We start from the raw sequence: 72,089 nt of genomic DNA on the forward strand, positions 1-72,089 counted from the left end.
GTGGATTGAGAGCCAGGCCTAGAGATGGGAGGTCCTAGGTTCAAATCTGGCCTCAGCCACTTCCCAGCTGTGTGACCCTGGGCAAGTCACTTGACCCCCATTGCCTAGCCCTTACCACTCTTCTGCCTTGGAGCCAATACACTATTGACTCCAAGACGGAAGGTAAGGGTTAAAAAAAAAAACATAAAAAGTTTAAAGTTTAAAAGTTTACCTTAAAACATTAAAGTTTACCTACTACCAAAAGCGTCTATTATGCAAAAAACAAAGACCCCTGAAATAAGGAACAGATTGAAGAGAAATTTTAAGGTTCTTTGTATGGTTGGAAGATGATTCGATGGAAAGTGTGTTGCAAAGATGTACTGAGTAGCACTGAAATGGAGGTGTGCTTAGTGTGAATCAATGATTGAACCTCTTAGAACTAAAGAAATTTAATTGGCATAGATCCAGAACACCAATGAAACTTATATTTTAATGTTTAGTATATCAGGCCTAGTGGAATTCATAACATTTGTAAGGGACCTGAAAAGTCACCTAATTAAGCTGCAATCCCTTTTACAAAAACAATCTTGTCTGGGCAGAGATGTCTAATGTTTGAGGGAATATGTATAGAAATAGTTTTATACAGGGAATTAGAATTCTTCCTAATCCTGGCTTTCCCACTGGAGACCATAAGTCAAATGAAATGTAGTCCTTATATGTGAAGATAATGGTCATTTTTTTTGGACTTTCAAAACTGACATTGAGTTCACAGAAATTGCTTTTTTAGCCCTTTATCAGCTAGGTGGCTGAATGGATAGATGCCAGAAGGCCTGAATTTAAACACAACTTTAGATACTTATTCTCTCTGGCCCTGGACTCTTCACTAAACCTGTTTCCATTGCCTTATAAAAAAGGCAGGGGTAATAGTACTTTTCTTCCAAAGTTATAAGAATCAAATGAGATATTTGAAGCACTTGGCACAGTACCAGACAGTATAAAATGTTAGCTATTTTTATTCCTCTGCCCACAAGAGACTTCCAGAAAGGTGACAGACCTCTTATGTTATAGGTTGGCGAATAGCCACCTCTGTCCTTGCAGAAGAGATCCGTCATCACTAAGGCTTCACCCAGTTATATCTAATCACCTGTCATTTATCCTCAGACTAATGTTCAGATACCTTTTTGGTCTTGTGCTTGCCTTAAAATTGAGATTTCAAGTTACCTATTCTGTACCTAATGGTTGTATAGGAGTGATATGATTGCTGGCTACAGAATTTTTAAAAAATCCTTTTTCTTGAAATTACTTCATATTAGAAAAAGTCAATTTTAAAAGTGGAACATAGGATAGTTGTCTAAAACTTAAAAAAGCTAATTTTATGCTAGCAAGTAACTTCTATAATTGGATACGTGAGTCAATCAATTTTTTTTCTTGTAGCATATTTTTAACAGGCCACCAGCACTGAGCTCTGTTCAAAATCAGGAAAGAAGCATAAATTGTTTTAATTTCTATTTCTGGCTTTGACACTGACTGCTATTATACTCAGTGCGTGATCAGATTTTTTTTTCCATCTGCAAATTCAGACAGTGGTTTTGACCTTTTTGATTTGAAAAGTGCTAATGTATTTTAATTGTTCTATTTTTAATAGGAAAACAAGCCAGTTTTCTCAAGCTAATATTAGACTAAAATTTTCAAAAGATAAACATTAAGGAAGATTGCTTCCCTTTAAACTTTTCAGCTTTTAAATGGAATTATGGTGAATATAATAAATCTGAATACTAAAAGTTAGAGGGAAGTTGTAAGTTTTAAGAGATGGCATAAAATCAAAGCCTCTTACTAGATTTTTTCTGTATGCCAGAAGCATGAGTACATTAATAAAATTGTATATTAAATAGTACCAGGTTGCTGGAAGAACCTAATAAAATTGACCTGGTCTGATGGCATATGATTGCACATACATTTAAACTTCAAAGTCATCCAGGAAGTTAATTACCTGCTTCACTTTTGCCTACAAATTGCTAATTTACCTGTCCTTTTGCCAAAGATGATTTGGTGTTGACTGCCTCAACAAAAGCAATAACAATACTGAGTGAATGTCAACATCTGATTAGGTTATTAACTATACTACCTCAGCTTGCTCTTGGGCAAAGCATGGTGAAGTTAGAATGTTTGGGTAGATTAGGCCTGGAGTGCTACCTGAAGTCTTACCTTGGTTAGTAGGAAGGGAAGAGCAGTGGGAAGTTTTCAGTGCAAATGGAGGCCAGGACAAAGTACAAGCCAATACTGGGAATCAGGTGAGTAGATCAATGAGTTTGAGTAAACCAAAGATAAGGGGTAGGATCAAATCCAAAGATTCACTACAATGTTTTAAGGAAGTATTGACAAGAAGCAAGTGGTTAAATTTCAGGCTTCAAAAATTCATTTCTGGGAGATGGAGAAGGGGTCTAACTGGGCAAGCAATATGGTATAATTGAACATTAGTGCTGTTAAAGGATCGGAGTCCAAATCCTGCATCTGATGGTAAACACTTATATGACAGCTAACCTTCCTGGGTCTTAATTTCCTGATTTGTAAAACAAGGGGGTTGGACTAGATACCCTGGGAAATCCCTGCAAGATCAATGAGGCTATGGATTAATCAACAAGTATTACATTACTAGTACATGCCCAACACTAGATTTATAGTAGGAATATGAAATACAGAGATTGAATTAATCATACTTAAAACTGACATCAATTTTAAACCCTAGGAATCTATGAGGTGGCGTCCTTGCTCATACTTATTAGCTAGAGAGTGCCACATTCTGCTGCTTCCTTCATTAACTTCCATGGGTTTTGTGGGGGAGTAGAAATTTATTCTTATCAGTAGAACTGATAAATTAGTACAGACCAACTAATACTAAGGGGAGAGTGGATTCTTTAGCACAATAATTGTTTCTAAGACCTGAACATGAGCAATGGACATGTTCATAGAAATCACAGAATTCTACAAGTGGAAGTTACTCTAAGGGGTCATCCCTCTCATTCTGCAGATGAGGAAACTGGTGCACCCAGAATGACAAAGCTAGTTAGAGAATTTGGACTACAATTGAGATCTCCTAAACCTCTTTTTAGACCTTTCCTTGATAAGGCTACACTACCCTTTTTTAAAAATGTAAGATAAGAGATAAGGAAAGATAAGAAGCTGTGTGGCATACTGGTCAGAGATTTAGACCTTTGATATACACCAATCCTAGGCAAATCATTTAACCTCTCAATGTATCTGAGAATTCCCCATACCAGTGAAATCATGTCTAGTACCTCTTACTATCCCCCATCTCTTCTGGTAAATGGGATTTTAATTTTACCTATTCCACAAATTTAGCACTAACTTTGTGTAATGCACTGTGATATATAGTAAGAAAGCTAAAATATGACAACCATAATCTTTGTCCTCGGAGTCACAAACTTAATCTTTTAGGGCATTCATTTCTTCATCTGTTAAATGAGAGTTGAATTAGTAGACCAAGGAAGTCTCACTCTATTATCATAAAGTGCTTATATCACCTAGACAGGTCTTAGGCAGGCACTCAGGGTTTTGAAGTAACAGAGGAGTAGGCAATAATCTGTTGAATGAATGTCCATAAGTAATTAGGGCATGTTTGCCATTATCCCTATGATATTCTATAAGACAGGCAGAATAAAGAATAATGTCCTGAAGTAATGAGCATCAGAAGCAGTTGGTAGAACCACAATGGAATCTGCATCTATAAATCTTAGATGTCTTCTGCTGAAAAAACAAACATGGATCCAGAAGGGGTGCTTAAAAAAATCAACTGTCAGTTCTGAATAAAGATTGTGTCAATAGCACAATATTATCAATAATCAGTTAATACCAGTGATGATCAGTGTAGTATATGGCTTTTTTCCCTAGGGTTCTTTAAGTATACTGTAATTTCAACTGCAAAGAGTGATAATTTAGTTTCCTCGTTGCCTACTTTAATCCCTTCAACTTCTCTAATTGCTACCACTAATGTTTCTAGTACAATATTAAATAATAGGTGACAATGGACATCCCTTGCTTCACTCCTGATCTTATTGGAAAGGCTTCTAACTTGTCTCCATTTCAGATGATACTTGCTGATGGTTTTAAATATATACTGTGTATTATTTTGAGGAATGGTTCTTCTATTCCTATACTTTCTAATGTTTTCAATAGGAATGAGTTGTAGTTTGTCAAAAGCTTTTTCTGCATCTATTGAGATAATCATGTGATTTCTGTTGGTTTGGTTATTGATATGGTCATTTTGTGGATGGTTTTCCTAATATTAAACCATCCTTGCATTCCTGGTATAAATCCCATCCTTGTGATAACTTTCTGTAGTCTTTTTCTGGTATTCTATTTAAGATTTTTTTTTTTAAACCCTTACCTTCCGTCTTGGAGTCATTACAGTGTATTGGCTCCAAGGCAGAAGAGTGGTAAGGGCTAGGCAATGGGGGTCAAGTGACTTGCCCAGGGTCACACAGCTGGGAAGTGGCTGAAGCCAGATCTGAACCTAGGACCTCCCATCTCTAGGACTGGTTCTCAATCCACTGAGCTACCCAGCTGCCCCCTATTTAAGATTTTTGCATCTATATTCATTAACAAGATTGGTCTGTAATTTTCTTTCTCTGTTTTTGGTCTGCCTGGCTTTTGAACCAACATCATATTTGTGTCATAAAAAGAACTTGTTAAGATTCCTTCTTTGCTTATGTTGTCAAACAATTTATATAGTATTGGGGTTAATTGTTCTTGAAATGTTTGATAGAATTCACTTGTGAATCCATCTGGCCCTGGGGATTTTTTCTTAGGAAGTTCCTTGATGGCTTATTCAATTTCTTTTTCTGAGTTGGGATTAAGTATTCTATTTCCTCTTTTGTTAATCTAGGCAATTTGTATTTTTAGAAATATTTACCCATTTCACTTAGATTGTCATTTATTGCCATAAAATTGGGCAAAATAGTTCTTGATAATTACCTTAATTTCCTTTTCATTAGAGGTTAAGACCACCCTTTTCATCTTTGATACAGTTAATTTGTCCTGCCTTCCCTTCTCATATTCAGGCAATATGGTAGCCCCTTATCTGAACTCTAAGCCTACATCTCTCCCAGGCTTGCTTCCTTGATTTACTTTAATATGAACCTACCTAGTCATGTAGGAGAGGACTGGCTTAGCCTTCTTTTCTCTCCTTTCCTCTTTTCCTCTCTCTCTCTCTCTCTCTCTCTCTCTCTCTCTCTCTCTCTCTCTCTCTCTCTTTCTCTCTCTCTCTCTCTCTCTTTCTCTCTCTCTCTCTCTCTCTCTCTCTCTCTCTCTCTCTCTCTCTCTCCCCTTCCTTTGTTCCTTCGTTCCTTCGTTCCTTCGTTCCTTCGTTCCTTCGTTCCTTCGTTCCTTCCTTCCTTCCTTCCTTCCTTCCTTCCTTCCTTCCTTCCTTCCTTCCCTTTAAAACCCTCAACCTTCTGGTTTAGAATCAATTATTTATTTCAAGTATCAATTCTAATACAGAAGATCAGTAAGGGCTAGGAAAGTGGAGTGAGGTGACTTGCCCAGGGTCATACAGCTAGTAAGTATCTAAGGTCAGGTTTGAATCCAGGACCTCCCATCTCCATACCTAGCTATCTACTGAGCCACCTAAGCTGCCTCCTAATCTGTCTTTATAGGAAAAATACAAACCTACTGGCTTGACATTTAAGATGATTCTGGAGAAGATATATAGTTTCCTGGTGAGTCTTCTTCTTCTTTTTAAACCACTAGCTTCAGTTTTTGAATCAATACCGTGTTTTGGTTCCAAGGCAGAAGAGTGCTAAGGGTTAGGCAATGGGAGTTGTGACTTGCTCATAGTCACACAGCTATAAAGTGTCTAAGGCCAGATTTGAACCCAGGAACTCCCATCTCCAGGCCTGATTCTTAATCCACTGTGTCACCTAGCTGCCCCCTACTCTTTTTTTGTAAAAAAAAAAAAAACACCCTTATACTTGCATAAACAAGCAGAGGAGAAAAGCCTGAATGACATTAATCTGTAAGATATTGCTGTGCACATTTTTCTATTTGGATCTCTTTGAAGTGGAGGTCATAGATGATTTTTTTCCTAAGCATATCCCTTTGATGTTTCACTATGCCTTTACTTAGATCCAGTATATAAACATAAAAACAAAACAGGAATATCTGTAATCATTTTATTACTAAATAAGAAATTTGTCAAAGAAAAGTGCTCAGTTATTTCTTGTGTATAATAAGCTTCTAAGAATCTCAGGGAGAAAGTTAATTTTGTATCCATGTGACTCTTTTGGTAGCAATTTCTATTAAAAACAAAATAAAACTCTGAGACTTTAATGGACTGGAAATGGATGTATCAACATTTCCAAAAATTTCAGTAGTTAGTCCCAATATGGTATTGAGTTAAGTAAAACAGCCTTCCTACAAATAAATTGTAAAACAATCATTTTACCAAATTATTTTAGAATAACATTTTATCATTGTTGGGCCAGACCTACTTATCAAGAGACTCCCTTTATCAAATTATATTGGGACCCTCTCTATAATACAGCTAGGTAGTACATTGGATTTAGCAGTGGGCTTGGAGTCAGCAAGATCTGAGTTTGAATAGCATCTCCAATACTTTCTATGTGACCCCTGAGTGAGTCACTTGAACTCTGACTTAATTTCCTTAACTGTAAAATGGGGATAATAATAGCATCTACCTCCCAGAGTTACTGTGAGGATCAAATGGTATAATATTTGTAAACTATCTGGCACATAGTAGGTGCCTAATAAATGCCTATTCTTTTCCCCTCTTCTCCTTATATATTGGAATTGTCTGTGGCAATGAGGATTTAGATGATTTGCTCAGATCAGACATCAGGTATATGCCAGAGGTGAGACCTGACTCCAGATTACCTCTTTTGTTGTTCATTTGCATCTGACTCTTTGAGACCCCATTGACCATACATAGCATACCCATCCTGTCCATAGGATTTTTCTTGGTAAAGACAGTGGAGTGGTTTCTTTCTCTAGTAAATTAAGGCAGACTCAGATTAAGTGGTTTTCCCAAGATCACACAGTTAGTGAGTATCTGTGGCTGAATTTGAACTCAGGTGTAATTGATTCCAAGCCCTGGTTCTGTCCACTGACTCAACTAGTTGCCTTAGTTACATGTAAATTGCTGATATTCAGAAATCCCTAAATTTTAAAGGAAACAGGTATTTAATGGTAAATAGTTCTGTGCCCTGCTCTATTCTGACCTATCCTCCATTTTACCCAGCTCTGAGGAGAACTATATTGGATCTTCCTTGCCACCAAAGGTTGAAGCTACTGTTTTGTTCCATGGCTAGTAGAATAGGAATCTAGACAGCACACCTAAGAAACATACGTATACACATGCCACATGCTTTGATTTAACAGATTAACAGATGGTTTAATAAATTGGGATTATCTGCATTAGAACATTGCAAAGAATCATGTCATTTGAGAGATCAAAGAAGAATCCATTAAAGCACTATTTTTGTTTGCATTTTTCATATTTGTTTGGTATTATATGAGTACAATCACAATATCATGCTTGATTGAATGATGGGAACAGTTTATTATTAGCTAATATTGAAACTAAAGGCTTTTTGCAGCTTTTGAAAGGATGCCACTGACTAGACAATGCTGGCAACTGACATTCTTACAAAAGTAAATTAAATTATTTCTTTGTTTTGGGGTTTTTAGATTGAATTTTTTATTTCTTCAATTTAAATGATTTCTTTTCAAAAATGTAAACTTAGGTACTAACATCAATACACATAAATTATACAAACAAGAATTTTTAAAAAGGTTCTATATGAAATTGTGACCTAGTATAGTCTCATTACGTTTTTACACTTGATCTTAGCCAAAAGGCTGAGAAGTGATCATTTCATTACACTTTTTACAAGTATGTCATTTTAACAAGGCAGGGTCAAAGTCATCCTGTTTGTTTCTGTATTGACTTCTGAATTTTTTTCTTTTTGTGTAGTTTTCCAAATTTTTGTTGCCATTAGGTGTTGTGGCAAAGTATATTGGATATTTGGTTCAGCATCACAAAATGCCATTACAGACTGGAGCTGTCTTCTTCTGGAGCACAGAACTCTAAACTCTAAGCAGCTACTGATTCCATCCAATTCTCTTCCATTTTAGAAATATTAGAGAAATAGCCTGTGGTAATTTGCATAATCCTGCTCTGGGGGAAGAGGGAAATAGGCAAATTTATCTCCAAACATCCAAAGACTCAGTGGGAACTAGTGCTTGGAATGAGAAGAATGTTACCTAGGTGCTGGTTGAGGGAAAAGGTAAACAGAAACAAGATGATCTGACCCACAGTTTAAGGAGAAAAACTAGAACAAACCAAATCCATAATCTGTTTGAGTGAGGCCATCATCTAGCCTCAGACCAAAAGAGAGTGGAGAACTATATAATATTCACATTTACTGTTAGTGTCAGAATTATTTTATGGAATCTTTATTTCCAGAAGAAGAAGAAAAGACTACAAAAAGCTCCAGCTTGCCTGGGGCCCTATTGAGATGCTATCATAACCACATGCTCCCTGCAGGGGAACAAAGGCAGGGACACTAGGAAGTCTATGACTCAGGCTTCTTAAAGTTCCTATCCACCAGTTTACAGCTACACAGCTAGCTGCTCTACCACATTGTCCATGTGGAGATTGGTTAGGTCAAGATTAAGACAAAGTAAAGACTGAGTCTGGCTATATCACAGGAGCAAACAGAAGTTTTCCAAGGTTGTTTTAATCTAGAAGGGGCCTGTGCCCATCTAGGAAAAAACCTGGATGAATCAAGAGAAAGTCACCTTTTCACTATTATTTCATCATTGGAGGTCCCCAAGGGATAGTGGACTGTATGTAGAATAAACCCTTAGGGACTGAAGAAATCACCATTTTTCCTAGGCTGTCTATGGGCCCAGAGCTAAGACTTCAAGCCAACATGACCTTTTGCCTCCTACAGATGATGGCAGTAATGAATCATCAGACAGAGGCAGAGGAGCCTAAGTGCACACTGGAGGTCCTTGGGGGAAATGACTTAATATGTTTTTTGAACTTGATATTTGATTTTTTTTGTCTCTATGAACCATTCAAATATATCTATTACTCATCAATTTTCTATCTCAGGACTCTTATCTTCCTTCAAGGCTATATTTAGTATTACCTTCTCTGTAAAATTTCCCCTGATTTTACTCTTCTTTATTTTTGCTTGTCTTTGAACTACTTTAGATTTACTATTTCAAAAATATTCTGAATTTAATATCGATCCAAAAAGCAAGTAAATCCATGACTAGCTCCATATATAAAACAGTATGAAACTCTCTATTCCTTTCTTATTTTAAATATCTCTTACATGTATTTACATATAATCAGAGCAGAGAGAAAATAAAGTTATATATGAAATTGAATCTATTTCCTACTACTTGCTTTAAATATATGTATTATATATGTAATTTATTAGATATGTATATACACATAGACACATTTAAAACAAGTAAAGGGAATAGAGCTTTGATTTGGGCTAAAATGTCCCATAAACCCTGCCAACTAGCTGTACACAATCAAAAGAACATAGAAACAATAACTAGTTGATTAGGGTGGAGCTACCCTTCATATAAGACATATGAGTTGCTTAGATTCACAATTATGAGAAAACTCCTCACATTATTCTTTAGATGCAACCTAGGTCCTTAGTTGGGATTTCTGGACAACATGTACTGGTTGTTCCCTGTCACCCAGGACTAGGTTCATTTCCATACTCACTGCCTTTAAATTAGGAAAATTTTATTTAATTAATTAATTTGGAATATTTTTCTATGATTATAAGGTTAATGTTCTTTCCCTCCTCTCCCCCCACCACCTCCCATAGCCAAAGAACAATACCACTGGGTTTTTCATGTGTCATTGATCAAGACCTACCTATTTCCATATTATTGATACTTGGACTAGGGTGATCTTTTAGAGTCTACATCCCCATTTGAACCATATGATCAAGCAGTTGTTTTTCTTCTGTGTTTCTATTCCCATAGTTCTTTCTCTGGATGTGGGTAGCTTTCTCATAGATAGATCCCTCAGAATTGTCCTGGATCATTGTATTGCTACTAGTGGAGAAGTCCATTACATTCAATTATACCACAGTGTATCTGTCTCTGTGTACAATGTTCTCCTGGTTCTGCTCCTTTCACTCTGTATCAGTTCCTGGAGGTCATTCCAGTTCATATGGAATTCCTCTAGTTCATTATTCCTTTGAGCACAAAGTATACCATCACTAACAGATATCACAATTTGTTCAGCCATTCCCCAATCAGAGGACATCCCCTCATTTTCTAATTTTTTGCCACTACAAAGAGTACGACTATAAATATTTTTGTACAAGTCTTTTTCCTTATGATCTCTTTGTGCCCCAAGATATTTAACATATCATTAGCATCCTATTTACATAGCAGTTTGCTCCCCACAGTGAACCCTGGGTAAAGCCACACAGACCAAAGTGGACCATGAGTAAAGTGATATCAATTCCCTGGAGACACAAGGCAACAACTGTACAAACAAAGGACCCCTTCCTCAGTAACTAAGCAAGATAAAAAGCATTCCTGCAAATCCCTATGCTCTCTTTTACCTTTCACACTCTTTACTCTCATATACTCTCTTAACCTTTTACCCTTTTTCTCTTACCATGCAAACTTTTTACTCTCTTACTACCTTTACTGACCATATCTCCTTACCTTACCTTAATTAATTACTTTACTAGCTACTCTGTTACTATATTCTCTTAAACTATAGCATATTTCCTTGGAATGGAGTCAATTGAAAAGTACCAGTAAAAATTAACCCCATCAGCTTTACAGTTTCACATGTTTACTTTCTCTCTCTCTTTCTCAATATGCATGTGTGTGTGTTTGAAATTCAACCTGTTATTTTCCAGACTGTCCCAATTGTCTGTGACTACTTTTTTTAAACCCTTACCTTCTGTTTTAGAATCAATAATAAGTATTGATTCCAAGGTAGAAGAGGGGTAAAGGCTAGGCAATTGGGGTTGTGACTTGCTAGGGTTATACAGCTAGGAAGTATTTGAAGTCAAATTTGAATTCAGGTCCTCCCAATATGAGACCTGCACTCTGTCCACTGTGCTACCTAGCTGCCCCTGTGATTACTTCTGAACTACCCTCTATATTCTCCTTTGAACTTTTAAAAATGTTCTAATGGCCTTCCTCTTTTTTTATCTTCTGCCTCTTCTTCATCTTCCCACTCCTTCTTCACCACCACCATCTCCTCACTCCAATTAGAAATAGAAAAATAAACTTGCAACAAAGAAGCATGATCAGGCAAAAGGAATCATATAGTGGTCGTGACCAAAAATATGTTTCCTGCCACACTTTGTCACCTCTTTATGACCTCTTTTGTCAATCATCTCTTCGTCAGAAGATAAATAATATGCTATATCTTAGGTCCTCTGGAGATGTGGAAATCATTACTTTGATAAGAGTTTTTTTAGTCCCCATGTTTATATATACATACACATATTTAAAACAAATATGCAAATTTATTATCTCTCTCTCTCTTAATATGTATGTGTGTGAAATTCAACCTGTTGTTTTCCAGACTGTCTTAATTGTCTTTTATTTGTGACCATGACTAATTTCTTAGTATTATCCTTCCTCTTAAACTTCCAATTCCATGATTTCCTTTGAATCTGATATCTTTCTATACCAAATTCTCTTTTTCTCTCTCTGAAACTCTCCTTTTCTGGTTCAGAAAATCTGGACTTAAAACTATGCTCCCTCTACTGCTAGCTCATTCTGTAACTTCCCTTAGCTCCTGGGACCTCACCCTGAAACAACTTGCCACCCCTGTGGCCCCTCAAAATGGAATATCCTTCTGTAAGGTACATTCTCCTCCTTTCATTGGTGAGCTCCTCTCAGAGGAAAAAAGTTGAACAAACTTTTGAATGAAGCAAGAGTAGTCCTCAACCACTGCTGGGTTTGTACCCCAAAAAGATAATAAGGAAAAAGACTTGAACCAAAATATTTATAGCAGCACTCTTTGTGGTAAAAAAAAATTGGAAAATGAGGGAATGCCCTTCAATTGGGGAATGGCTGAACAAATTGTGGTATCTCTTGGTGATGGAATACTATTGCACTAAAAGGAATGAACTGGAGGAAATCCATATGAACTGGAACGAACTCCATAAATTGATGCAGAGTGAAAGAAGCAGAACCAGGAGAACCTTATACACAGAGACAGATACACTGTGGCACAATCGAATGTAATGCACTTCTAGCAGCAATGCAATGATCCAGGACAATTCTGAGGGACTTATGAGAAAGAAGGCTATCCACATCCAGAGAAAGAATTGTGGGAGTAGAAACCCAGAAGTTGCTTGATCACATGGTTTGATGGGTATATATGATTGAGGAGGTAGACTCTAAATGATTAATTACTCTATTGCAAATAATTAATAATATGGAAATAGGTCTTGATCAACAAGACACGTATAACCCAGTGGAATTAAATGTTGGCTATGGGAAGGGTTTGGAAGAGGAGGGAGAAAGAACATGAATCATGTAACCATGGAAAAACACTCAAAAATAAATAAATGAAAATAAAAAGAATAGTTTTCAATTTCTTTTTGGCAACTAAAACTAGTGCCTTCCCTTTGAGATGCCTTTCCATTTACTCTTTGTACATTTTTTATATACAGTTATTTGCATGTTATTTCCTTCCTCTGTTAGTGGACTCATGGAGGGTAGGGACAACTAGATTTTTTGCTTTTCATTGTATTTTTATTGATTAGTATTGTGCCTGTCACATAATAAATGCTTAATAAATCCTAGTTGACAATGTCTAACAAAAGACTGCCATATCTGAGTATTTTGTGTTAAACTTTTTAAGTAAAAAAAAATTATTACATAGTCTCATTTCATTGTTACTGAACACTGAAAATTCATTAGTTCAGTCCTTCAAATCAAAAGCCTTATGAAATGGGGTTTATATTCTGAAGAACGACTCCATTTGGGTTCTGTTTATGTAGATAATGTAGTGAAAGTCTAGATGAACCAGGGACTATTCCCAGTACCACTTGTAGTTCTACTTTCATGGTGCAAGGGTTTAAAGAAAGTGAAATGGTGCTAAACATTTCAAACATGAATAGCACAACTAAGGAGGAACCAAAATGATAGATTAACAGTAGAAGTACAACAGACTTCACCCCACACCTCACCTCCCTCAAATAAATCTAGACAATACATCAGACTCAGTCCTTATCAAGAATTTAAAAAAAAATCATAATGAATCATTTTTGGGGCCCAGATCAGCATTGGGAGATAAACAGAAAGGTGTATGGATACTAAGGAAGGATCTTGGCCAGGAGTCTTCTGAGAGCATTTGAGCATAGGGAGAGGCTGTTCACTAGGGCACGAAGAGGTCCAGAATGCAGTAAAGAAAGACCTGAATTTGTGCAGAGTGCCAAAACAGATGCCAGCTGGCAGTGCTATCACTACCTAGTTTGGGGTCATTGATCAACAATGGACAGAAGAAGGGTCAATACTGAGGTGGCAGTCCAGGGTGAAGAGCAATTGCAGGACCTAGCCTTGAATAGCTAGGGCAATGCATAAATTCAGAAGTGTCAGTTGTGTGGCTGAACCTTATGAGCAGAATAGCATCTTAGTTTTAGCTTTTAGCTCAGTTTGACTCTTTCAGATGAAAAACCATGGCAAGGTTCCCAGACCAAAGGAAGATGTACAGTTCTGTCATGCTAAACTATCAGAATTATCCAGCTGGCTGACAATGGTAGAATTCAACAACAGTGCTATACAGAACCAAATCCATGTTAGAAACTTGTAGAGCTCATACTGGGGTGTGGCGCTGGGGGTATTTCAAGAAATCTTTCAAGAAATTGGGGAAGGGGAGAGGAAAGGGAAGAGGGAGGAGAATAACCAGATTTTGCCCTTGATCAGATCACTTTGGGAGCACTGAAAGGTCTCAGTTTCCCATTCTGAGATATCCCCAATATCCTGGAATAACATAACACTCCAGATGAACTCTCTAGAAGTGTGCAGAGCCATCCCACCATAAACGGCATTTATGGTAACAGGGATGCTATAGACATAAACCCAGAAGAGAATAATTGTAAAATATCTATAAGCAAAGCCACAACTAGAAACAATAGCAATACAGCTTGGATGGGAGTTTGACCAGAAATCTAAACAAATAAGGAGGAAGAGATGGGAAGAGCATGTAATATTTGGACTTCATACCCCACTGTTGGGTATAGAATTACATTTTGTTTAAAAGGGAAGAGAGAAGGGAGAATTAGGAGTATAGATGAAAAGAGATTAGTCTGAAGCAAAACACATTTTAAATAAGGATATACAAAAATATTTATAGCTCTTTCTGTGGTGGCAAAGAATTGGAAACTGGGATTTTCCATCAATTGGGGAATGGCTAAATAAGTTGTGGTATATAAAAGTGATATGATACTATTGTGTTAAAAGGAATGATGAAGGAAATGGCATCATAAAAATATGGAAACACTAGTATAAATTAATATAGGGTGGATTGAGTTGAATCAGGAGAATGATATATACAAGGACAATATAGTACAGGCAAAGAACTTTGAATTCCTTGTCTAGGGAATACTGATCATTGCTGACAAACCATAATTACAAAGAACTAATGATGAAACATACTTCTCACTTCCTGATTTGGCGTGGAATGAGACTTACTTTAGAAAAAAATATGGCCAATGCAGAAACTTATTTTTATTTGATTTGATAAATGTCCATAAGAGAGTCCCCCCCTTCTTAATTAGGGATTGGAGGGAGAGAAATGAGATTTTTGCTATTAAGAAACAGTTTAATCTTTAACTATATGTATTAGAAGTTCCTATGAGAGCCAAAGAAACAAGCAATATTTGCTGCTTTTGTGTTTTCTAAATTTACATTCACAAAGGGAACTGTATGAACAGGGTTCCTGTGGTTCCTGAGCTTAGGGAGCAAGTATCAGGCTAGCTGATGATTTGACTCATTTTCCATAATGATTCTGATCATTTTCCATAAAATAAAATTAGATCATATGTGATAAAGTAGTCAACCTATATTGAATTATTTCCACAGCAGAGAAATAAAGCTACATTAGAGAACTAGAGAAAAATCACTCTCTTATACACAATAACCCAGAGAAAGAACTAGCTGATCATCAGTGGGATTAGTTACATAAAGAAGGGTAAATGAGATAGGCTTGCCTCATGTTATGATGTTTTGCAAATAAAGAAAAATTAATTTACTATCAAATTTGACTATTAAGACACATAGATTTTGAGGAGAGCTGAAACATGGTTGGGTTTAATTTTGAGAAAGAAGTTGGCAGCAGAATTTTAGCCATTCAAACCTTATTAAATAACTCAATGAAATTCTAATAATATAATCTGAAATTAGTAAAAGCAGAGATAAACAAATTCCAAAGCCCAATAGAGCCTATAGTAAGCACAAATTGTCTACCATCTAGAAAGATTTTTAAGAAGTTTAAGTTTTGGGACTTTTTTAAAAGCAGAATTTAAAATGACCTTAGAGAAATCACAGAAGTAAGAATAATTTAATTGCTTTGAATGGAAATGAAAAAAAGAGAATCAGAAGTTGGTCAGAAAATGTAACCTCAAACATCTATGAATTTTATTTACTTTCAATGTGCAGACATCAGTAATTATGGGTTTTTTTGCTTTCTCAGTGGCTAAAAATATTACTGGTTTTCTTTACAGTGTATCAATATAAGTAGAATCAAGAACAGGTTAGCCCATTTACAACAGACTTTATTTAGAACCCTGGACCTTTTTCATATTGGTCATTCCATACTCACCAGCTTTGTCTACATGAAGCCAAAATAGCCAAATGAAAAGTCAACATTCCATCAATGCCTGTATGATGTTCTAAGTTCTAATGTTTTAAAATGTCCAATGGTCACAAATTTCAAATGTCTGTATATTTGAGATTATAGAGACAAACCACCCAGATAAGTAGCAGAATTTTTAATTCTTCACCCTGGGGAATGTAAACCTATAGTTTAGTGAAGTAGTATGCACAATGGATACAGTGCTGGGCTTGGAGGAAAGAAAATAGTTTTAAATCCTGCCAATACCTTGTGACCCTGGGCAAGTTACTCAACCTCCTATTTGCCTCAGGTAACTCTCCAGGACTTTGCACATAAGTCAATGACAGTTTGCAATTGGCATTGCTGGAAGGAATTCTTCTAGGCTAGGAATTTTGTGTACTAACAAAATTATAGATACTGCAAATCATATAGACACAGTCACTCAGTACAGCCCAAGTAGTTGTGTCCTAAGCAAGGGGCTATTGAGTGAGAAGAGTTTTGTGAGAGAATACTTGTTGGAGTTTAATTTGCAGAAAAACACCTCAGAGCGTAGCACAATAAAAAGAGCTCTGGGCTTAGGTCAGGAGACTTGGGTTTTAGACCTGGCCATGCCACTTACCTCAGAGTCTTAATTTCATTTTTTTCTTTTCTTTTTTTAAAAATGTAAGTATTTTCCCCTCCCCTTTTCTTTTCCCCCTGCCCATCTTAATTTCTTTATCTGTAAAATAAGTAGATTAGACTAGACCAGAGGTGTCAAACTCATGATCTGACAGCCTCCTGAGGCCTTCTGTGTACGGAGTGAATACACTTCTGAATACAGTCTGAGCCAGACCAAATCATAACTGGGAAATGTCGAACAAAATAAAAATACAGTGCAATATAGATAATGTTCATTGATGGTTTTCTTTATCAAGGTGCAACCCCTATTTGAGTGTAATAGCATTACAGATGATTCTTTTTTCTTTTAACCCTTACCTTCTGTCTTGGAGTCAATACAGCTCCAAGGAGAAGAGTGGTAAGGGCTAGGCAATGGGGGTTAAGTGACTTGCCCAGGATCACACAGATGGGAAGTGTCTGAGGCCAGATTTGAACCTAGGACCTCCCATCTCTAGGCCTGGCTCTCAATCCTCTGAGCTACCCAGCTGCCCCCACTACAGATGATTCTTAAGGCAGTTTCCAGTTCTAAAATACTGTGATCACCTGTGATAATTTAGGTTGTAAAGGACACCACTTTATTTAAAAGATTCAAGTGTAAGGGAAATAATTTTGATTATATTAAATTAAAAAGTTTTACAAACAAAACCAATACAAACCAAAATTAGAAGGGAAGCAACAAATTGGAGGAAAATCTTTAAACAAAAACCTCTAACAAAGGTCTAATTACTAAAATATATAAGGAGCTAAATCAATTGTACAAAAAATAAAGTCATTCCCCAATTGATAAATGGCAAGGGACATGAACAGGCAATTTTCAGATAAAGAAATCAAAACTATTAATAAGCACGTGAAAAAGTGTTCTAAATCTCTTTATAATTAGAGAGATGCAAATCAAAACAACTCTGAAGTACCACCTCACACCTAGCAAATTGGCTAACATGACAGCAAAGGAAAGTAATAACTATTAGCGGGGATGTAGCAAAATAGGGACATTGATGCATTGCTGGTAGAGTTCTGAATTTATACAACCATTCTGGAAGGCAATTTGGAACTATGCCCAAAGGGCTTTAAAAGAATTCATGGCCTTTGATCCAGCCATATCGCTGCTGGGTTTATACCCCAAGGAGATAATAAGGAAAAAGACTTATAAAAAATATTCATAGCTGTGCTCTTTGTGGTAGCAAAAAATTGGAAAATGAGGGGATGCCCTTCAATTGGGGAATGGCTGAACAAATTGTGGTATCTCTTGGTGATGGAATACTATTGTGCTAAAAAATGATGAACTGGAACAACCTCCATGAATTGATGCAGAGTGAAAGGAGCAGAACCAGGAGAACCTTATACACAAAGACAAATACACCGTGGCACAATCAAATGTAGTGGATTTCTCTACTAGCAGCAATACAATGATCCAGGACAATTCTGAGGGACTTATGAGAAAGAATGCAATCCACATTCAAAGAAAGAACTGTGGGAGTAGAAACACAGAAGAAAAACAACTGCTTGATCATATGAGTAGATGGAGATATGATTGGGGATGTAGATTCTAAACAATCACCCTAGTGCAAATATCAATAATATGGAAATGGGTCTTGATCAGTGACACATATAAAATCCAATGGAATTGAATGTTGGCTATGGGAGGGGGAAGGGAGGGAGAAGGGAAGGGAAAAATATGAATCATGTAACCATGGAAAAATTTTCTTAATTAAATAAAATTTAAAATAAAGTACTATAGATAAGTTGGTATTAATTAAATACCACTATTAATAATTCATACTGTTTGTGAATTAAAATAAATCTTTCCCACTTTTATCTTCCACAAAAAAGATCCAAGTAATAATTTATGATATATGTCTAGTTCTAGACATATAATAATGCCTCATTAAATGTTTTTTGATTGCTGGACTATAAGAGGGCTGTGAGTGGTGGTAGCAATATCTACTAGAGAGAATACAATTGCAGTAGGGGCAAGAGTAGTATAGTAATAGAGGAAACATTTGTATCAGAGAGAATAGCCAAAGCTGGCTTGTTTCATTGGTAGGTTTATACTGTGAGTTAATGATATAATGCCCAGTAGAGGCTAATTAGATAACTAATAGTTTCAGAAAAATTGTTTTATCTTCTTAAGGCTTAACTATTGACCTCCCAACAGATTATACTGGTAGTTAATAAGTGAAGAAATTGAATTCTGTTCTAATTGATCCACGAATGTGCATGATGATTCTCTTTTGCTTGTCATTGCATTCTGTTTGGAAATGTTACCTCTCCTCTACCTGATTTACAGTGTGCATTGAGTATATCTTTTAATTTCCTTTTTGAGGATATCTATGACTTTTACTATAATTAGCATTTTTACTTAATTGGCATCATCTCTGGAATGCTGGGGTAAGGGTTGAATGAGCCAGTTAGTGTGAAAATGGAGATCCTACTTCCCAGGCTTCCCCATAAATGAATGTAGGGCAAATACAAAGACTAGATACAAGATAAGGTGTAGTGTGGTCATTGGCTTTTGTGAATTCTAGGGTTAATGAATGGGAGTCCATGTCAAGAATTGCCTATTTTCCCTATTCATTCATCAGCAAATTTATGGACTCCAAGTGACTCTCAGCCTCTCCCAGACTCCAATGAAGCTGCTGGCCCGGTTCACCATCATATAATATAACTAACCCTGGCAGCGACCGTCATTAAACTTCCATAGGTCATATGTTGAGAAAAATCTTTCTCCTGGTTATTTTTCTAAGAAAAGAACAACCTTCCTCAGCCAGTAACAGGAAAACAACTTTGCCACCCCCAAGCCCACAATGAGCCTCTTCAGTAAGGAAGGAAAGTAGGCAGAGTTTCACTTGGTTTACACTGGTGCTCTAAGGAGCCATCTAACTCTACATACAAAAGAAACTTACTTGTCCAAAAATTAGAGTGACTTAATAAATTGTTGTATTCACTAATGGAATATCGTGGCATTGTAAAAGTAATAAATATAAAGATTACAAAGACATTTGGAGAAATCTGTAATAGAACCAGAAAAGTGATACATTGACTATGACTATCTAGATTAAAAACAAAACAAAACAAAACAAAGTACAAGACAAAGGGAAATGGGCTAGAAAGTTGTTGATTTGCTAGACTGATAATATACTAAAATTGATGAGTCTTCATTATATTCTTATTGAGCTTTAACACTTTTAACTTCATGGATTTTAATTTAAAAACATTTAATTAATTTTTTTTATGTTATTACTATTTCTCAATACTCAACTAGGACTTTTCCTGAGACTTCAGTGCTTCAATAGATCTGTATCTGGTACAAAGTAAGTACTTAGTAATTCTTAATTGAATGATAGTCTGATCTAAGATCTCATCAACACGGGCATTTGATGCAGATTGTAGCCCATTCATGACTTCTCACTGAGTATAATTCTCATCTACATTTTTGCATTTCTCCAAAGCAGAGTCACTGGAGGTACCCAGGACTTTCATCTACATTTTTGGCATTTTAAAAAGGCACCATTTCTGAAGTACCAGTGGAGCACTTGACTTGCACATCTTTTATCCCTCTGTCATGCCACATGCCTGGGCCATCTCCTTTTTATAGGATATATTTCTTTTTTTTTTTTTTAATATATTTTATTTGATCATTTCCAAGCATTATTCGTTAAAGACATAGATCATTTTCTTTTCCTCCCCCCCACCCCCCATAGCCGACGCGTAAGTCCACTGGGCATTAGATGTTTTCTTGATTTGAACCCATTGCTTTGTTGATAGTATTTGCATTAGAGTGTTCATTTAGAGTCTATCCTCTGAGGCAGTTGCTTTTTCTCGGTGTTTCCACTCCCATAGTTTATCCTTTGCTTATGAATGGTGTTTTTTTCTCCTGGATCCCTGCAAGTTGTTCAGGGACATTACACCACCACTAATGGAGAAGTCCATTACGTTCGATTATACCACAGTGTATTAGTCTCTGTGTACAATGTTCTCCTGGTTCTGCTCCTCTCGCTCTGCATCACTTCCTGGAGGTTGTTCCAGTCTCCATGGAACTTCTCCACTTTATTATTCCTTTTAGCACAATAGTACTCCATCACCAACATATACCACAGTTTGTTCAGCCATTCCCCAATTGATGGGCATCCCCTCATTTTCCAGTTTTGGGCCACCACAAAGAGCGCAGCTATGAATAGGATATATTTCTTTAGTGATTCTTCATGTTGCTCCTTGAGCATAGGTCACCATTGGAAGTATACTACAGTTTATTGTGCTCACCCATTAATTTCTCTATTGCTTTCCAAGTCACTCAAGCTTTTATTGAATACCTGGGAGAAAGCCTGGTATTTCAAGATTTGTAACCATAGAGTATGACCAGGAGAAGATATGACCAAAAGGATGTCTTTTATTTTTTTTATTAACATTATTTTTTTATTTGGTCAATTTCAAACATTATTCCTTGGATACAAAAATCATTTTCTATTCCTCCCTCCCCTCCCGCCACCCCTCCCGTAGCGCAATTCCACTGGGTATTTCATGTGTCCTTGATCCAAACCCATTTCCATGTTGTTGGTGTTTGCACTAGGATGTTCATTGGAGTCTACCTCCCCAATCATATCCCCTCCACCTCTGTAGTCAAGCAGTTGTTTTTCTAGGGTGTTTTTACTCCCAGTTTTTCCTCTCCATGTGGATAGTGTTTTTTCTCCTAGATCCCTCCAGATTGTTCAGGATCACTGCATTGCCACTAATGGAGAAGTCCATTACATTCGATTGTACCACAGTGTATCAGTCTCTGTGTACAGTGTTCTCCTGGTTCTGCTCCTTTCGCTCTGCATCAGTTCCTGGAGGTTGTTCCAGTCTCCATGGAATTCCTCCACTTTATTATTCCTTTGAGCACAATAGTATTCCATCACCAACATATACCACAATTTGTTCAGCCATTCCCCAATTGAAGGGCATCCCCTCATTTTCCAATTTTTGGCCACCACAAAGAGTGCAGCTATGAATATTTTTGTACATGTCTTTTCCTGTATTATCTCTTTGGGGTACAAGCCCAGGGCTATGGCTGGGTCAAAAGGTAGACAGCCTTTTATCACCCTTTGTGCATAGTTCCAAATTGCCCTCCAGAATGGTTGGATCAATTCACAAGTCCACCAGCAATGAATTAATGTCCTGACTTTGCCACATCCCCTCCAGCATTCATTACTTTCCTTTGCTATCATGTTAGCCAATCTGCTAGGAGTGAGGTGATACCTCTGAGTTGTTTTGATTTGCATCTCTCTGATTATAAGAGATTTAGAACACTTTCTCATGTGTTTATTAATGGTTTTGGTTTCTTTAGCTGAAAATTGCCTATTCATGTCCCTTGCCCATTTATCAATTGGAAAATGGCTTGATTTTTTGTACAATTGATTTAGCTCTTTGTAAATTTGAGTAATTAGACCTTTGTCAGAGGTTTTGTTATGAAGATTATTTCCCAGTTTGTTATTTCCCTTCTGATTTTGGTTACATTGGTTTTGTTTGTATAAAACTTTTTAATTTGATGTAGTCAAAATTATTTATTTTACATTTTGTGACTCTTTCTAAGTCTTGCTTGGTTTTAAAATCTTTCCCTTCCCAAAGGTCTGATATATATATATATATACACACACACACACACACACACACTATTCTGTGTTCACCTAATTTACTTATTGTTTCCTTCTTTACATTCAATTTGGTCACCCATTCTGAGTTTATCTTTGTGTAGGGTGTGAGGTATTGATCCAAACCTAATCTCTCCCACACTTCCAATTTTCCCAGCAATTTTTATCAAATAGTGGATTTTTGTCCCAAAAGCTGGGGTCTTTGGGTTTGTCATAGACTGTCTTGCTGAGGTCACTTACCCCAAGCCTATCCCACTGATCCTCCTTTCTGTCTCTTAGCCAGTACCAAATTGTTTTGATGACCACTGCTCCTTTGTATTTTTTTCATTATTTCCCTGGTTATCCTTGATCTTTTGTTCTTCCAAATGAACTTTGTTATGGTTTTTTCTAATTCAGTAAAAAAGTTTTTTGGAAGTTCGATGGGTATGGCACTAAATGGATAGATAAGTTTGGGTAGGATGGTCATTTTTATTATGTTAGCTCATCCTGCCCATGAGCAGTTAATGTTTTACAAATTGCTCAGATCTAGTTTTAGTTGTGTGGAAAGTGTTTTGTAGTTGTGTTCATATAGTTCCTATGTTTGTCTCAGTAGATAGATTCCTAAGTATTTTATATTGTCTAAGGTGATTTTGAATGGAATTTCTCTAATTCCTGCTACTAAGCTGTGTTGGAGATATATAGAAATGCTGATGACTTATATGGGCTTATTTTATATCCTGCAACTTTGCTAAAGTTGTTGATTATTTCGACTAGCTTTTTAGTTGATTCTCTAGGATTCTTTAAGTAGACCATCATATCATCCGCAAAGAGTGACAGCTTGGTCTCCTCATTGTCAATTTTAATACCTTCTATTTCATTTTCTTCTCTAATTGCTACTGCTAGTGTTTCTAGTACAATGTTAAATAATAGAGGTGATAATGGGTATCCTTGTTTCACTCCTGATCTTATTGGAAATGCGTCTAGTTTATCCCCATTACATATGATTTTGGCTGATGGTTTTAGATAGATACTGTTTATTATTTTTAGGAAAGGCCCTTCCATTCCTATACTTTCTAGTGTTTTCAACAGGAATGAGTGTTGTATTTTGTCAAAGGCTTTTTCTGTGTCTATTGAGATAATCATATGATTTTTGTTGGTTTGCTTGTTAATATGGTCAATTATGTGGATGGTTTTCCTAATATTGAACCATCCTTGCATTCCTGGTATAAATCCCATCTGATCATAGTGAATAACCCTCGTGATGACTTGCTGGAGTCTTTTTGCTAGGATCCTGTTTAAGATTTTTGCATTTATGTTCATTAAAGAGTTTGGTCTATAGTTTTATTTCTCTGTTTTTGACCTGTCTGGCTTTGGAATCAGTACCATATTTGTGTTGTAAAAGGAATTTTGGTAGAACTCCCTCTTTCAAAAGGATGTGTTTTCATAAGGGTGGCATTTTAGGTCATTAGAAGACTATGGAATTTCTTTTTTTTTTTTAAACCCTTACCTTCCGTCTTGGAGTCAATACTGTGTATTGGCTCCTAGGCAGAAGAGTGGTAAGGGACAGGCAATGGGGGTCAAGTGACTTGCTCAGGGTCACACAGCTGGGAAGTGTCTGAGGCCAGATTTGAACCTAGGACCTCCTATCTCTAGGCCTGAGTCTCAATCCACTGAGCCACCCAGCTGTCCCTAGACTATGAAATTTCTGAAGTAAAATCCATCCTGCTCTCTTACTTTTATTTAATTCTGAACTGGATTAATCTCTTCGTCTTACTATCATCTTCAGAAACTGTTCCAAATATGTGTAGTACATACTAGTCAGCTATCCTGACAGTTCTCTTTCATAGTAGTGTGAGATTTAAAATGGTTGAGGTCTTAAACTGTAGTGATTAAAATAGTGGAAGATATAAATTGTGATAGATATAAGAGAGGGTGAGTAAATTTGACCGCAGAAATATGTTTCACTACAGTGTCTTGGGTTTAAAATCAAATATAAGGTGGTCGCCAGGGAAATATTCCCAATTATTCAAATACCCAAGTCAATTGGGTTTTATAGAGATTTTAATTAACAATACAATGAGTAATCAAAGAAAGAGAGAGAGAGAGTAAGAAAAGGAATAAGTATGAAGGGCCTCAAGCCAATATGGCCTAGACCTGAGTCTTAAAAGAGAAATCATTCAGTTTTTTAACACCACAAGGTCTGACTAAACAAGGATTCTAGTAACACCAGGCCAGTATCCTTCCTCAAAGAATCTTCAAGCCAGAGATTGTTTCAAAGGGCCTCTCTCAAGAGCCTCCAGAGCTCCTACCGCAGAGGGACAGAGCCCCTCAGAGGAGCTCCTCAAGGAGCTCTCCTTCAGAATAAGAGTCAGAAATTGAGATCCTTGAATGAGATCCAAGCTCTTATTTTTAAGGGCAAAATTTCCTCTGTCACCTCCCCTAAGTCCTTACATCTACCAATCACTGTAGATGTTTCTAAAGGACTGCCCATTTTGAATTCACAGCTGAGTAGTTTTAATCTCTTTAGTAAGTCAGAAAAAATGCTGCTGTGCTGACAAATTTCATTAAGAAAAAACCTCTGAATAAGTTATCACCCTTTTAGGTTTAAGTAGTTTACAAGTTGCCCCACCTTTATAGGTACTTAGTATCCCATTGTATCAATTCTAAAACAGTCATGACTCAAAGAACTTCCTGTCCCTTCCATAAGCATGGATCAAAGTACTTTCATTGTTTAGCAAGCCGTTTTCTGTCCTAAAGCAGTCTTAAGTAGGGTGGAGCAGGGACACTCCCATAGCTAGGAGCCCCCTCACTCAAGTAGAGTTCTCACCATCTGCTAGGGAATTTTTTTAAGTAGAAGATTCCCCAATGGGGGAAATCCCTAACATTCATAAGTCTGAGAAATTTTGAGGTTTACAATAGCTAGTCAAGAATCTAAGGTTAACCCTGAATGGTTATGTTTTAATGCTATATAGCTAATGATTCTGGGATTCTCCCCCATAATTATCAGTTGATATAAATTATCCAGAAAATCTGTTAGTTTTTTAAGCAAAGGGTATTTTCTATATTGTATAGCACCTTATATATAATTCTATTGTATGTAGCAGTGGTAGCAAACTCAAATAGAAACAGATCCCTATGGGCAGCATATTGGCTTAGAAAATCACAAAGTATCAATGTTGTATTGCATATATAATTGGAAGGGATGAACAGGGGAACAATGTTGTGTGGGCATATTAGGATAATGATTTATTATTATTTTGATATGTATGCACCAAGAGTTATAGAGCCCAGATTATTTAAGGAAAACCTAAATGAGATACAGATAGAAATAGATAAAGTAATACTAGCGAGGGACTTTAATTTTCCTCTCTCAGAACTAGATAAATCTAGCCAAAAAATAAATAAGAAGTTAAGGAGATGAAAGGAACCTTAGCTAAGTTAAATATGATAAATATCTGGAGAGCCTTCTCCCCTCCCTCCCCCCACATTCCTACATGAGGCTAGTAGTAGATCTAAGACAAGCATACACATAATGCAAATATAGTTTCTGGTGGGATAGTGGTTTACAGAGTACAAATAATCTGCCAAAGCCTTACTTTAACACTCATACTGGGAGGTAATCTTGCGTTTCTGAGGGATTGCAGCATCAGAATCAAAGTTCTACTGGGTGTGACCAAGCTGGAAAGACTTGATTTTGGAAGGAGTATGTTACCTGCATCAAATTCTATCTGTTGCCTAAGGATCACTCTAGTTAAATGGGGTCCTACTAATGTATGTTAACTAAGAACTAGATGGGTCAAAGAAATAAAATGAAATGCTGATAGGAACATGAGGAAACAAATCTACTATTACATTTCTAGAACAGTTATGGATTTTTTTTAATAAAACAAGATGGAAATATATATTAAGAGCTGTAAAAATGTGTATTCTCATCGACCTAGGGATCCCAGTACTAGGATTAGGCCCTAACGGCCCTATTGAGAGGGTAAAAAGCTGTGTATATATGAAAATATTCATGGAAGCTTTAATTGTAATGGCAAAATAACTAGCAATAACATAAGTGAAATGTTTGGGATAAATGGCTGAATATATTATGATATCTGAATGTAATGGATTGTATTATGTAATTAGAAATGACAAATATTGGAAATATAAGGAAATATAGGAAGAGTTGAAAAAAGAATAACAATACATGCTGATTACATTTAAAAAATAAGAGCCACAAAATCAAGAGAAAAAGTATCCAAGAAAAACAAATCCAAAGGGAATTCAAAAGCAGAGGATATTTATATTAGCATACATATTTAATTTGCATATTTTAAAAATATAAATAGTTTAATTAAAAAGGGGGGTTATTTGTCCCCAACAGCCCTATAGTCACCTTTTGCATTATAATTGGCCCTACTTTGTAGTGGGAGTCACTGACTCCATAGGAATTCATCCAATTCAACTTACAGAATCACAATGTCTCTTGTGAATCTTAAAATTTCTCAGTCTTGTGAATGTTAAAAATTCTCAGACTCTACCTTAGAACATTTGGTTAAGACCATTCCCCATTTTAAACAATAAAGGTACTTGGTCAGGAATGTGAGAACTCTAACATTACTCCACCCGTACTTAAGCATGTTTTAGGGAAAGATAAAGTTGTGAACTAAAGAAGATGTGAATTAAAAATGGTCAGTCCTGTGAAAACGTCTACTGTGATTTGTAGATGTGAGAACTTAGGGGAGGTGACATGGGGAAAAAATCTCTTTAAAAGGAGGTCAGAAAGGCCTCTGAAGGGGTCAACTTGCCAAAGCTGAATTGGAGGGCTCAGTGGCTGAACTTAGTGGATCTGAGGAGCTAAACTGGAGGGTCTCTCTGAACACTAGAATCTTGCTTGAAAAGATCTTGTGGTGAGTGATTAAAGACTGACTGGTCTCTCTTAAGGCTTAAAGCCTAGGCTGGCCTAGGCTTTTTCCTACTATTCCCTCTTACTCTCTCTCTCCCTTTCCTTGATTCCTTATTTGTATTAATTAAAATCTCCATAAAAACCCAGCTGACTTGGGTATTTCATAGTTGGGAATTTTTCCCATGGCGACCACTTCATTTTTTATATAAAATCAAGTCACAAAAAATTATCTTTATAGTTTTGGCAATTCAGAGTCTTGAAACCATATTTTCATGGTCACAGTTTAAGGCAACTGCTCTTTTAACTGTTGCACTCTGAACTGAAAAGAAATCCAAAGCACACTTAATCAGACCTCTCTCCCATCAAGAATATCCTATCCCACCCCACACACCCTAAAAAATATCCTTTAAGTTGTTGGGGGGGGGTTCCTAGATTTTTCTGAACCCATCCCTTTCCTTATTTCTTACAACCCAATAGTATTTCATCACATTCACATACTATAAATTGTTCAACCATTCCCCCACTGATGGATACCCAATCAGTTTCCAATTCTTTCCCACCACAAAAAGGTTGCTATAAATATTTTTGTATATATGGATGCTTTTCCTTTTTCTTTCATCTCTTTGGAGTATAGAACTAGGAGTGGTTATCTCTAGGTCAAATGCTATGCACATTTTAACAGCTTTTTGGTTATAGTCCCAAACTGCTTTCCAAAATGGTGTGATTAGTTCACAGTCCATCAATTGTGCATTAATGTAATTATTTCTTTACAGCCTCTCCAGCTTTTATCATTTTGTTTTTTCATCAGCCTTGCTAGTCTGATGGGTAAATTACATATTTTTAAACAAATTGTAAATAATGTGGAGTTTGTGGGTTTGTGCATAATTTCTTTATGCACTTGTTTAGTTAAATGTTTTTTTGGTGGTGGTGGTTGTTTTTAAGTATATGATAAAAATATAAAAATATTTATCTTGTAACTCTGATATTCTTTTATGGGTCTAGAGTTTAGAGCTTGAGATTTTTATCGTCATTATAGTAATGTAACAAATTTTTTATTGTCTCCTCCTTCATTCCTTTTTCAGTTCCTTTTAGCTGAAGACTTTTTTTCTTCTTTCCTCATATATGTCAATAGGCAGAAGAACAACTTCCGTTATAAGTTAGAATTGAATTTTTAAAATAGAGATGAGCTATCTAGAAATACAAGGCTACTGGTTAATTATTTTAATCCTCTAATTACCACCACCCTCCTTTTAAAAAAAAAAACATCTCCACATTCCAGGACTCTGTCATCATTAGTAAAAGTTCATTTCCTGCTCTAAATCTTGGCACAATATTGATGTTACATAGAAGCACTGTAATTTTAAAGAATGTGAAAATTGTTTCTACAGTTTCTATGAGCTTCCAAAGAAACTCAGGACAAGAGCTTCTTAAAGCGACAGGGCTATCTGAGTCCCAGTATCATATTATATATCACTATTGCAAAAAACAAATCCCAGATGACTCTTTTCCACTAATCACTTTAATCCTGGAATAGGGCCACTTAAAATTAGTACAGTAGAACAATTTATGAAGTGAAAGACTATAAACATAAAGCTTCCAGAAAAGTAAAAATACTTTCCTCTTCTTATTTCCTTAAAAACAATGAGGAAGTTGAAGATTTTGTTGGCCAAATAAGATCTGAGGATTAGGAGAACCACTCTAGAGCATTTATTTGCATATATATAAAATATATTTGGGATAGACCTTGCAGTTGACATTAGAATAAATTCAATTTGGAATTGAATAAAAGAGAGAGAAAAGAACATGGTAAATTGCAATTTTAAAGTTTCATAGAGCCTTTAAAAATACAAAGTATATCCCTGGTGCAAAGACCCTCTTTTTACCATCTTCAGTTCTATGCTTATAACTCTTAAAACACCAAGATTTCTCTAAGGAAGCAAAGTTGTAGCCCAAATAGTAAAGATGAGCACAAATAAGATGCAACATATTTCTAATGATGAGTAGATAGAGTGGAATTAAACATATTTTTATGGAATTAAATAAATAGAGTAGAATTAAAACTATATTGTTGAGGAGATTCATGGTATAAAGATGAGGTCACCAAGTCATGTGGCATGAATGAGGTTATAACTGAGAAGCCCAAAAGATGCACTGGTATCTTAGAACTTTTTTTTAAGTCATCAAAAACTTATGGAAACCTATAGCATGTTGGGTGGCTCCTCTTTGGAAGAATTATGCAAGAATATGTGTAGAAATCACACTACATGAGAAGGCATGGGTGAGTTATAATTTTTACCAGAATACCCCTGTTGATGAGGTCACAGATCAAACAATCAAGTATCAATCAATCCATCAATCAAGAAGTACCTATTAAAGGTATCAAATGATAACATTTGTATAACCCAGTGGAATTGCTTGTTGACTCTTGGGGGGGGGGATGGGAGGGAAAGAAAATGAATCATGTAAACATGTAAAAATATTTTTAAAAATAGATAAATAATTTTTAAATAAAAAGGAGCACTTATTAAGCACCTACTATATATTAGACACAGCTCCACTGAAATGGAGAAGGGATGGGAAACACTGAGTTTTTCACTTTATAAGTTATTCTACTCTGCTAGTTTTAAGTGGTCCTATTCCAGGGTTGAAGTGATTAGGAGAAGGGGAAGAGCAATCTGGATTTTTCTCAATAGTAATGTTCTAATATGGTATAAGGGAAACAGACATCCCTGTCATTTTCAGGAATTCTAATCCTGAATTTACAGCTCATGGAAACTGTTTTGTAGCAGAGATTTTCAGTGACATTCTTTAAAATTACTTTGCTTGTAAGTAACATCAACATGTTGCCAAAGTCTTATGTAGGAAGTAAACTTTTACTAATGATGACAGAGTCCTGGAATGTGGATGTGTTTTGTCTTTTTTTAAGAAAAATAATTGGTAGATGAAAGGTTAAAATAGTTAACCAGTAGGCTTGCATCTCCAGAATGGTCATTTCTATTCAAACAATCTAATCCTGGCTTGTAAGGGAAGTTGTTCATCTGGCTATTAACATAGTCAAAGGAAGAAGAGAAAACTGTCTGCAGATAGAATGCACTGAAAAAGAGATGGTAGATACAGTGTCAAACTCCACAATGTCCAAAGCTATAAGAGAGTGTAGGAATCATCTAGGTCAAAGGTTTCCAATCTGTTGGTCATGGACCTCTGGGAGCTGATAGTTACTGTAAGGTAATATAAATCTATAGACTGAAAGTATATATGTATATATTTGCACACACGTGCATATACATTGCTATTTTCAGACATGTAGACAGTATATACTCTTATGATTAATAGTTAATAAAGGGCACTGGGAAAATGTGAATGTAATAATAATCATCATTTATATAGACTTTAAAAAATAACTCTTATCTTCTCTCTTAGTATCAATTCTAAGACTAGGTAATCAGGTTAAGTGACTTGCCTAGGGTCATATACCTAGGAAGTATCTGAGGCCACATAGTGTAAGATTAAAATTAATATTCAATAACTCCAAATATTATATTTTATAAAATTTATTAATAATCACTTGAAGTAGAAAAAATACAAGAACAAAAGTAAAAATCCTGAGTAAAGAAAGTTTTCCCAGCCACATTTGCAAGAAAAAAAGAGAGAGGGTGGAGCTCCATAAAACTTATATGCTCCCTACATTAGCATATAATGTGAGAAGGAACATGGGAAGTTGGGAAAGAGAGTTTCTGGGGAGCAAATTCTAACTATACAATAGGAACCCAGGTCCTCCACACTTCAGGCCTGGCATCCTATCCACATATTACTTTGCTGCCCCTATATAAGCTTTTTAAAATTTGCATGCTAAAATTTTTTTTTAATCAACCCCAGTGATTTCATTGGTTTTTGGAACTTCTACTTATTTAAATCTCCAGTTTTATTATATGGGATATTGAGAAATCAGGTGACATCCAGGGTCACTGAGCCACTATTATTAGAAATGAGTCTTGAACTCAGATCTTCCTGATTCTAAAATCAGCTCTCTATCCAACACGTCATAATGCTGATTACAAGATGTATTCCAACATTATCTAATTCAGTTATTTAAAAAAATACATTCCCCTGAAGAACCTTGCCAAAAAAAGTCCTCAATTAAAGCAAATTTCCATCCTTTGGGGATAAATTTTATTTTTGAAGACTTGAAAAAATTATTTGGAGCCAAGTCTAATGAGTGGTGATACCTGCCTTAATAATACAAGCAATACTACTTTGGCTAAATAGAAAAAAAAGAAGGGACTTGTAAACTAACTCTTAAGCCACATGCAATTCACACACATGTATGCATGTACAGCGAATCTGGAGCAGGTGGTGGCAAAAGAAGCACCTGAAGCTCTAGCCTCCAGGAACATTTCCAAAGGAGATCCTTTAGTCTAGATTCTTGATCTATTATTGCCTCTCTCTCTATTCAGGGTCTTAAACTGAATTATCCTAAAGCCTGTTTCTTTCCACATGAGCAGTGAGTTCACACACGTGATATCTGGATTTCCTAGAAAAGAAATATTAAGCTTTGTCACATTGCATCCTTTTGCCCAGCAGGTTCCACAGAGTTAAGTGAACGAGAGAGCCATTTGGTGAAAACCCCCAGGCTGTTGTCTGTGTCTAGGGTAAGATTCACTTAACTTGAGATATTCTCCATTCCACTCTGGAGATCCCTTTACTCAGCCACCTTCATTGATGAGTCTTTTGTCCATATCCACTAGAGTGGGAGCACTTTTGGGAGGGGAGTTTCTTTAATTTCCATGGTGTCCAGAGTTCAAACAAACGGGCAGGTTTAAAATTTAAAGACACAATAATAATACCTGACCCATAATAATACTACTTTGCTTTTGAGTCCCCCCAATAGTACTTTCACAGTTATCTAATTTTTATTCACAAATAAGCAGAAAAGCTCACTGGAAAGTAGCCTTTCATAGGAGACAGGACAATCTGAATCCAAGCTCCATACTTGACACATACTATTTGTACAGCTCTGGACAAAACATTTCAATTCTCAATTACCCACAAAACCATCTGAAACTATAAGTTCCTGATTTGCATTCGTAGAGGGAACTTCTTCATCAGGGGTTCCCTACATTGATTAAATCTACACAGATGGAATCATATGTTCAGATCTCCTTACCACTACTTATCCCATATACACACATGATAGGTGCTTTAAAAATGAGGAGGAAAATAAATCCCATAAATGCTAAGTGATATGCTTAAGATCACATAGCAAGTTAATAACAAATCTAGGACAAGAATGCAGTTTGCCTGATCTAGCCTTCTCATTATTGCATTCATTGCTTTGGCTTCATCATATCCTTCAGGGAGATATTGTTATTTCTTTTGTTCAGATGGGAAAATGAAAGCATAAAGAATTTAAGCAACTCATCACAGGTTACACAGTAAGACTAAGAGCAGAGGTATGAAAAAAAAACTGGTTCCTCTTTTCCCTCTGTGAGAATTTATTTTTCATATGCTATGATTCTTATATCAGGACCCTGGAGTAGAGAGGTTCTAATTCCAGTGTATTAGAAAGAATTCCTGTGTCTGGGATCTGGGTCAGAGATTTCATCTTGTCTACTGCTTTCTTTTTAAAAACCTTTACCTTCAGTTAATGGGGGGTGTCTGAAGTAAATTTCTCCTTTTCCAGTGTCACTCATGTGATGTCATCTGGAAGCCAAATACCAACAAGTGGGTTGAGATAAACAGGCCACCAGAAAAAGGGAAATTAAGAACCAAAAAGACATAGGTACTGCCCCCCCCCCCCAAGGTGGCCTAGACAAATTAAGAACCTATGGTTGGGGGGGCAGCTAAGTAGCTCAGTGGATTGAGAGCCAAGCCTAGAGACAGAAAGTCCTAGGTTCAAATCTGGCCTCAGACACTTCCTAGCTGTGTGACCCTGGTCAAGTCATTTGACCTTCATTGCCTAGCCCTTACCATTCTTCTGCCTTCAAACAAATACATAGTATTGATTCTAAAATGGAGGTAAGGGTTTAAAAAAAAAAAAAGAAACTATGGTTGGTTCCCAAGATGCGACATATGAGAGTTAGTGGGCGGATAAAAAAGTTTATAAGTCAAATCAAGGAGGAAGGGAGCGCTTTTGGCATGCATGTAGAGGAACAGACTGGATAAGTGGAAGAGTATAATAAGGAGCCCCATGATGGCAGCCACAGTTTAGAAAAGCCAAGTACCTCTATATCTCTCTCCTATTTTCCCCTCTCTTTCCTACTACTTTGACTTTTGATTTAATAAAGATGTTGAGATACAAGCAGCCTCATAATTTTTTAATTCTTATGGGGTGAGGGGGAGGGATGTGAAGAAGGTGGCCTAGCAGTACCAGTTCTCAAACTGTACTATGATGATCATTGAAATAATCTTGTGCTGGCTAAGAAATAGAAAGTTGGATTAGTGGAATAGATTAAATACAAGAGTAAATAACCTTAGTAATCTAGTGTTTGATAAGCCCAAAGATCTCAGCTTTTGGAAGAACTCACTATTTGACAAAAACTGGTGAGAAAAATGGAAAACAGTATGGCAGAAACTAGATATAGACCAATATTTCACACCTTATACTCATGGTGGCACAGAGTTCACAACTCGAAAGCCAGAGGGATGTGGGGCCAGATTTCCACAACTCCACCAGCAATGCATTAATGTCCCAACTTTGTCTTATCACCTCCAATATTCATTAATTTTCTTTGCTGTCATGTTAGCCAATCTGTTAGGTGTGAGGTGTTACCTCAGAGTTGTTTTGATTTGTATCTCTCTAATAATAAGAGATTTAGAACACTTTTTCATGTACTTATTAATAGTTTTTATTTCTTTACCTAAAAATTGTCTATTCATGTCCTTGCCTATTTTTCAAAAGGGGAATGGTCTGATTTTTTGTACAATTGATTTAGCTACTTATAAATTTGAGTAATTAGACCTTTGTCAGAGGATTTTGTTATGAAGATTTTCCCCCAATTTGTTGCTTCCTTTCTAATTTTGGTTGCATTGGCTTTGTTTGTACAAAAACTTTTTAAATTTAATGTAATCAAAATTATTTGTTTTACATTTTGTAATTTTTTCTAACTCTTGCTTGGTCTTAAAATCTTTCCTTTCCCAAAGATCTGACAGGTATATTATTCTGTGTTCACCTAATTTACTTATTGTTTCCTTTTTTATATTCAAGTCATTCACCCATTCTGAGTTTATCTTGCTGTCTGGTGTGAGATGTTGATCCAAACCCAATCTCTCCCATACTGTCTTCCAATTTCCCCAGCAATTTTTATCAAATAGTGGATTTTTGTCCCAAAAGCTGACTGTCTTGCTGAGGTCACTTACCCTGAGACTATTCCACTAATCCTCCCTTCTGTCTCTTAGCCAGTACTATATTGTTTTGATGACCACTGCTTTATAGTATAGTTTGAGATCTGGTACTGCTAGGCCCCCTTCCTTCACATTTTTTTTTCATTATTTCCCTGGATATCCTTGATCTTTTGTTCTTCCAAATGAACTTTGTTATATATTTTTTTCTAATTCAGTACAAAAGTTTTTTGGTAGTTCGATGGGTATGGTGCTAAATAAATAAATTAGTTTGAGAAGGATTGTCATTTTTATTATGTTAGCTCATCTTACCTATTAGCAATTAATGTGTTTCCAATTATTTAGATCTAGTTTTAATTGTGAGGAAAGTGTTTTATAGTTGTGCTCTTATCGTTCCTGTGTTTTACTTGGCAGATAGGTTCCCAAGTATTTTATATTGTCTAAGGTGATTTTAAATGAAATTTCTCTTTCTAATTCTTGCTGCTGAGATGTATTGGAAATATAAAAAAATGCTGATGACTTTTGTAGGTTTATTTTGTATCCTGCAACTTTGATAAAGTTGTTGATTATTTCTACTAACTTTTAGTGGATTCTCTAGGATTCTTTAAGTAGACCATCATATCATCTGGAAAGAGTGATAGCTTGGTCTCCTCATTACCTATTTTAATACCTCCAATTTCTTTTTCTTCTCTAATTGCTACTGCTAGTGTTTCTAATACAATGTTAAATAATAGAGGTGATAATGGACATCCTTGTTTCACTCTTGATCTTATTGGGAAAGCTTCTAGTTTATCCCCATTGCAGATGATGTTTGCTGATGGTTTTAGATATATACTGTGTAACAGTTAAAAGAGTGGTCGCCTTAAACTGTGACTGCGAAACTATGGTTTCAAGATATTGTCTTGAGTTAAATCAAATATAAAGTGGTCGCCAGGGGAAAATTCCCAAATATGAAATATACCAAAGTCAGCTGGATTTTTATGGAGGTGTTAATTAATACAAATAAGGAATTAATGAAAGAGAGAGAGTAAGAGGAAACAATGAGAAAAGGGCTAGGCCAGCCTAGGTCCAAGCCATAAGAGAGAGATCAGTCAGTCTTTAATCCACTCACCACAAGATTTGTCCCAAGCAAGATTCTAGTGTTCAGAGAGACCCACCAATTCAGCTCCTGAGCTCCACTTCAGCTTCCAAGATTGAATTCCCCATTTCAGAGGCCTTCTGATTCTCCTTTTAAAGAGAATTTTCTCCTATGTCACCTCCCCTAAGTTCTCACATCTACCAATCACAGTAGACGTTTTCACAGGACTGATTATTCTTAATTCACACCTGAGTAGACTAAACTTTTGAGTATAATTTATACCTGAGTAGACTAAAACCTCACACCTCTTTTGTTAAGGCTTGTCCCTTACAAGTTTGCAAGTTGTCTGACCTTCATAGGTACTTAGCACCTTCCTAAAAATAGACTTAGCTTAAGGCTTTTGCTTCACTATAAGTATGAGTTAAGTACTTTTTTCATTGTTCAGTAAAGAGTTTACAACTTTATCTTCCCCTAAAGTATGCTTAAGTATGGGTGGAGTTGAGTTCTCACATTCCTAACTAAGTCCCTTCATTGTTTAAAATGGGGAATGGTCTTAACCAAGTGTTCTGAAGTAGGGTCTGAGAATTTTTAAGATTCACAACTGTTTATTATTTTTAGGAAAGGCCCTTCTATTCCTATGCTTTCTAGTGTTTTCAATAGGAATGAGTGTTGTATTTTGTCAAAGACTGTTTCTGCATCTATTGAGATAATCATGTGATTTTTGTTGGTTTGCTTGTTGATATGGTCAATTATTTGGATGGTTTTCCTGATATTGAACCATCCTCGCATTCCTGGTATGAATCCCATCTAATCATAATGAATAACCCTCCTGATTACTTGCTGGATTCTTTTTGCTAGTATTCTATTTAAGATTTTTGCATCTATGTTCATTAAAGAGATTGGTCTATAGTTTTCTTTTTCTGTTTTTGACCTGGCTGGCTTTGGAATCAGTACCATATTTGTGTTGTAAAAGGAATTTGGTAGAACTCCTTCTTTGCTTATTCTGTTAAATAGTTAGTATAATATTGGGATTAGTTATTCTTTAAATGTTTGATAGAATTCATTTGTGAATCCATTTGGTACTGGGGATTTTTTCTTAGGGAGTTTTTTGATGGCTTGTTCAATTTCTTTTTCTGATATGGGATTATTTACGTATTCTATTTCTTCTTCTGTTAACCTAGGCAATTTATATTTTTGTAAATAGTCATCCATATCACCTAGATTGCCATAATTATTGTTGTATAATTGAGCATAATAATTTTTAATAATTGCCTTAATTTCCTCTTCCTTGGAGGTGAGGTCTCCCTTTTCATCTTGGATACTATCAATTTGGTTTTCTTCTTTCCTTTTTTAAATTAGACTGACCAGTACTTTGTCTATTTTATTTGTTTTTTCAAAGTACCAGCTTCTAGTCTTATTTATTAAATCAATAATTCTTTGACTTTTGATTTTATTAATTTCTCCTTAAATTTTTAGGATCTCTAATTTAGTTTTCATCTGAGGATTTTTAATTTGTTCAAGTTCTGGGTTTTTAATTTGCATGCCCAATTCATTCACTTCTGCCCTCCCTAATGTGTTAATATATGCACTCAAGGATATAAATTTTCCCCTAAATACTGCTTTGGCTGCATCCCATAGATTTTGAAAGGATGTCTCATCATTGTCATTTTCTTCAATGAAATTATCAATTGTTTCTATGATTTGTTTAACCAATTTTGGAGACTCATATTATTTAATTTCCAATTAATTTTTGATTTGCCTCTCCATGTCCCCTTACTAATTATTATTTTTATTTGATTGTGATCTTAAAAGGTTGCATTTATTATTTCTGTTCTCTTGCACTTGTTTTCAATATTTTTATGCCCTCTACATGCTCAATCTTTGTGAATGTACCATGTGCTGCTGAAAAGAAGGTATATTCCTTTTTGTCCTTATTTATTTTTCTCCACATATCTACTAACTCTATTTTTTTCCAAGATTTCATTCACTTCTCTTACCTCTTTCTTATTTATTTTTTGGTTTGATTTATCTATTTCTGATAGAGTAAGGTTTAGGTCTCCCAGTAATATAGTTTTTCTATCTATTTTATCCTTGAGCTCCACTAGTTTCTCCTTTAGAAATTTGGATGCTATGCCATTTGGTGTATACATGTTGAGTACTGATATTTCCTCATTGCCTATACTGACTTTTATCAGGATGTAATTATCTTTCCTATCTCTTTTGATTAGATGTATTTTTACTTTGGCTTTGTCAGATATCATGATTGTGACTCCTGCCTTCTTTTTCCTAATTGATGCCCAATAGATTTTGCTCAACCCACTTACTTTTACCCTATGCGTGTCTACCTTCCTCATGTGTGTTTCTTGTAGCTAACATATGCTAGGATTTTGGCTTCTAATCCACTCTGCTATTTGCTTGCATTTTATGGGTGAGTTCATTCCATTCACATTCAGAGTTATGATTACCAGCTGTATATTTCCCAACATTTTGATTTCCACTCCTAGTCCTGCCCTTCCTTCTTTCACTATTTCCTTGTACACCAGTATTTTTTTAATCAGTCCCCCTAATTCCCACCCTTATTTTACTTTCCTTTCTACACTCTTCTTATTCCCCTCTCATTTTCTTTACAATCTTTTTAAATTACCCCACCCCACTTTCTCCTTCCCTTGTATTGCTCCCCTCCCCACCAGTCCATTTGTTACCCTTCTACTTCTCTATAGGGTGAGAATCAATTCTCTACCCCAATGGATTTGATTGTTCTTCCCTCTTTGAGTCAATTTCAATGCACGTAAGAATTAAGTATTTCCCATCTCTAACCTCTTTACCCTTCCAGTGTATTGGTGTTCTCACCCACTCCCACCATGTACTTCTTTATACCATTTTTTTCTTTTCCCATTTCTCTTAGTATTAACCTCTTTTTTTTAACCTGTAGTTTATATATATATATATATATATGTATATATATATATATATATATACATATACATATACAAATACATAACACATACATATATATACATATTTATGTCTTGGCATTTCATCCTACACAGTTTATCACTGTTCCCTCTATGTATACTTCTTCTAGCTACCCAGGTGATAATAACAATTTTTAAGAGATACCAATATCCTTTTTTCTTGTAGGGATACATATCATTTTAATTTATTGGGTCCCTTAAAAAAAGGTTGGGTTTTTTTGTTGTTGTTTTTTCCCCCCTTTCTTAATTACCTTTTGGTGATTTTCTTGAGTTCTGTGTTTGGGCATCAAATTTTTCTGTTCAAGTCTGGTCTTTTCTTCACAAATGCTTAGAAGTCTTCTATTTTATTAAATGACCATACTTGCCCCTGCAAGAATATAGTCAATTTTTCTGGGTAGTTGATTCCTGGTTGTAAACATAGTTCCCTTGCTTTCTGGAATATCATATTTTATGCCTTTTGGTCCTTCAGTGTAGATGCAGCCAGATCCTGCATTATCCTCACTGTAGTTCCATGGTATCTGAATGACTTATTCTTAGCAGCTTGTAATATTTTTAACTTGGTCTGGTAGTTCTTATTTGGCTATAACATTCCTGGGTGTTGTCAGTTGGGGATTAAGTACAGGAGGTGATCTGTGGATTCTTTCAATCTCCACTTTTCCCTCTTGCTCTATAATGTCAGGGCAGTTTTCTTGGATAATTTCCTGTAGAATGATGTCCAGGCTTTTTCTTTTGTCATGATCTTCCAGTAGACCAATGATTCTTAAATTGTCTCTCCTGGACCTGTTTTCTAAATCTTCCATTTTGTGGATCAGGTGTTTCATATTTACCTCAATTTTTTTTTTATTCTTTTGATTTTGTTTCATAGTTTCCTGCTGCTTTGTGAAGTCATTTGCTTCTAGTTGTTGGATTCTAGTTTTTAAAGACTGACTTTCATCTCTGGCTCCTTGGTCATCCTTCTACTTCTGATATTTCATCTCCTTTGCTTCATTTTCAAGCTGATTAATTTTGGCTTTCATGACACTATTTTCTGTTTCCAGATGATTTATTTTGCTTTTTAAGTTATTTTCCCAGTTGTCTTCAGCCTCTCTTAATTGTTTTTTGAATTGTATTTTGAGTTCTTCCAAGCCTGTGTCCAATTTGCTAGAGTTTCTATGTTTTTGTTTGGTGTTTCTTGGTCTTCCTCTATTTCATTTGCTCTTTGTTCATTGCCTGGATAGATCCTTTCAATTGTCATTTCTTTTTTCTTTTTCTGTTGTTTGCTCATCTTTTCCCCTTTGTTCCCCCCTGTAGTTGCCTGTATTCTTGCTCCTCTAATTATGTGCTGGATCTGTGGGTTTGGGCAGTTCTGTCCTGAAGGAGCTTCTTCTCTGTTCTGCTATTTGATCAGGTTAGTCAGATCTTCCCCAACTGACAGAAGAAGCTGAAAAGGAGCTGGGCTTCCTACTCTCTTGTCGAGGTTTTGTCCGTAGTTTGTCGTAGCTTTTGCCCTTGGAGCTTAGCCAGCAAGGCTCTCAGATAAGTCTGTGGGGGAGGGGTGTTGAAGCTTGAACTTCCCTGCCTTAAGAAGGCTTCTTATCTTCCCTATTGATGAGATATCAGTGGGGCAGAGGAGTTCATCTGCAAAGCAGGATGTGCCCTGAGACCAAAACCTCCAGAAGAGGGGGCAGGACAAGATGAAACGTCTTGGCTGGGATTGGGCTGCCTCCTCTGCACTTCTCCTCCAGCCTCTATGCTGCCTGTGTTCAATGCCCTGAGTCTGGCACAATTTTTCCAGCAAGGTACTCCCTCTGGTATAGCATCCTTGCCTGCTCAGAGATTCTAGCCACCACTGGAGTCTCAGAGCTGTAGGTGGGGTAGGGGTCCTGGGACCTTCCTTTTTTCTTTCCCTTAAACCGATGTGTTCTAGAGTTCAGGCTTTTTAGAGGATGTACCTTTTAAGTTGGGTCCAGAAGGAGGGTTTCCTAGCTCTGTCCCATTGTTAGATTTGGTTTTCAGTCCCCTTGAAGCATTGTGTTTTTGATAGGTGAGGAAGGGTTTATGGAGATCTGAGCTGTTTCTGTCTCTAAGCTGCCATCTTGACTCCCCAAAGAGATTTTTTAAAGGGGTGGGGGATGCAGGGAGGAAAGAACTTATTTGTACAAAAATATTTATAGCAACTCTTTTTGTGGTGGCAAAGAACTAAACAAGTTGTGATAAATGATGGTGATGGAATACTTTTGTGTAGTAAGAAATGATGATCAGGATAATTTCAGAAAAAAATGGAAAGAGCTGAATTAACTGATGCAGAGTAAAATAAGAATAATCTATCCAGCAATATTATATAATGATTAACTGTGAAAGACTTAGCTACCCTCAGTAATACAATGATCTGGGATTGTTGGAGTCAGGATGCAGATCACAGCATACTATTTTTCATTTTAGTTTATTTTTGTTTTTATTTGGGAGTTTTGGTTTTATCTGAGTACTCTCTTACAACAATGACCAATATGGAAGTAAGTTTTGCATCATGATACATATATAACCCAGATCAAATTACTTACTGTCTCTAGGGAGGGAAGGGAAGGAGGGTGACAATTTAGATCTTGTAGTTTCAGGAATCATATATGGAAAGTTGTTATTAAATTTAATTGGAAAAATAAAGTATCTTTAAAAAATATTCACACAAGGGGGAAGCTGGGTGGCTCAATGGATTGAGAGTCAGGCCCAGAGACAGGAGGTCCTGGGTTCAAATTTGACCTCAGTCACTGCCTAGCTGTGTGAGCCTGGGCAAGTCACTTAACCCCCATTGCCTAGCCCTTACCACTCTTTTGCCTTAGAACCAATACCCAATATTGGTTCTATCTAAGATGGAAGGTAAGGGTTTTTATAAAAAAAAAAATATATATATATATAAATATGCACACACACATACATATATATATATACACACATATATATTAAAAACTCTGAGGAGAACCATAAAACAATTTGAGGGAAAAAATGTCCATAGAAGTAAAGTAAATTTTCAATAGCAAAAAAAAAGGGGGGGAACCCTTACCTTCATCATAAAGTTAATACTATAGATTGGTTCTAAGGCAGAGTGGTAAGGGCTAGATAATGGGGGTTAAGTAACTTGCCCAGGATCGTACAGCTAGGAAGTGTCTGAGGGCAAATTAGAACCCCGTGTCTATTGCTTTTTGCATTTCTTTATCCTTAGGGTTCCCAAAGAATGTCTTCCTTTTTAATAGAATTTCCTTATTAATAAAGGGAACAAGAATTTGCTTAATAAATGAAGGGGGTATATGTGTAAACTGTCACCTATCTACTTGTTAATGTGGGGAAGGGCTGAGAGTTTGATTACTTCATAATTAGGTATTTACCAGTTATAAATATCCTGGGTTGTTCAGGGGAGGGGATGAATAATAAGCTCCTAAAACTTTTTATTAAGCTTCCTGACCAATATTGGGGTCCCTGGTCATTTGAGAAGGTCATTGACCTTTTTGTCACTTTATCAAATATGATACAGGCTAACCAATAAATTAATATAATCAATGAATTGATATTCTTACCCCAAAATCAATCTTGAGAGATAATTTTAATTGTAGTTCCTCACTACTATTTTACTTGGTAATTTCATGAGGTCTCAGGGATTCAATGATCATCTCTATATAAATGATTCTCAAATTTACTTGTCAAGCCCTAATCTCTCTCTCAATGCCCATTCTTAGATCTTATAACTGACTATTAGACATCTCAAACTGGAAATCCTCTAAACATATTAAATTCAACATATCTAAAACTATACCTATTATTTTCTCTCCCACCAAACTTTTCCCTTAATTTCCCTTTTACTGGAGAGATTGCCACCATCCTTCTGGTCACCTGGACTAAAAACTTATGTGTCATCCTCATCACTCAGTTTTTACTTTTTTGTTATTTTGTTTTATTTTTATTATCATGCAAAACACTTCCATATTCATCATTATTGTAAGAGCACACTCATACATAACCAGAACCCTAAAATAAAACCATAAATACACTGATGTGAAAGATAGTATACTTTGATCCACACCCATCTGACTCCAACAGTTCTTTCTCTGGAGATGGATAGCATTTTCTGTCACAAGTTTGTCAAGTCGTCTTGTTTCTATCTTCACGTCTTCTTTATATAAATATCCCTTTCTCTCCTCAGATGCTCTGGTGCAGACCCTTTGGACTATAGTAATAGCCTGATGGTTGATTTCTCTATTGCAACTCTTTCTCCATTCCAATTCATTCTTTTACTTATTTATCAAACTGATCTTACCTTTTTTTTTAATCCTCATCTTCCATCTTAGTATTGATTCTCAGACAGACAAGTGATAAGGACTAGGCAATGGGGGTTAAGTGATTTGCCCAGGGTCACACAGCTAGGAAGCATATGAGGCCAGATTTGAACCTAGGATCCCCTGTCTCTAGGCCTGATTCTCTTTCCACTGAGTTACCTAGCTGCCCCTCAGATTAATCTTCCTAACATGCATGTCTTTATTATATCAATCTGCTATTCAACAAATTTCAGTGACTCCTAAAAATCCTAAATATGAGATCTAAATATTAAAAATACATAAAATAAGTATTAAATAGAACATCATCTCTTTGGTTTTAAAATCTTAATATAATTTAATTTAAATTTAAAAATGAAGAAATCCTTCATGACTTGACCCCCTCCTATCTTTCTAATTGTTGTAAACCTTCCTTTCTTCCTTCCATGTACTCTCTGACTCAGGGACACCAATCTCTCTGCTGTCCTTCACATGATACTTTATCTTCTGATTCTTACCTTTTTTACTGACTGGCCTCCCTCCCTTCCCCATATTTAGAATCTTCTCTTTTCTCATCTCTGCCTCCTGGCTTCTCTTGCTTCTTTCAAGGCTCAGTGAAAGTCCCACCTTTTCCCAGCCCTCTTTAATCTTAGTGCTTTCCCTCTGAGACTACATCTGATTTATCTGGTATATATCTTGTTTGCATGTAAGATGTTGTGTAAGATGGTGAGCTGTCTAAGAGCCCCTGCTCTGTTTTATACTTTTCTTTTTATCCCCAGCATTTAGCTTAGTGCACATAGTAGGAGCTTAATAAATGTTAGATTAACCCAGTCCTTCATCTTTCCATTCCAGGTGTAAAAGTACATATCCCAATTTTTGACATTATCAAACTAATGCTGCAGAGGGCAGTTAGAACCATAGGTAGAATTTTACAAATGTTGTAAATGAGTAATTGGTCAAGCAATGGCATAGCAACATACTGATAGAATCTGGTTCATCTATGATGAGACGATATTGGGTGAGAATGATTTTATGTGGGATGTACCTATATCTGCTTTTTCTGGTGGACATTCCAAGAAATGGTAGCATAACCAAGAGAACAGGTGAGAGCAATAGGCAAATTTTTAGTCTGACTCTTCACTCACCACGGTAAAGACTATAAAACTAGCAGTAATACTGACTTTGAAACATATAACATCAATGTCATCATAATGTACCTGATTTGTTTAAACAAAGAATAATGTGGGCAAAAGGCAGGAAACATGGAGACAAATAAAAATACCATCAATTTATTAAGTTTTGACCTTAGCAGATAGTATACACCCCCAAAAAAAGTACTCTCACTAGCTAATAATTTTCTTTGAAGCCCTAATGGCTATTATTTAAATAAGTCATGAGGAAGCATAGAGAGACAGCTAGTAAATGGAAAATGTGAGTAGAAAAAAAGGCAGCTCTGTGCATATGTGCAAGTGTGTCCAATCTAGCATTCTGGTTTGGGGGTGGCACTAATCAGGGAAGCAGCCAGCACAAAATTCTTCCTTCAGCTTATTTTTACATGGCCGGATGCCTACCCAATTTAGGCCTTAGTGTTCTATTTGACAGCCATTTGGACACACCAAATTTACTGATTTCTAATTACTACATGTTGAAATTGCTCTTTGGAAAGTATTTTGGAAGTTACACCCACTGGCTTAATTACCCCTCTCATTAAGGGCCTAAAATATATCCCTTGAAAGTATAACCTTTTCCAATTTTCAGTGGGTAGTTTTCAGTTCATCTACCTAAGATTTATGTATTCCCTAGATGGCTTTTAAAACATTTGATAACTGAAACAGCATCATTCTTCCACCTAAATCAGGATGTGAAGAAATAATGAATTATTTGGGGATAAGAGTATGGGGACTAAATGGATAAGCTTTCAAACTGCCTTATTCAATGGCATTTATCCTCTTTTCCCACCAGTTATACTGCTTTGGGACTTCTCAGGACCTCTCTATCATATCTCCCTTCCTCAAGAAACTCATCACTGGGATGCATCATTATCCTGCAACACTGAATCCGCCTAGTACTTACTGCTGATCTTCCGCCCCTCTGATTGGAGCTTCTGACAGAGGAAAGGTCCATGGGCACTTTAAGAAAGGGGCCCAGCACAGTCTTCTTCCCACCACCAACTATGGTGCTTTTTGATTTCTTTGGATTTTTCTATCATGTCCTTGAATTAGATACCCTCCTCCATTCCCCCTTTTCAGTTTCCTTTTGTGTATTGTCTCCACCCCCCCCCCCTTAGATCCTAAACTCTTTGAAAGAAGGGATTGTCTTTTTTTAAAAAATAAAAACAAACTTATATTTGTATCCCCAGAATTTAGCACTGCGCCTGATACATAATGGCACATAATAAATGTTTATTTACTGTCTTGTAATATTCACAACAAGCAGTGGATTGGATATGAGATTCGAATTAAATGTAACTTATTAGTTAATTGTAACTAAATGTCTGGATTTCAGACCTGGCTGCCTCAGACTTGTGGACTTCGTGTTCTCATCTGTAAAATGAGGGAATTGGAATACATGATCTGGATCCAAGTTCTTTTCAAGCACTAACATTCTGAGACTATTATTTTAAATGATGGGGGGAACTTCATCAGAAATAACTCTTAAGCATCATTTAATTTGCAACTATAAATCAAGAAATTCTCTCAGATTCTTCCTTATCCTCATCCTCCTCTTCCCAAACTCTACTGAACCTCTTTCCTGATTGTCACCCTGATTATGAATCAGTCAACAAGTATTTGTTTATCTATGGGCCTGATATCAAGAACTTGTCAATATGGATGGTGAGTCTCTAGTACAAGAGGCTGTATCAGCAGCCACAGGTTATACTCAGTTGTTACTAATCAATTGTTGCCTAGGTCATACCTATTAGTCAGGAATAACAAAGGATTTACACATACTTAACTACCTTCCACCACTACCACCACTACTATTACCCCCACTTCTCTTCACCCTGAATTATTAAGAGGGTTGGAGCTGGAAGAGACCCTAGAAGTCATCTAGTTTCACTCTCTTATTTTAAAGAGGAGCAAACTGAAATCCAGAAAAGTAGGCAAACTCTCCTTTTATAAGTGACTGCTGAATTATTGTATTGTCCAACATCACACAGGCAATAAGTGAAAGACTTATAGATTGGACAGAAATGTCACACCTCAGATGTTAACTTAAGCATTGACTGTTGTGTGCTGCTGCTGGAAATTGTTGTTGATTGTAGGCTGTTGTAAAAAGAATTGGCTGGTATGGGCCTTGGTAAATGCCAAATAACATGATAAAGAATGAAATAGATTCTATTTTAACACATAAGAAAGACTTGTTATTGGTGTGGGAGTTATCTCTGAGTCAGCTGTCTATGTGCAGTCAGACAAGTGACTTGCCAGAGCAAAAATTAGAATTAATGAGGAAAAAAACCCAAGGGGAATAATAATAAGACAGAATGTACAACTGAAATAACTTAAACCTACACTATTAAAAAAAAGTAATTGGTAGTTAAACGGGGAAATGGACAGTGTAAATCACACTTATTGCTCAGATCATAATGTGAATTTATATAAACAACCTGTATGGTCTATCCAACAAGATGTCTGTTTAGGCCACACAGTATAGACAGAACATGAGTTGGGTCCAGAATTAAATAGGATTTGGGGAGTGGGCTGGGTGGCTCTTGGGAAATTGCAAAACTTCCCATGAAATCAAAGGCCCATTTTAAAAATACCAACCATATGGCAACAAGACATAGAATAATAGTCAGTGAAGAAATAGAAATGAATGTCACACAGATGGGAATGGATAAAGCATGGTGGGTGTTTGCAAGCTAAAACATGTAACCCATAAGGAACTCTGAAGAACAAAAGGCAAAAGGAATCTCATCACCAAGGAATTATGACAGGAAAAAAAAATGGGCTAGTCTCATGGTAAGAAGGAGGAGTGATGGTAAATGGCTTTAATGATCCACTGTTTCTTCATGATGGCCAGGAGATAATAAAGGTCTCTGAGTGTGCTGAATAAAACACTTGTGACAAATTTTTGGGAGACTTGCAGTATGGGCAGGCATGGGTGGATTGCAATCTGTCTCATTGGAGAAACTTCAAAGTGATGATGCCAGAGATTTTTTTGGGTAAATGAGTAGCATCTGAGGCAAAGGAAATTGGCAGGGGTGTGGAGGTGGTCGCTCATTCCTTCTTCCTACTCCTCTGGTGACAATGAGCCCAAGACCCCCTTTTTTCATTCCCCATCACTCTGCCTACCTTCCTATTTCCTGTGGGGGTGGAAGCTTACAGAAGGCTCCAGATACAAAGCTCAGAGATGTTGCTCTGCTGACCACTGAGGTGACAAACCACCTCCCTCTTCATTGGTAGCACCTCTGGCAAAGTGCCAGCTATCCTAACCTAGGTATAGTTCTAAGAGGAGAAAGAAATTTTCTACCAGATAGGAGCTCCTCTAGAGTGGCAACCAGTATTGGTTGCCCAGTTAAAAAGTATGTTCATTAATTTTTTTTAAACCTTTACCTTCTCTCTTAGAATTGATACCAAGTATTAGTTCCAAGAAGAACAGAAAGGGATAGGCAATTAGGTTCAAGTGACTTGCTGAGGGTCACACAAGTAAGAAGTGTCTGAGGCCAGATTTGAACTAAGGATCTCCCATCTCTAGGCCTGGTTCTCAGTCCACTGAGCCACCAATCTGCCCCCATGTTCATCAATTTTTAAATTCAAAATATTTCAAAGCAAATATGATAACAGTAATCAACAGATAGGTGAAACTGACTCAGTCAACAATAGGTAATGATTACATGATTGGCTAGCAAATTATTCAGCTAGATCCCAGAATTAACCAGTTTACCTAACAGGTTCTAGGTTAGTTTATATAACCACTTTGGGCTTTGGTTTCCTTATCTGTGAAGTGTGGAGGCTGGGGCTCCATGTCCTTCCATCTCCAGTGGAATGATAGCAAGTTGGGCTCAGAGCTGAACAGGAAGAAAGAAGTAAGTTGGATTGCCTTTGGGAAATTACAAAACTCCTTTAATGACCCTAACTGTCTCCAGAAAGCAAAAATAGCATGTTCTATATTCTAACTCTTCTGTGGCTGCAGCCTTTTCCAAACCTCAGGCCTTGAAATCTTACCTACAATTAAGGTAGAGAATAAAAGACCAACTGAAGCAGGGAACTAAGCCAATTCTCTAGGGAGTTCAAGTGGAAAAACAGCAATGCCAGAGTGTTCTCTGCCTCATTCATCTGGAGGATTCTGACAAGAGCAGGTTTTTGACCTACATTTCCCTCTAAATTTTCATATGTAGACAGTGAGATAGAGTTTCTGAACTAAGGCAGCTCATTAGAGTCCCAAGGGATCTAGGGTATTCCAGGGAAGAAGGTGGGTACTGTTTGATGAGAAGAAATGTCATACCTGCCCAGGCTTTTATTCCTCATTTATATGGGGATCCAGGTATGAACTAATTTTGAAAGTATTGTTAAGGTATTCAAAAACTATCATAACCAATGTACTCATGTTACAAAATTATGGTTATATTTCTTATGGTCATATTTCTCATGATTGGTTACTTAAGCCTTGTAACAAAGTATAACTCTGAGTTCATGGTATGCTGACCACTCCCGAAGCCTTCAGTCCAAAGGTCAATTGGACCTCTGGGAGGGGCACTGAGTCCTAAATTATCTTAGCCCACTCCTCTTTGATCTTGTGGTTGCAAATGGAGCCAGTGTTAAATTCTCTGACATGTCAGATGTTCATTAACTACCTCCCATCACCCATTCCTTAATTCTCCAATAAAAGATTGGGGACTTGTGTAGCTCTCTCTCTTTCCACCATCAGAGGAGCATGTGTGCTGGAGCCCATGCTGTTGAACTCTTTGTTTCTGAGTCTTTCTTCCTTTATTGTGTACCCTCTCTCTTAAACCCCTCCACCCATTTCCCCTCAGTCTCCAACTTCCCTTCTCAGGTGTTCACCCATGAAGATAATATTTGTGGCTGCTGGCAGCTACAATTTATAAAATGAGGATAGAAATACCTGCCCTACCCACCCTATAAGGCTGTGGGAAAGTGTGCTTTTAAATCTCAAAGGGCAATAGAAATTGGGAACTATTGTTTAGGTGAGTAGAAAAGGATTCCCTCAGATTTTAGCCTACAGACCTTGCCCCTCTATGACCCTGAAGAGAAACATTGCTGCTTCAGGAATATTCTTCTCCAGAGTTCAATAAAGCCTATGATGTCTCAGTTTCCAGTCAATCAAAAAGTCTTTATTAATCACTTGCAATATGCCAGGCACTGTGTTAAACCCTTATGACCCAAAGAAGGGGGGGGGGACCACTGTCCCTGCCTCAAAGAGCTTATAGTATTCAGCACTTTTTTGACGATTTATACTCTTGGACAGTTGTCCAGTTACTGAGGTGTGAAGATACTTGCCCTGGAGGATTATATGGTCAGCATGTCTCGGAAATGGGATCTGGATTCTGGTCCTTTCTAGCTGAGACCAGCTTTCTCTCCATTCCAACCACTGCTTCTCCACCTATGTGCTTCAAGCCTAGTGTGATAATGATGGAAAGTCCTGGGTGACTTTTATTCAAGTAAGGAAAATCTAATATGGCTACATAGTTTATATCTGAAACTATAGTGAATAGAAAAAGATAATGTGAGAAATGGACAAATTCATTCTAAATATTCAGGAGTTTGTTTTGGAGTTAGTAATTATTCCAAGAGGCTTCTTAACTAGACTTAATTATTTCTTTGTTCTAATAGGATAAATACTATAGACTCAGAGGCATCTAGAATAAACATTAAAACATAGGATAGGGGGCAACTAGATAGCACAGTGGATTGAGAGCCAGGCCTAGAGATATGAGGTCCTGGGTTCAAATCTTGCTTGGACACTTCCTAGTTGTATACCTTGGGCAATTCACTTAATCTCCATTGCCTTCATTATTACTCTTCTGCCTTGGAACTAATATGCAGTATTGATTCTAAGTTGGAAGGCAAGAGTTAAAAAAAACAGTGCAGGTATCCCATCAGCACAGTACAGAGGTTAGGGGTGCATTCCCTGCTTTCCCCTCATTTTGGAAAATCTATGAATATTTTTTGTCCCTCTCTTCATAACAAAAGAAGTCTAATTTTTTTTCTTTTTCTTTCATGGGTTGATTGCAGTTCCTGGTTGTAAATTTTGGGTTAAATATGCATTTCTGAGTTTCTAAACCTTTTCTGTGTCATCTGCCAGACTTCATGGGTGTCTCTGGTTTCTGCAAAACTCCCCTAAATGCTTATTTAATTCTTATGCCAAAGGCAACATATGAAACCCTGATAGGGAAAGTTGCAATGGGTAAGAGATACCTTTATATGAAGAAAAAGGACAAGTAAGAGGTGAGAAAGGCAGCATTTTGGCTGACTCACCTTTGATATATACTGGCTGTACCTAAGGAAATCACTTAGCCTCAGGGACCTCGGGCAATACTTTTAGACCATATGGTTGCTGAATTGCCTTGCTAGAGGGAATTTCCTTATCAGGATTTGCCTGAACCAATGTAATCAATCACCAGGCTGGACCTGTAGCAAAAGACAAAAAATTTAGGCAGATACATTTAATTATATTTTCCCTAACATTATACTGGGATAATTGGTTTCACAGTCATAACCCTAAAGCACTTTAAAGTGCCTTCTTAGACTCTTTGAAGAAATATGAAAATAAGCTCAACATATAATATACTATATTTAGTGATAAGTATATTTTATTGTATCTTGATCAGAAATCTTAAGCTCTTTGAGGACAGGATCCAAATATTCTTTTCTTCAAATATCCCTCAATCCTTAGAACATTATAATTACATAGTAAACCCTTGGTTGAAAAATAGGTTGATTATAGTCTATGTATTGAAAGCACTGGTGTAACCCATATCAGATGATTACTGCCTCAGGGTGTGAGGGGTGTAAAGGTTAAATTTTGGGTTGAGACTGAATATAAATTTAGTTGGTCACCAGGGATTTAATTTCTAAATCCCAATGAAGGGAGAGAAAAAAGTCAGAATCCTAAAATGTCAGAAAACAATTGTCAGAAATTGTTTCTACATGTAACTGAATTAATTAATTTTAAAAAGAAAATGGATGTATATTACAGATAGTTCATCCCAAGTCAATTAAAATATTTATTTAACCAGAGTCCTCCATTTAGGGAAGAAGGGGAATTTGGTATATTAAGGTTATAATCCACATTCTAACACAAACAGTTGTATGACCCTGGATGTCTCAGTTATTTTATCATGGAGATAAACTCCATACACATGTGAGGAAGTGCTTTGTAAATCTCAAAGCACTACATGAAGATGAATTGTTATATGTCATTCTGAACCTGCTCTAAGTTGTCTAATACCTACTGTGTTAAACTGTGGGCCCTTATGGAAGGCTCAGATCTTAAACAGGTACCTATCATCCCTGGAGTCCCCATAGATCTGTGTCGGTGAACCTATGGCAGGTGTTCCAGAGCATGCAGAAGGGACTGCTCCCTTCCTCCTCTCCATAGGGCATTTTTCACATCATCCGCCCCTCTGCCCAGCAGCCCAATAGGAGTGCTTCCGCCCTCCCTTGTCTGGGGTACAGCCGGGGCTCACATACTGCATGACGGTTGCAGTTTGAGCACTTGGTCTCTAAAAGGTTTGCCATCAATGCTATTGATAATAGGATTCTTAAAGGAGGAAACTGCCCATTCAATGTGGCATAATGGATAGCTTACAGAAGGAGTATTCAGGAGATTTGGGTTCTAGTGGCTTTGTCATTAACTAGCTATTCAACTTTAGGAAAGCACCTTCAACTCTATGGGCCTCAGTTTCCTCACTTGTGAAATGGACAGAATTTTCTGTAAGATTCTATAAGAATCTTTAGGAGGAACCGTACCTGAATGGCTCCCTCAATCCTAATTATGTATATATTATGTATATATGTATGTATATATGTATGTATATAATTTGTTGGAGCAGCTAGGAGAGCTGGATGCTCAAAGACTGGTCCGCAGTTTCTGGCTGCTGCAGCCACCCAGAGTTATTTTGTCACTTTGGCCTGATTCCTGAAGGCTTTCTTGCACGTTTCTATCTCTGACCTCAGAGGCTTTAAGGAGTGTGTGTGTGTGTGTGTGTGTGTGTGTGTGTGTGTGTGTGTGTGTGTGGTGTTACCATCACTTGCAAAAGCATCAGCATCTTCAGGTGCCTTCCTTAGAAACGTCTTCCCCCATGCCCTCCCCCTGAGCACCTTGGCAACACATGTTGCCACACTTCCCACAATGTGACCCCTTCTATTACCGCAGAGCATATATACTCCCATGTGCTCAAAACCTGCAGCCTTTTAATACTGGGTAACCTTGGAAATGTTCCAACAGACACAAAACAAAAGGGAAAAAGGATGAAAGTAACTGTCAGCTACAGAGAACTAGAGAACTAGACCAACAATCCCTTTCTGAGTACACTGTGTGCCTTTTTTTGGAGGTAAAAAATAAGGTCAAGTCCAGCCTTTGTATTTTTTACCTGAGCAATAAACCTGGAGGGAAGTTTCTGTACATTTAAAATACGACTATGAATTTCTATGATGTTTCTTCATTTTGGTCAATTAAAGAAACAATAGCAGTGACTCTAGTTCTCTGATTTCTAGAATTGTCATGATGCTCAGGAGATAAGAATTGAAATGAGACTACATGAGGAGATGTTTTAGGATGATTCTTGCAGACGAAGCTTTTGCAGCAGGGCCAGTGTTCTCTCTCAGCCAATGTTTTAAACTGGCTGAAGGCTACAAGTGTCCGGGTTCTCTTAATGAGCCTTCATGTAGTCATGAACATGGCTAGCCCCAAATGTAAAACTACCAGCAGTCTCTTCATAAGTCATTACCTCACAAATACAAGAGGCAGGGCCCAGATTACAGCTTTTACCCTTTGGCTAATGGATTCTCTGAAACTGCTAGCTCTAAATCTTTTCCCTGGGAGAATAAATGAGAATATCCAGGTCAACACCAAAGTATCCATTTGCCTAAAACTCAGACACATAAACTGAAGTTTGGAGAATGGTTTTTTCTTTTAATGTTTTATTGACATATTTTAGATTTGTATAATCTTCCAAATATTTCCAAATAGTCTTTCTTTATTCCCCTTAAAGAGTTATCCCTTATTACAAAGAATAAAAAATAACGACAAAAGAAAGCTGTTCAACAAAATGAAAAAACAAATCAATCCAATCTGAGAGTATATGCAGGGTTCCATATCCATTGTCTCTCCTCTCTAAAGAAGGGAAGGAGCTACATGTGCATAGATCTCCTTGGGACAACACTTGATTGTTATAAGTAGGTGATGTTCAGCTATACTTCCTTTGGGTTATTGTTCTTTCTGTTCACAATGCTGTAGTTATGGCGTGTGCTTGTTTTCTCTTCTGTTTTCTTTATTTTGCATCAGTTTACCTAAGTGTTCTCATGCCTCCCTGTTGTCTTCATACTTGTGGGTTTTTATGGAGCAGTAATATTCCATCACTTTAACATATCAGATGACATTTAACCATTTCCAAATGGGTTGGTACCTACTTTATTTGTAGTTCTTTGCCATTGCAAAAAATGCTACTATAATATAAATGGGACCTTTATTTAGTTTTCCATATTTGACCTCTTTGGAGCATATGCATAGCAATATGTTCTCTTATTCAAAGGTTATGGTTATTTTCTTAACCTAATTTCAAACTCCAGAAAATATGGTTGGGCTGCAGCCTCTATAATATTGACTCTTAGAGAAAGTGTTTTCATTTAATCTTGAAATATTAAGCCTTATCCTCTTCTTTGGGTCCCAATTAAGAGAATTAATTAGAATTACCTAAGAAGAATGGTATTTACTTCTTTCCAAGGTGCTGTACTGATAAAGCAAGTTGTAAGGAAATACTTCAAAAACAGGAAGCAAAACAACCTAATTTGAGTGTCAGTTCTCATTAGGGGTTACTTTCCTCACAATCCTCTATGTTCTCCTGAAAAGGTGTTTATTCTCTGATATAAAGTATGTCTCTATAAGGGGAGATGGGAGGAACAATATGTTGGAAAACGCCAATAAGCAAAGAAGAAGAAACAAATATGTTCTTGATCCTAAGGAATGACTCTACTTCAGAACCCAGACCTGACTGGATATTTTCCTCAGGAATAGCACAGACTCATAGGGACAGAAGGAGGAGGATTCCCAATATAATGGGAGCAAAGTCTCTCATTTTCATAGACCTGCAAACATTCTTACTTAGAAATCCTCCTCATTGTCCAATCATGATTTTATCAATTTAACAATTAAGACATAGTACTAACAATGAACTTTGTTTGGCTTTGGTTGTCCTTTATCATTAGCTTGGAATTAAAGGAAGAGTTTTCATCTGGTTTGTACTATTTTAGCTGTATACCCACCACTGCTTCATATGCATGTGCATATACATCATGCCTACACATGAACATTCCTTCTGACTCCATCTTTGATAGTCACCTTAATAAGAAAGGCAAGCATTTCTCCTTACTTCTTTAGTCATTTTAATAATTGCTTCTTTTGAATTGGATATCATCATTTTCCTAAAAATAATAAACAGTATATATCTAAAACCATCAGCTAATATCATCTGCAATGGGGAGAAACTAGATGCATTCCCAATAAGATCAGGAGTGAAACAAGGATGCCCATTATCTCCTCTACTATTTGACATTGTACTAGAAACACTAGCAGTAGCAGTTAGAGAAGAAAAAGAAATTGAAGACATCAAAATAGGCAATGAGGAGACCAAGCTATCACTCTTTGCAGATGACATAATGGTCTACTTAAAGAATTCTAGAGAATCAACCAAAAAGCTAGTAGAAATAATCAACAACTTTAGCAAAGTTGCAGGATACAAAATAAACCCACATAAGTCATCAGCATTTCTATATATCTCTCCAACTCATCCTGGCAGCAAGAGGTAGAAAGAAAAATTTCATTTAAAATCACCCGAGACAATATAAAATACTTAGGAATCTATCTGCCAAGACAAACACAGGAACTATATGAACACAACTACAAAACACTCTCCACACAATTAAAACTAGATCTAAATAATTGGAAAAACATTAATTGCTCATGGGTAGAATCAGCTAACATAATAAAAATGACCATCCTACCTAAACTTATTTACTTATTTAGTGCCATACCCATTGAACTACAAAGAAACTTTCTTTTTTTAAAAAAATTTGAATAAACGTTATTTTTATTTGGTCAATTTCAAACATTATTCATTGGATACAAAAATCATTTTCTTTTCCTCCCTCCCTTCCCACCCTTGGCCCCTGTAGTCAAGCAGTTGCCTTTCCTCAGCGTTTTTACTCCCGCAGTTTGTCCTCTGCTTGTGGATAGTGTTTTTTCTCATAGATCCCTGTAGATTGTTCAGGGACATTACACCACCACTAATGGAGAAGTCCATTCCGTTCGATTATACCACAGTGTATTAGTCTCTGTGTACAATGTTCTCCTGGTTCAGCTCCTTTCGCTTTGCATCAGTTCCTGGAGGTTGTTCCAGTCTCCATGGAATTCCTCCACTTTATTATTCCTTTGAGCACAAAAGTACTCCATCACCAACATATACCACAATTTGTTCAGCCATTCCCCAATTGAAGGGCATCCCCTCATTTTCCAATTTTTTGCCACCACAAAGAGTGCAGCTATGAATATTTTTGTATGTCTTTTTCTTTATTATCACTTTGGGTTACAAACCCAGCAGTGCTATGGCCGGATCAAAGGGCAGACAGTCTTTTATGGCCCTTTGGGCATAGTTCCAAATTGCCCTCCAGAATGGTTGGGTCAATTCACTACTCCACCAGCAATGAATTAATGTCCCGACTTTGCCAAATCCCCTCCAGTATTCACTGCTTTCGTCTGCTGTCATGTTAGCCAATCTGCTAGGTGTGAGGTGATACCTCAGAATTGTTTTGATTTGTATTTCTCTGATTATAAGAGATTTAGAACACTTTTTCATGTCCTAATTAATGGTTTTTATTTCTTTGACTGAAAATTGCCTGTTCATGACCCTTGCCCATTTATCAATTGGGGAATGGCTTAGTTTTTTGTACAATTGGTTTAGCTCTTTGTAAATTTGAGTAATTAAACCTTTGTCAGAGGTTTTTGTTATAAAGATTGTTTCCCAATTTGTTGCTTCCCTTCTGATTTTAGTTACATTGGTTTTGTTTATACAAAACCTTTTTAATTTGATATAGTCAAAATTATTTATTTTACATTTTATGACTCTTTCTAAGTCTTGCTTGGTTTTAAAATCTTTCCCTTCCCAAAGGTCTGACATGTATACTATTCTGTGTTAACATAATTTACTTATTGTTTCCTTCTTTACATTCAAGTTGGTCATCCATTCTGAGTTTATCTTTGTATAGGGTGTGAGGTGTTGATCCAAACCTAATCTCTCCCACACTGTCTTCCAATTTTCCCAGCAGTATTTATCAAATAGTGGGTTTTTGTCCAAAAAGCCGGGATCTTTGGGCTTGTCATGGACTGTCTTGCTGAGGTCACTTACCCCAAGCCTATCCCACTGATCCTCCTTTCTGTCTCTTAGCCACTACCAAATTGTTTTGATGACCACTGCTTTATAATATAGTTTGAGATCTGGTACTGCAAGGCCACCTTCCTTTGTATCTTTTTTCATTATTTCCCTGGATATCCTTGATCCTTTGTTCTTCCAAATGAACATTGTTGTGGTTTTTTCTAATTTTGTAAAAAAGTTTTTTGGAAGTTCAATGATTATGGCACTAAATAGATAAGTTTGGGTAGGATGGTCATTTTTATTATGTTAGCTCGTCCTACCCATGACCAGTTAATGTTTTTCCAATTGCTCAAATCTAGTTTTAGTTGTGTGGAAAGTGTTTTGTAGTTGTGTTCATATAGTTCCTGTGTTTGTCTCAGCAGATAGAGTCCTAAGCATTTTATATTGTCTAAGGTGATTTTGAACGGAATTTCTCTTTCTAATTCCTGTTGCGGAGATGTGTTGGAGATATATAGAAATGCTGATGACTTATGTGGGTTTATTTTGTGATCCTGCAACTTTGCTAAAGTTGTTGATTATTTCTACTAGCTTTTTAGTTGATTCTCTAGGATTCTTTAAGTAGACCATCATGTCATCCACAAAGAGTGATAGCTTGGTCTCCTCATTGCCAGTTTTGATACCCTCAATTTCTTTTTCTTCTCCAATTGCCACTGCTAGTGTTTTTAGTACAATATTAAATAATAAAGGTAATAATGAGCATACTTGTTTCACTCCTGATCTTATTGGGAATGCATCTAGTTTATCACCATTGCATATGATGTTGGCTGATGGTTTTAGATAGATATTGTTTATTATTTTTAGGAAAGACCCTTCTATTCCTATACTTTCTCGTATTTTCAATAGGAATGGGTGTTGTATTTTGTCAAAGGCTTTTTCTGCATCTATTGGGATAATCATGTGGTTTTTGTTGGTTTGCTTGTTGATATGGTCAATTATATGGATGGTTTTCCTGATATTGAACCATCCTTGCATTCCTGATATAAATCTTACCTAATCATAGTGAGTAACCCTCATGATGACTTGCTGGAGTCTTTTAGCTAGTATTCTGTTTAAGATTTTTGCATCTATGTTCATTAAGGAGATTGGTCTGTAGTTTTCTTTTTCCATTTTTGGCCTGCTTGGCTTTGGAATCAGTACCATATTTGTGTCGTAAACTGAATTTGGTAGAACTCTCTCTTTGTTTATTATGTCAAATAGTTTGTATAATATTGGGATTATCTGTTCTTTGAGTGTTTGATAGAACTCACTTGTGAATCCATCAGTCCCTGGGGATTTTTTCTTGGGGAGTTCTTTGATGGCCTGTTCAATTTATTTTTCTGATATGGGATTATTTAAGAATTCTATTTCTTCTTCTGTTAATCTATGCAATTTATATTTTTGTAAATATTCATCCATATCACCTAGATTGGCATATTTATTGCCATATAATTGGGCAAAATAGTTTTTAATGATTGCCTTAATTTCCTCTTCATTGTAGGTGAGTTCTCCCTTTTCTTCTATGATACTGTGAATTTGATTTTCTTCTTTCTTCTTTTTTATTAGATTGACCAATATTTTGTCTATTTTGTTTGTTTTTTTTTTCAAAATAACAGCTTCTAGTATTATTTATTAGTTCAATAGTTCTATCACTTTTGATTTTATTAATTTCTCCCTTAATTTTTAGGATCTCTAATTTGGTTTTCTTCTGGTTGGTTTTAATTTGTTCACTTTCAAGTTTTTTGATGTTCATGTCCAATTCATTGACCTCTGTCCTCCCTAATTTGTTAATATATGAACTCAAGGATATAAATTTTCCCCTGAGTACTGCTTTGCCTGTATCCCATAGAGTTTGAAAGGATGTCTCATCATTGTCATTTTCTTCAATGAAATTATTAATTGTTTCTATGATTTGTTCTCTGACTAGTCGATTTTTGAGAATCATATTTAATTTCCAATTAATTTTTGATTTGGCTCTCCATGTACCCTTACTGATCATTTTTTTATTCCCTTGTGATCTGAAAAGGTTGTATTTATTTTTGCTTTTCTGCAGTTGTATGCCATGTTTTTATGCCCTAGTATATGGTCAATCTTTGTGAATGTGCCATGTGCTGCTGAAAAGGAGGTATATTCCTTTTTGTCCCTATTTATTTTTCTCCATATATCTACTAATTCTAATTTTTCTAAGATTTCATTCACCTCTTTTACCTCTTTCTTATTTATTTTTTTATTTGATTTATCTAAATTTGATAGTGGTAGGTTCAGGTCTCCCACTAGTATAGTTTTACTATCTATTTCCTCCTTCAATTCTACTAGTTACTCCATTAGAAATTTGGGTGCTATACCATTTGGTACATACATGTTGATTGGTGATATTTCCTCATTATCTATACTCTCTTTTATCAGGATATATTTACTTTCCCTATCCCTTTTAATCAGGTCTATTTTTACTTTTGCCTTCTTTCTGTCAGTTGAGGCCCAATAGGTCTTGTTCCACTCTTTAATTCTGACCTTGTGAGTATCTACTTGCCTCATGTGTGTTTCTTGTAGATAGCATATGGTATGATTCTGGATTCTAATCCACTCTCCTATTCATCTACGTTTTATTGGTGAGTTCATCCCATTCACATTCAAAGTTATGATTGTCACTTTTGAATTCCCTATCATATTGATATCCTCTCCTAGTTCTGATCTTTCTTCTTTTGCTATATCCTTTTAAACCATTGGTTTACTTTTAGTCAATCTCCCTATCCCCCTCCCTTGATATGCTTCCTTTTCTGGACCCTCCCTTTTTGTTCCCTTCTTGTTTTTTTTTTAGGATCTGTTAAGTTCCCTCCCCCTTCTCCTCCCTCCCTTTTTTTTGAACTTCCTCCCCTTATCCCCCCTTAGTTTTCCCTTCTTCCTTACCCTATAGGATAAGATAGACTTCATGATCCCAATGGATCTAGATGCTCTTCCCTCTCAGAATTAATTTCATTGAGAGTGATATTTGAGTATTACCTATTAGCACTCGCTTCCTCTCCCTATTATAAGAATATTCTTCCCCTCCCATTCTCATGTGTATCTTTGTGTGACAAAGTTTATTCTATTTATTTTATTTCTTCAAGTATCTCTTAGTACCATCATTGATTCCCCCTCACCCCTTTTTTTGCATATCATTTTATAGCCTTTATTGCTACAATCTTTTCCTATGAATGATTCTTCTAGTTACTATAATAATGAAAACATTTTTGAGAGTTACAATAACATTTCCCCCATTTATTAATATATATCATTTGATCTAATTGTAGACCTTAAAGAAGAGAGTTTGAATAAAAAAACATTTTTCTCCTTTTCCCTCTCTTTCATATTTACCTTTTCATGTTTCTCTTGATCGTTGTGTTTGGATGTCAAACTTTCCACTTAGTTCTGGTCTTTTCCTTACAAATACTTGGAAATCTTCTATTTTGTTGAATGCCCCTGGAAGTATATAGTCAGTTTTGATGGATAGGTGATTCTTGGTTGAAGACCCAGTTCTCTTGCCTTTCTGAATATTGTGTTCAAGGCCTTGAGGTCCTTCAGTGTAGAAGCTGCCAGGTCTTCTGTGATCCTGATTGATGTTCTGTTGTATCTGAATTGTTTCTTTTTGGCTTCTTGTAGGATTTTCTCCTTAGCTTGAGAGCTCCAGAATTTGGCAATTACATTCCTAGAACTTGTTTTTGGAGGGTTTAGTGTAGAGGGTGTTCTATGAACTCTTTCAATGTCTATTTTTCCCCCTTGTTCTAGAACTTCAGGGCAGTTTTCTTGGATGATCTCTTGTAGTATGGTGTTAATATTTCTGTTTATTTCTGGATTTTCAGGTAGACAAATGATTCTTAAATTGTCTCTCCTTCCTCTGTTTTCCTGATCTGTCACCTTTTCAGTGAGATATTTTATGTTTTCTTATATTTTGTCTGTCTTTTGACTTTGCTTTATTAATTCTTGCTGTTTTGCAAGATCATTGGATTCCAGTTGCTCAGTTCTGGTCCTGAAGACCTGGTTTTCTGCTTTAATCTTTTGGTATTCAGCTCTGATTTCTTCACTTTTTTTTAAACCATTTCCCATTTCTCTTTCCAGAAGTCTTCCATCTTTTTGATGATAAGCTCCATTTGAGAGTCTTCCAGGGCTTGTGGACAGTTTCCATTTTTTTTTTCAGTTTTGCCTTTGTTTGAATTTCGTCCAGTGTTTCCTCTGTAGCCTGGGTTTTTCCTCTGTAAAAATTATTGAGGGTCACAGCCTTCTTTTGGGTTTTTTTGGGGGGAAGAATTTTGAGGCTCCTGTGCACAATTAACCATTTTTCCTGGGTGTTTTCCCTTTCCTCTTTAGTCAGAAATCTGAGTCAGCTGGGCAGTTTCTCTGTGTATGGAGTTAAGGAGCATGGATTTTGCCTAAGGGAAGCTCTCGAATCTCCAGTCCTTTGCAGCTCTTCTCAGTGCTACCTTCCCAGGGGCACCCAGGGTTTGCACTCTCCCGCCCACCTCGTTTTCTGGTCCAGCTGCCTCCAGGCGTGGTTCTCCGGTGGTCCTGCTTGGCTCCCAAGGACCCAGAAGTGCTCCTTCCTCACTCCAGAAGCACTCCTCACTCACTCCCTGGTTCTGGTGGGGGTGCTGGCTCCAGGCACCTAATGTCTGCAATCCCTCACGTGCTGGGGTTTTCTGCCAAGCTGCTTTCAGGGGTGGGTCCCCTACAGTCCTAGTCAGCTCCCAAGGACCCAGAGGTGTCCCTTGCTCACTCCAAGGGTTCCCCTTGCTTTCTTGTCTTGGCGTGGCCTGGCTCTGGCTTTGGCCCTGTAGGTGGGGAGGGTAGATCGGTTCGCATTTGGGTGGAAGCCCTTTCATCCTCTTATAGACTAGAAAAGCCCCAATCCCACACACCTTCAACGCTGCACCCCACTGTACAGCTCCTCTGCTCCTCTGAAAATGGCTCTTAAGGTCTTTTGGGGGTAGTCCTTGTCCGTGTGTGCTGGGGAGGGTAAGTGACGTGTTTAGACTGCCACCATGCTTACCTGGAAGTCTCAAGATACTTTCTTTACTGAATTAGAAAAAACAATAACAAAGTTCATTTGGAAGAACAAAATATCAAGAATATCCAGTGAAATAATAGAAAAAAAAGTGAAGGAAGGTGGCCTAGCAGTACCAGATCTTAAACTGTACAATAAAAAAATGGTCATCAATACAATATAATACTGGCTAAGAGACAGAAAGGAGGATCAGTGGAATAGACTTGGGGTAAGTGACCTCAGCAAGACAGTCTATGATAAACCCAAAGATCCCAGCTTTTGGGACAAAAATTCACTATTTGATAAAAATGGCTCGGAAAATTGGAAGACAGTATGGGAAAGATTGGATTTGGATCAACATCTCACACCATATAGCAAGATAAAATCAGAATGGGTGAATGACATGAATATAAAGAAGGAAATTATAAGTAAATTAGATGAACACAGAATAGTATATCTGTCAGATCTATGGGAAAGGAAAGATTTTAAGACCAAGCAAGAGTTAGAAAAAAATTACAAAGTGTAAAATAAATAATTTCAATTACATTAAATTAAAAAGTTATTGTACAAACAAAACCAATGCATTCAAAATTAGAAGGGAAGCAACAAATTGGGAAAAAATCTTCATGACAAAAACCTCTGACAAAGGTCTAATAACTCTAATTTATAGGGAACTAAATCAATTGTATAAAAAATTCAGCCATTTCCCAATTGATAAATGGGCTAGGGACATGAATAGGCAATTTCCAGATAAAGAAATCAAAACTATTAATAGGCACATGAAAAAGTGTTCTAAATCTCTTATAATCAGAGAAATGCAAATCAAAACAACTCTGAGGTATCACCTCATACCTAGCAGATTGGCTAACATGACAGCAAAGGAAAGTAATAAATGTTGGAGGGGATGTGGCAAAGTTGGGACATTAATTCATTGCTGGTGGACTTGTGAATTGACCCAATCATTCTGGAGGGCAATTTGGAACTATACACAAAGGGCGCTAAAAGACTGTCTACCTTTTGACCCAGCCATAGCACTGCTGGGTTTATACCCCAAAGAGATCACAAGGAAAAAGAGTTGTAAAGAATATTTATAGCTGTGCTCTTTGTGGTGGCAAAAAATTGGAAAATGAGGGGATGCCTTTCAATTGGGGAATAGCTGAACAAATTGTGGTATATGTTGGTGATGGAATACTATTGTGCCCAAAGGAATAATGAACTGGAGGAATTCCATGTGAAATGGAACAACCTTCAGCAATTGATGCAGAGTGAAAGGAGCAGAACCAGGAGAACCTTATACACAGAGACTGATCAAGAATGAGTTATATGTAATGGAATAAGCTGAAATGGTAGTGGAATATATCAGGAGGAAATAGGGTGTAATAGCTATTTCATATGGAGAAGGGGAAGAGAAGGTAGAGGGGTGGTTAGTACTAGAACTCTTATCAGACCTGGGATAAAAAGAGAACATACACAATTAGAAGAGTAAAAATATTATATACAGAGAATACAGGAGGGAAGCAGAATGGGATAAAGAAGGGACTGGGAATCCCCTTGGGGGACTGAGGGAATAAGAGAAGGAAAAGTGGGTTAAAAGAAAGGAGGACAAGGGAATACATAAAAGCAGGGAAGGAAGGGATGCTTAGTGGATACTTAGCTACATATCAAGATGTAAGTGGATAAGGTGAGGGGATAAGGGAAAGACTCTGAGGACAAGGTAGGAAAGGGATTTTTTAAATTGAACTCATGTCAAGTAGTAGGAGTCTCATGGTTGAGAGGATAAGGAAGAGATTTCTGAAAAGATGGATAAAACAAGGAATTAAAAGGTAAAGGAGAAGGGGACAAAGGAGGGACTTCTGGAAAGGTTGGCCAATTTAGAACTAGGAAGGCCAAGGAAGAGGATAAGAGAAGGGGTAGTAATTTTGGGAAGTGGTTGGAATTAGAGAGGTATTCAAAGGAAACTGGATATCTGAGGAGAGATAAAGTGGAAAGACAGGAAGAGGACAAACAGTGATGAGGAAATTCACAGTTGATGGAAGGGCACAGCTAATAACTATGACACTGAGTGTAAATGGTATGAATTCACTCCATGGGAAGAAAATGGATAGCAAAAAGAAAACAAACAAACAAAACCCAGAACCTCACCATGTGTTGTTTACAAGAAACACACTGAAAATGAGAGTCACACATAGAGTAAAGATGAGAGACTGAAGCAGAATAAACTATGCCTTAATTGATCCAGAAAAGGCAAGGGTTGTAGTCATGATTTCTGACAGAGAGCTAAAAAGAATAAAATTGGAAGGGATAAACAGGATAATCATATTATGTTGTGGGGTACTATGGATCATGAAGCATTATCAGTATTGAACTTGTATGCACCACAAATTATAGCATCCTGATTTTCAAAGGAAAAACTAAATGAGACACAGATGGAAATAGATAATAAAATAATAATAGTGAGACTTTAATTTTCTCCTTTCAGAACTAGATAAATCTAATAAAAAAAGTAAATGAGGAATAGGTTAAAAGGTGAATAGAACCTTAGATAAGTTAAATATGATAACTATCTGGAGAAGCCCCCCACAACTACAAGACACTAGAGGTAGATCTAAGCCTGGGCATACACATAATCCAAACATAGTTTCTGATGGGACAACAGTGATTTAGAAAGCATAAATATTCTGCAAGTCTTACTTTAATGCTCATCATACTATGAAGGGAATCCTGCATTTCTATGGGATTGTGGCATTGAGACAAAAGTTCCATTACATATGACCAAACTGGAAAGACTTGGTTTTAAAAAGAATATAACACTTTGGATTTGCAAAATGCTTAACAAATAGTATCTTGTTTTATCCTCACAACCTTGGGATGTATGTATTACTGTTATCCTCATTTGCAGGTGAGGAAACTGAGGCATATAGCAGACAAGTGACTTAGGATCATACAGCCAGTAAGAGCCTGAGACTACATTTGAACTCAGGTATTTCTTTCTTTTTAATTTTTTTTAAACTTGGGTATTTCTGACATTTTTGAAGTTCAGTGATCTATCCATTGTATTTTTGGTTGTTGTTTACCATCACCAGAGCCAAGGATAGCAGTGAAGCTAAGAGTAGTTAATTAAATCAGCATTGCAAATAAGTTGAGCTGTCTCATATTGCATTATGTATAGAAGGAGATCTTGTATAGAGGTTGATTTAAGGAGATAAAGTGGAACTTTGGGGCAGACTTGGAGACTTAAGTGACCCATGGGGTTTTGGAAGATCTTGATTGAATTATCTATGTTCCCAGGTTCTGGCATTTCAATGTGTGCTTTTCTTTCCCTTCCCTTCCCTTCCCTTCCCTTCCCTTCCCTTCCCTTCCCTTCCCTTCCCTTCCCTTCCCTTCCCTTCCCTTCCCTTCCCTTCCCTTCCCTTCCCTTCCCTTCCCTTTTCCTTTGTTTTCTTTCATGAAAAACAAGATATTTAGTTTAATTACTACCATTAAATTAGGAAGGTTCTGAATATCACACTTTCAGTACTCTAAATAAGAATTCATCTTCATCTGTTTACAATGATAGCTAATATCTATGCAGCTTCCCATTTAAAGTACATCATATCATTGGAACTTTTGAATAACCCTATGAGTTGGGTGCTATTATGAATTCCAAATACCCAAATAAGTAAATCAAAGTAGAGGTATCAGGTGCCTTGCCTAGAGTCTCAAGGCTAGCATGTGTTTGAAACTCAGATCTAGGTATTTCTGACTGTAAGTACAATGGAAGATCCATTAGGCACTGGGTCAAGAATACCCAACAAAAGTCCAAAAGTAGGTGACAGTGTTGTGGATAATAAACCAGCAAAATGGTGGATTTATAATCTAGTCTTAACATGGAAAAAGCATAAGTCGTCAACTCAATCCCAAGTCCTTATGATGAATTAGGTCATCATCACTCCATGGTAGTGTAAGGGGAAGAATGTGAGGGGTTAATATAAAAGGTTGGACTAGATTATTTAAGAATAGTGTCAACAGGAATTTAATCAATTCCAAAATGATTTTTGTGTAACAAGTTATTTATAAAATATAGAAAGAGTGAAAGTAAGAAAATCAGAGAGAGGATAGGATATCTAACCTACACACTAAGTATTTTGCTCCAACCCCTGGCTCAACCCAGGCAGGGCTAATTAGTCCTTAGCCAGAGGGGCCTCAGCCTTGAGCTGAGGACCTTGGGATGCAGGAAGTTTCTCTCAAGAGGATAGGTCTCTCCTGAGGCTAGCCCCTTCAGAAAATCCAGGAAAGGAGTCAGTCTTTTTTCACTCACCCCACGTGGTAGTTCTAAGTTCAAGAGCAATCTGAGGTCCTCAGTCAGAGCTCCTCCAAGGTCAAGTTGAAGACAAAAGACCTAAAGACCTCTTCACAGGAAGTTCCTGGCATTTGTAAAGACCGTTCCTCTTTGTCACTTCCTGTGACTTCCTTCCATTTTACGTGTACCAATTACCACTAAAGCTTTGCTTATTACTGCCCAGGGATCAGTCAGTCCATTCTGATTTCGTCACCCACTATCACACACATGGGTCACAGACCTCTCCCACCCAAGTGTAAGTGGGTGTATATGCTTCTGGTGATTAAATCTAAAAATGGGCAGGGGAGAGTTAATTTAATCTTTATAGTAGCCCAATGTCTGCTTGGTAAACCATGACAATTGCCAGATCCACTTTCTGGTAGCCCTGTTTTGCTGTTATTCCACCCCCCACCCCAATTCAAAGGGGCATCTATACTAGAGTATATCATCAGTTCCTGATACTGAGTGATTTTTCCCATAATTTGATTTAGGGCAGATTTTAAAACATAATTCCTATGCAAGAATGCTTCCTCAAAAGAACTGCTTCAAAATCACCAATACCTTATGTTTTCCATAAGGTACCAAATAATTGGAGGCAGTGGTATGTAATCTTGTCTTGGTCTTGGTCCTCTGCAATTCTTGGTCTTAGTAATATCCAAAAGGAGGTCCTCAGACACCAGATTTTCCTTGGTACTATTTGTTGTCAACTTAAAAATCTTCTCAGTCATAAATGGAGTCAGAAACAGTAGATATCTTCAAGTAGGTCTGAAAGCAACTGAATAACTTTCTGATATATTTTTGGAGATTCTGTAATAAGATTCGGGGCCTCATCTTGCTCTCACTGGAACTTGGCACCTTGTGCTCCAGGCTGCTATAAATGCTGCTATAAATGTAAAAAGTGTCTGCTTGCCTTTCCTGGCATACCAACTCTTGGGAAGAGATATAACCTCAGAGCTGGGTATATGTCCATATTTTCATCTAGTTGGTATCTTGTGCGTTCTGTCCACACAGACTCTGTGGACTAGGCAATCACCATTCTGTTGTAGGTAAATCTGGGATAAGACTTTTCTGAGCAAATCTAGGCTTTATTTCTATTTCAAATTCAAGTCAAGTTTGAGAAATTCAGACATAATGGCAAGAGGGAGGACCAGCATTTCTCAGACCTGGGATGATGGAGGGGATGATAAGCAGTTTGTATTCAAACCTAGACAAGGTGCCAGTGAAAACTCCCTCCCCTGGTCGTCATATGTCAGGGTGGCTGACGCTTGGTCTACTGTATGTACAGCACTTTTGACAAATCGTGGCATCCTTGTAAGAGCTGTAGACAGGCACTCCAAATGATGGCTCTGCCTTCCCAACATAGTGAACAGAGACACTTCCCTCTCTGCCCCTTTAAAACATTTAGAGTGCAATAATAGTACAGTTCTCCTAAATGCAAAGTTGGTAAGTGGGTGAGAAGGTTTTAGTGCTGGGTGAGACTGAAGAGACTTGACATGTTATTGAATGGAAGGCCCTAGAAGGTAAAGCACAGGCTGTTATGTATTCCAAGAATGCGGATGTAATTCCTTCATGTGCATATGAGGCTGACAGTATTTGACAACCGCCATCTGTGAACAATAACATATAGAGCAGTGGGGCACTGGGATGCAGGCGGGTGGGCGGGCCTAGAAGGTTCCCAAAGGCTCTGACCACTCTCAGGATTACATCAGGCTCATCTCTAGCCTCAGTGGCTAAGAGCCATTACCCAGGGGTTTAGAATGCATCAACTCATTGTGTGCCTCCTGGGGGAGGAGTTCATAAACCCAGTTGGAGAGCTGGGCTCTACAAGGCTTACTTAATATAGAAGTAGCCAGCAGATGCTTTTTTTTTTTAAATCCCTGTCTGAGGTCAAGAGATAAATGCCACTGTAGAAGGTAATGCCAAGCCCCAAGTGATCACTGGGCTAGTAGCCTATCATCTCTTCCTTTGCTTCTGGCTGGGAGTGAAATAATGCATTTATGTCATAATTAATACAGTGGTCACCATTCTTTGTACTTACATGGTGCCTTTCATCTTGGAAGTTCAAAGAATTTTCAATTAATCCTCACTCTGATCTGAATTTTGTCATGTAACTAAACTGATTATAAGAGCTTTGTGAATGACTGTTAAGCTCCTCCTGTAGGGTCTCAGAGGGCTGCTGATGCCTTGAACTTTGGGCAATGAGATACTGGATTTCTCCCTCCACTCCAGGTACTCATCCAACATAAAATGATGTTTGTCCTTGGCCCTTCTCTCTTCCCAGAAGACATGTGGCCTTCCAACTCTTCTCCTACCCCTAACCTTCCAGGGGAATATTCTACTGAGGGCTGCTTGATTTACTACCTTCTTTGCCCCTTAACCTCTCCCAAATTGAACTCATCCTTCTACTCCTGAGGGCCTGTCAAAAGCCCTAATCTATGTGCACTTGTTTGTGCATGTAGTCAGAGGATCCCAAATGGAGAACTGAAATAGATCTTAGAAGCCATTGAGTCCAACCCCTTTATTTTACAAGTGAGAAAACTGAGGCCCATGGGGGTTCTATGATTCACTCAGGGTCACAAGGCAGTAAACATAAGAGATGGGACATGACCTTAGGAACTCCAGCTCCAAAGTCAGTGCCTGAATTATACCCACAGTGGGTGTTTCAAGCATAAGAAAGATATTCGAAAAGCATAAACTAGTATATTTTTTCTTTATTCTAATGATTTAGACAAACTTTCTGGTTTTCTGGAATAAACAAAAGAAATATCTTTCTAGAAGACAAAAATAATAGAAAGTAGAATAAAAGAACACTAGAAAGGGAGTTCAGAACCTGGGGTTATAGTCCTGATCTTATTAATATCAGTGTGACCTTAGGCAGACTAGTATTTATTTGTTTGAGCTCAGTTTCCCCCTCTATACAAATGAGAGGTTTGAATTAGATCATTTATTTAGCTATAAAACCAGAAAAGAACATTATAAGTCACCTAAATCCAATTCCATCATTATAAAAAAAACAAAACAAACAAACTGAGGCCCAGAGAGTAGTACCTTGACCCATGTTTTACAGGGACAGAGCCAAAATCTAAATCCAGATCCTCTGTCTCAAAATCTAGTATCCTCTCCACTGTACCATATCACCTCCAGTTCCCTCAAGTGGTAGCATTTTGAGTAAATAAAAGTATCATTTAACAGTCTTAAAAAATGTCCTATGGTTCAGAGCACTTTGGGTGGTTCTTCCACAGATTTTAGTGAGTGGAGTTGAAACAAAGCAAACCTTCTTTTGATGCATAAACAGCTTACAAAACAATTGGATTATATTATTTAGAGTCAGAAGTAAAAGCCCCATATGACCCTTTTCCCTTTGACTTCTTCCCTTTACTTCTTTCACAGAGTATCCATCCTCCTACTGATGCCCGACCCTGAAGAAATTTCCTGTCTCAGCATCAGTCACACATTACAAACGTGTAAGTGCAAGGGAGCGCTTGGTTGTGGAAATTGTAATAAATCACAAAATATTCAACAAGCAACTAGATGTGCCAGGTACCAGTAGGAGTGGGCACAGAAATACAATAAATGAAAAAATCTCTACTTAAAACAAATTTGAGGATTTGTAATTGAAAAGTAGTCAGTCTTCTAACCTTTCCTTGAAAATGTCTGGTAAGATGAAACCCACTAAAATCTTAGACTGCCTATTCTACTTCTGAAAAGCTGGGCAAATGTTCCTTACAATGAAATCTAAATCTGCTCTGCAATTTCCTTCCTTTGCTCCTACTTTTACCTTTTAGAGCCAAGCAGAACTTGTCTAATCCCTTTCCCCTGTGACTTCCCTTCAAATGCTTCTAAATAGCTGTGTTGTTCTTCCTGAATCTTCTTTTCTCCAGGTTAAATATCTCCAGTTCCTTTAATGGCTCATCTTAAGGCATGAACTCACAATCTTTTACCATTCAAATCATCCTTCTAACAATGCATTCCAATTGATCAATGTGCTTCCCCAAAAGCAGTGCCCGGAACAGAAATGAACACTCGATGTGAGATCTCCAGTTCTGGACACCACACTTCTCTTAATGTGACATTAGTTTTTCTGGCTGCTCCATCACAGCATTGACTCATTTTGAGCTTATAGACCCCACAAATTTTTTTTCACATTAATTGGTTATGGTTACAGGTGAACTCTTAAAGCCTAAATCTGAACATGGGCATCTGTCAACACAAGTGTGTTCCTGAAATGCTGGGTATAAATCGAGTTGGTTCTAAATTGTATTCTATTTGAAATGTTAGTGGAGTTAGTGTAGAGTCAGCATGGTTAGTGGAGAGAGAGCCAACTTTGAAACCAAGAAGACTTGAGTTCTAGTTCTGCTTCTGACACTTATATGTGATTCTTGGCAAATCACCGAACTTTTCAGTGCTCTAGGTAGCTGTCTGAGGCTATAAATTGTAGAGGAAGTGCTTACCTACAATGCTGACCTTCAAGCTTTTCTCGCCTGGTAGTTTCCTATACCAATGAAATCCCAGGTCCAGTTCTTATCCATAATGGAGTCCACTATTTAAAGAAAATATAATGAATCTTCTCATGAAGCAGATAATTGCCCTATCATTTATCTTTGCTTTAAATCTCTTCTATCTCTAAATGTTATAATTCTATGAATTCTAGATTTTCATATATTTAGTTTGCTCAAAACTAGGTATAAATGCATATACATCCTGGACTTCATAAGCAAAACTACAAACCCTTACAACTTAGAGTCCTTCTATGTCTACAAAGCATGCTGGGTATGGAGTTGGGAGAGAAATTATCATGTTTTCAGATTATTAGGAGGAATTCTAGGAGTGGAGCTTCCAGAAGGTACAGTCCTGTGTGACAATACGATGGGGCAAAGCTGGGCTAGGACTTAGCAGTGGATCCTTATTGTAACCTCATCCTGCTCTCTAAATTTTTTAAAAATTTAGATTTTTCCACAGGCAAGTTGAATTTTCCAATGTTTTCTGGGATTAGATTCAACCTAGTCATATCTCCTGAAGAAAGTACATACAGTAGCCATAGACTGAATACTTTTTTTTTTTATATAACCCTTACCTTCTGTCTTGGAGTCAATACTGTATATTAGCTCCAAGGCAGAAGAGTGGTAAGGACTAGGCAATGGGGGTCAAGTGACGAGCCCAGAGTCACACAGCTGGGAAGTGTCTGAGGCCAGATTTGAACCTAGGACCTTCCGTCTCTAGGCTTGGTTCTCAATCCACTGAGCTACCTATCTGCCCCCAGACTGAATACTTCTAACAATTTCTTTGGTGTCAATATTTTTTTCTCTTAGAAGTATTTCCATTCTTATTTGCATGTCTATAAAGGCAAAAACTAAAACCAGCAAGTAAAATTCCAGGGAGGCAGATTTTGGTTATGTAGAAGAATGGACTTTCTAACAAACTTGTCCAACAATGGAAGGAAGGATCCAGTGGAAAATGATAGTTCCTTACTGCCTGAAGTTTTCAGGCAGTGACAGGAAGACGGCTTGTTGAAAATATTGTAGAGGGAATTCATGATTTAGGAAAGACTTGAACTTTGTTGTTGTTGCTATTTAGTTGTGTTTGACTCTTTGTTGGTCCCATTTGGGGTTTTCCTGGTAAAGATACTGGAGTGGTTTGCCACTTCCTTCTCCAGAAGAGGAACCTGAGGCAAACAGAATTAAGTGACTTGTCCAGGGTCACATACCTAGTAAGTATCTCAGGTCAGATTTAAACTTATGAAGATGAATCTTCCCAATTCCAAGCCCAGTGCTCTATCCATTGCGCCAGCTACCTGCCCCAAACAACTTGAACTACATGACCTCTAATGTCTCTTCTGTCTCAAGATTTCATGATCCTATGAAAATACTTCTGCTAGGGAACTATGTCTGCTCCCTTCTGACACATTCTACCACCTGCTGGCCAGCTGTCACAGCAACCATCATCCCTAGCAAGCCTCCAGATCTGCTTCCTCCTCAGGATTGGTTCTTACCAAATCGAGGTGTATAAAAGTAGTAAGGTGAAGGCATTAAAGTGCCTCAATATTCACTTCCATCTAGATGCTCATAGCCTTAGCCAGTAAAAACAGTCTACAGTTACAGGATACATTAAGGTTTTCAAAGGGTCTTCCTTTCAATGACCCTGTGATAAAGCAGGCCAAGTATTGTTCCCATTTTACAGATGAGAAAACTGAAGCATGGTGACACTATGTGACTTGCTCAGTATCACATGACTGGCAATGGATGAGATGCACTTTAATTAACAAATGGTCCTAGATTAAGAGTCAAAAACCTGGATTCTAGGTCCTCTGTGAGCAAAGTTGTCACAGTTTCTTGGAACCTATTCCTCCAGTCCAAGGATGATGGTGCTGGTGATGGCAGTGATGATAATGATGATGATAACAGATGGTGGGTAGTATGACATAGTAGAAACACTTGATTGGAGTCAGAACTGGTTTTAAGTCCTGGTTGTAA

This window comes from Monodelphis domestica, chromosome 6 (genome assembly GCF_027887165.1).
Source record: "Monodelphis domestica isolate mMonDom1 chromosome 6, mMonDom1.pri, whole genome shotgun sequence".
Classification (NCBI taxonomy): domain Eukaryota; kingdom Metazoa; phylum Chordata; class Mammalia; order Didelphimorphia; family Didelphidae; genus Monodelphis; species Monodelphis domestica.